General features: G+C 40.5%; 3 protein-coding genes across 5 annotated transcripts; all 3 read left to right on the top strand.

Moving 5' to 3' along the window:
- The first annotated feature begins 39,453 nt into the window (after positions 1–39,453).
- Positions 39,454–43,250, top strand: LOC135582950 (probable transcription factor RL9). 3 transcript variants are annotated; one of them, XM_065088670.1, is made up of 7 exons: positions 39,454–39,891; positions 40,043–40,255; positions 40,376–40,452; positions 40,934–40,979; positions 41,053–41,188; positions 42,608–42,689; positions 42,843–43,250. In XM_065088670.1, exons 1-7 carry the CDS (start codon positions 39,795–39,797, stop codon positions 42,942–42,944), a joined length of 753 nt encoding a protein of 250 aa, XP_064944742.1. In that variant the 5' UTR covers positions 39,454–39,794; the 3' UTR covers positions 42,945–43,250. The 3 variants fall into 3 exon arrangements, with proteins under 3 accessions (XP_064944742.1, XP_064944741.1, XP_064944740.1); XM_065088669.1 differs by having other exon boundaries at positions 39,459–40,255; positions 42,611–42,689; XM_065088668.1 differs by having other exon boundaries at positions 39,476–40,255.
- A 1,706-nt stretch (positions 43,251–44,956) lies between these two features.
- On the top strand, positions 44,957–47,153 carry LOC135597239 (purple acid phosphatase 17-like). The gene is made up of 7 exons (XM_065089934.1): positions 44,957–45,348; positions 45,758–45,914; positions 45,993–46,100; positions 46,170–46,297; positions 46,395–46,523; positions 46,598–46,665; positions 46,743–47,153. Exons 1-7 carry the CDS (start codon positions 45,148–45,150, stop codon positions 46,951–46,953), a joined length of 1,002 nt encoding a protein of 333 aa, XP_064946006.1. The 5' UTR covers positions 44,957–45,147; the 3' UTR covers positions 46,954–47,153.
- Positions 47,154–53,826: 6,673 nt separating this feature from the next.
- On the top strand, positions 53,827–69,066 carry LOC135597238 (translocase of chloroplast 34, chloroplastic-like). The gene is made up of 8 exons (XM_065089933.1): positions 53,827–54,005; positions 54,229–54,338; positions 54,415–54,522; positions 54,622–54,746; positions 57,129–57,393; positions 68,313–68,381; positions 68,473–68,634; positions 68,724–69,066. The coding sequence occupies exons 2-8, from the start codon at positions 54,240–54,242 to the stop codon at positions 68,832–68,834; spliced, it is 939 nt and encodes a 312-aa protein (XP_064946005.1). The 5' UTR covers positions 53,827–54,005; positions 54,229–54,239; the 3' UTR covers positions 68,835–69,066.
- Positions 69,067–72,089: the final 3,023 nt, after the last annotated feature.

The raw sequence follows: 72,089 nt of genomic DNA, 5'->3' as shown, positions 1-72,089 counted from the left end.
GAAGTTCATCACAGATTTGGGAGTCGTGCCGAATAGCGAGGAGCCGATCTCCCTATATTGCGACAACAACGGGGCAATTGCTCAAGCGAAGGAACCTAGGTCTCATCAGAAATCTAAGCATGTTCTGAGGAGGTTCCACCTTATCAGAGAGATCGTGACCCGAGGAGATGTAGCAGTGGAAAGAGTTCCATCCGAAGATAACATCGCAGATCCACTGACAAAGCCGTTGTCTCAGATTGTCTTTGAGCGTCACAGGGGTCTGATGGGGATCAGACACATAGGTGATTGGCTTTAGGTCAAGTGGGAGATTGCTAGTCATAGGTGCCCAGCAAGCCAATCACGTGAGTGATAGCACGTGTGACTTGATACAAAATCTTTTTGCTTATTATATTTTGGCGTATATCACTTTATAACTATTGCATAAATGCATATATATATTGTGATGTCCTTGGATTTGTGCAATGGGAATCGGATCGTGATGAGATCACGATAATGAGATCGATTCACCTTTAAACACATATCCTAAATAATCCCGGTCATAGGTTACTCGAGAAGGACATCGTGATAACCGGATAGACTGGTGTGCTGTATACCCGTCCATATGATGGATGCAGCTAGTCTCATAGCTGCTCGTGTAGGGACACTAGGGATACAGTACAGGTGCTCATTGGAGAATGAGTTCACTGATTGATCCGCTTACGGAATGCTGGATGGTTGATGATGCCTTATTGTCAGATAGCGATTCCGTAGTCCTAGTGGTGTATCTGGTCCTTAGACTTGAGACACCAAGGATGTCCTGTATGAGTGCTCCACTCTTTGATACCAGACTTATAGGTTTGGCTGTTCCCAGATCTAGTACAGCTGGTCATTGGGAGTGGTAGTCGACCTTACGAGGGCTATTGAGTGTCGACAGAGGATCATCCACTCTCGGCGTCATGAGAGGAATATCCTATGTGTTCTTGCTCAGACAAATCCCTGGCCAGGGTCATTCGGGTTGAGAGAGAAAGAGTTCTCCGGGAGAATCCGATTAGAGCGAGACTTGAGTAGAAATCGTATGGGTCTGACAACACCATGCTCGATATACGGTCTCTGGGATATTAGATGGATAAGGGACTATAGGTACATGGTAACTGAGGACAGACAGGTCCAATGGATTGGATTCCCCTGTATCGTCTGGGGACTACGGCGTAGTGGCCTAGTACGTCCGTAGTCGATGAGTCGAGTGAATTATTACAGAGATAATAATTCACTGAGTTAGAAGGAGTTCTGACAGGTATGACTCACAGCCAGCTCGATATTGGGCCTAGAGGGTCACACACATATGGTAGGCATTGCGATGAGTAGAGGTTCGGATATGAGATATCCGACGGAGCCCTTGTCTTATTGGATGCAGATCCAATACCCACTAGGGAAGGACCCATTAGGGTTTGACACGGGATCTCTATAAATAGGAGGGATTCACAGCCTCATAGGCTAGAGTCTTTGCTTGCCTTTCCTATTCTCCTCTCCCTCTCCACCTCAGAGTAGGCCTGGAGTTTTGAGGAGCGTCGTCGCAACCCTGCTATGTGGATCACCGCTAGAGAGGAGGACGCTTGACCTCCTTCACCCTCTCCTAAGGATCTGCAAGGAAACAGGGATATACGATCTCCCTAGGTAACACAATCTCTATACGCAGTTTTTTGTTTTGCGGATTTTTGCGCACCAATCTTCGCACGACGACGAACATCTTTTTGGGAATCGGGGATTTTGTTTTCTTGTTCTTCCGCTGCGCATATGATGTCGCCCCCAATTATTTCCCAACACCTTAGTAGCAACGGTCGCTTATTCGACCTTGTCCTCTGACTTGTTGAGTTCCCTTAAGCGAATGTAGGCTCTGTAGTAGTCCAACTCTCTAGCTGCTTCGATCATACCTCTATATGATCAAGTCCCTCCCATGGGACTCATTGGTACTTGCATTTAAACGTTTTCCTCGGTAGTACATAGCCCTCATATGCTAATGACCAAGGCTTTCATTCAATGCAAAATTCGATGCACACACGGAAGACCCGCCTTTGCGGTACCATGGCCTTCACTCCTTGAATCCATAGCCCTTATTGTCGTCATGTTATTCACCGAAGTGGAGCTCCCAGTAGCTCTCGATCATACCTCTGTATGATATAGTCCCTCACGGGACTGCAATATGTGTGTATCGATCGCATTGCCACAAACTATTCCACCATGATCCGCTGCACCATGTTGCCTCCTAGTGACATCTCCATTGTATTTTGATCATTGTGGGATGAACTCGGATTGCGATCCCTCCATGTGTGGCCTCTACCAACACATTCTCTTCCACCTTTGATTATGTTTACTTCTTTGGCAATCGACCTTCATCCACTCGCTCTTGGGTCACACCTAGTTGAAGCACCGCTCTAGGACAACATGTGTGGTCCGTTGATCTTTGTGAAGTTGTTTTGAGGTACTCCTCAACATGTGCGGTCCATTGCACATGGTTCTCCCTCTAGAGAGTCGGGACTTATCCCTCTTGGGTATCTATCCCATTGGAGCAACATCTCTCTTCGTTTCCTTCCCTCTGAAAGCTTCGGAGACCACCATCCCCTTGGGCTACTCCGACTTGCTGAACAAACTATGCATTATTCTGCCTCCTGTAAACTCACTTGCTAGATTGCGACTCCATGTCAATACAGCCCCCGCTGCACCACTCAAGGCATAGCAACATGCTAAACTCGTTGTACACTTCAGCCTCCTACGGACATATCCTTCTCATGCTGAAGAGAAAGTTTCAATGCTCCATGGCGCTGAGTTTCGGTCGCCTTGGGATGGCCGCGAACATTCCATCGTCCGCATACAAGCCGTTGCATGAGTACCGAATTCTTTGAGTTAGCAATTCCCCTCACCTCTGTGAGCTTTGCACAACTCTTTTGGTCATTGAGCAACTCATTCCACCTTGCATGGTCTCATCCTTTACCAAGCGCCTCGCTTGTCTTGAGCACCATCAAGTATAGTTGTCAGCATCGAGCCGTAGCACGAACTTAGCCATCCTAACCTTTGTGCGCTTCTTCTAAGCTTGCTTGTTCTCGTGGTGCCTCTTGCGCGAAGGGTTGGCCATATCTCTGAATGCCAATCTCAAAGGTCCGCTCCTCCGAGCGACTCCTTTTTCCTACATCTTCATGCCCATTTTCCCCAAAACGGTCACGCGTGCTGGCTGCCCTCAACGTAGCCCAGTTAGGTCCCTCACATTTGCATGCCAAGTGTTTCTATAAGTGCTTATCCTGCTCTGATATCATCTGTCACAGACTTAACTGGTTTTGCCTAAGTCGTGCGGCACCCTTGCGTGTCCATCCGCAAAAGTCAGCCTCCTCGAAACCTCTCATTGTCCCTTAGGACTTACAAAAGAGAAAACTGTTAGGATCGAGAGCACTAAGAGGGGGGGGGTGAATTAGTGCAGCGGATATTTTTCAGCGATTAAAAAAACGAAAGCTGCGTTCGTTCGATAAAGACTATTTTGATGCAAAAGCCGATTCTAAGATTACTTATGATTAAGTGCAGTTTATGTTTAAACACAGTTAGTGTCTAAACGCAGTTTGCGTCTAAATGCAGATTGCGTCTAAACTCAGATTGTGTCTAAGCGCAGTTTGCGTCTTAGCGCAGATTGCGTCTAAGCGCAGATTGCGTCTAAACGCAGATTGCGTCTAAGCGCAGATTGCGTCTAAACACAGTTTGCGTCTAGAAGCAGTTTAAGCAGAAGTATAAAGACAATGTGCTGCTGTTGTACAGCTCAAAAAGTAATCTGCAAAAAACAGATTTACGTCTAAACGCAGATTTACGTCTAGACGCAGATTTACGTCTAAACGCAAATTTACGTTTTAAACGCAGATTTACGTCTGAACTTTGAAACTCGTTTGTATACTCGCAGAAGGCCGTATGCAGTTGAAATCAAGACGTAAACGTGAACTGAGATCTGATGATTGTGCGAGGAAAGCCGATTTACGTCTAAATGCAGTTTTATGTCTAAATGTTGAAACTCGTTCATAAAATTGTAGAGGACAGTTTGCAGTTATCAATAGGATCAAAATGTAAGTGTAAACTGCAAAGAAACTCGTTCGTAAAAGCACGGAAGACAGTTCTGCAGAATCAAACGTAAACGTAAACTGTAATGTAAGAAAATACGAATTTACGTCTGAATGCAGATTCGGAAGAACAGCACTTAGAACTTGTTCGTGAAAGCACAGAGAGCAGTAGTAATGAAGGAGGTTTGCAGTAATGATAAAGTGCTCAAAAATAAACGCAAACCAGAGATTTAGAGTGGTTCGGTCAGCCTTGACCTACTCCACTTTTGGCTTCCTCCACCGACGAGGTCGCCGACGTCAACTAGGGGCCTTCCTTCAATAGGTGAAGGCCAAACTGCCCTTTTACAGTTTCTCTCCTTTTGACAGGCTCAAGAGACAACCTTTACAGACCTTTCTCTCCTCACTTTACAACTGAAAACTTGAAGAACAGAAGGAGGAGACTTAAAGGCTTTACAACACTTTTGAGCTCTTAGAATCACAGAAAAGATCAAGATTTCGGTGTAGGTCTGTTCCCCTTTCTGTGCTGAATGGGTGGGGTATTTATAGGCCCCAACCCAGTTCAAATTTGGAGCTCAAAACCATCAAATCCCGGAATTCCGGGATCAGGCGGTTGCACCTCTGACTGGAGAGGTTGCACCGCCTGGCAGAGCTCGAAGACCGAGCTCAGGCGGTGCCACCTCTCTGTCAGGGAGGTTGCACCGCCCAGTCTAGCTCGAAGACTGAGCTCAGGCGGTGCCACCTCTCTGTCAGGGAGGTTGCACCGCCCAGTCTAGCTCGAAGACTGAGCTCAGGCGGTGCCACCTCTCTGTCAGGGAGGTTGCACCGCCCAGTCTAGCTCGAAGACTGAGCTCAGGCGGTGCCACCTCCCGGCTGGGGAGGTTGCACCGCCCAGTCTCGCTGGAAAGCCTAGCCCAGGCGGTGCCACCTCCTGGCCTAGGCGGTTGCACCTCCTGGTGCAATCAGGGTCCGAATGGTTCATTCCATTCGGCCCAATTTCAATCTTTCAGGGGCCCAATTGCCCCAAGATTAAGCCAATGGGATCACCTCCCATTTTCCAACTTAATCAACGTGCTAACTACGATTAAATCTAAGACAACTTCTGCAGCTTTGCTTCGGTGCGTCAATCGCTCCTTCCGGCGAACTTCCGTCGATCATCCGATGAACCCTCGGTGATGCTCCTGCAGACTTCCGGCAAACTCCTGGACTTTGCGAAGATCCACTTGGCAAGTTCCGACGAGCTTCGCTTGGCAAGCTTCTGGACTTCTCGTATCTGTTCTCGCAGAACCTCCGACGACCGTCCGAACTTCCGTCGAACTCTCGAACTCCCAACGTGATCATGAACTTGACTCCGGCGCAACTCCTGCTGCTTGTCTATCTTTCATCGTAGTTAATCCTGCACACTTATCTCAACACATAGATTAGACAACAAATGACAAATGACTTCATCATCAAAATCCGAGATTCAACAATCTCCCCCTTTTTGATGATGACAATCAATTGATAATGGAGTTATCCTTAACTCCCCCTGTCTATATGCCATAGTTGAGATAAGTTAACCTTGAATTCAAGACCTAAGAATTCAAGTGACGTATTGATAAGTTAGATCTGTTAAACTTATCAATACTCCCATCATGATACACATCATGATGTATCTCTTCAAGAATGAAGTCAGGGTTTGACATGCATCAATGAGTTTGTATGATTGTGTTTGTAACTATTCATCATGTAGTGTGATCATTATCATTTAAAGCTGTGAAACTTATTACATGATGCACACATTTGAAATATTCTAGCAAGTTTTGCATTTTCTTCACATGATAAGATATCAACTCAGGGCATAATGCAAACTTTAGCACATGTTCATATATCTCTTGGTGATGCAAGGATGGCATAATCATAACAGTGTTTATAGCATCATTCATAGTATTTCTAATCATGGCAGTGTTTATCAATTCATATATATCTCCCCCTTTGTCATCAACAAAAAGCATAGTAACTATGATACCAGAAAATAATAATAGCAAGCTTATAGAGGAATTTTACATAGATTGCTTTAAATACTTCTTCCCCTTTGTGTTATAATCCATTGTAAAGATTTTGCAAGATGGAATACATACACATGAATCACTTCATCAAATCTATTTCAGAAACTCAATTTTCATGAAGGTGTACGAGAAAATCTGTTTCATAAATAAGATGCATTCGGACAAGATTTTGTTGTAGATTTTCACATATAATCATGGAAATCAAGTGATTTGATCATACAATATAGTCCGAAAAAAAAAAATTATTTTAACAAATTTATCTGTTCGGACACATCAACATTCCTAATTCTCTTCTAATGAAATCAAAACACAAGATTTTCAGAACTTTTAGTTTCAAAGCACAACCTTCTTAATTTGGACACATCACAAACAGTAATGATAAGAAGTGAGTATCACAAACAGTAACTTTTACCACAATAGATGTTTACAGCCAGTACATCAGAAGTGAGTATCATAAGAAGTTTACAACAACAACAGGTGTTCAATAAGTTCATTGATGCGGTGGAAAATTAAAGTGCCTAAACAAGGAGTCAAATTGGCTATGAATTTGCTGCAGCTCAGATAGGATTTGATCTTGTCTTTGTTCAATCCGTTCTTGTCTCTGTTCGAATCGATCCATACGAATCCCAATTTCTTCGATGGATGTATGAGTTTGCTCAGCTGGATGTGTTTCCTCAAGGGGAAGGATCGGAGGAGATTGAGTACCCCTAAATACTGGTGTTTCCGGTTCTGGTTCAGATTGAGGGTGATCTGTCCTTCTAGGGAGTCTAACCCAGTTACCGTTTCTATAGTAACATCTTAGTCGGTGAAGTAGATTTTTGTTTATTATGCTGTATCGATCTACTTTCATTACTTCTTCTTCTGGTGATATTAGAATGTCGTAAGCTTTTATTATTCTAGTGATTATACCACCATATGGGAGCATCATATCTTTCTTAGATAATTCTAACATATTTTGTTGAATAAGATAGCCAAGACAGATGTCATGTCCCTTCAAGATAGAGTACATAGTTCCTAATTCTAGTTGACTTATTTCATCATGATGGTATTGTTTAGGAAGAATTATACTAGTCATGATATAATGAAGTATCTTAGTGTTCAAAGGCAATAGATGTTCACAACTTTTAGGAACCAATGCTATGTTAGGATTGGCAAAGATTGTTCCTAAGGCTTCAACATAGGATGTTCCAATACTTTCATCATCCCATGATCCTCTAAAGTAGAGTCCTATGCTTTTTATGGGAATGCCTATCATATCACAAATGAATTTATCAGTGATTGAGATGTGTTGTCCCAAAAGATAGGTGGACATTCTTCCTTCATCATCTATTTGTAAGTTATTGTAAAATAATCTAACAAGCCTAGGATAGATGGGTTCATTAATCTGCAAGATTGGAAGTAGATCTAGGTTCGCAAACCATTGGATGGTCTCTAAGTCTCTTAGTTCATTTAGATCTACGTATTTTCCCTTAGTAATACATCTAAGTTCTAAAGAGGGAAATTTTTCAGCATGGTATTTTGAATCGAAAAGAGTGAAATCAAACTCTTCTACTAATCTCCTCTTTCCCTTGTCCCTTGAGGATCTTCTAGATCCCATAACTACTGCTGTTTAGAGGGATGATGATGAGCTAAAGTAAATGAAGAACAAAACAGAATTTAAGAGCTTTTTAGAGAGTACCTTTGTGAAATCTTCAAGAGAAGGAAGGATTCTTGATGTTTTGCTCCGAAATGGGAGGTATTTGGAAGGCTTAGAGGAGTGAAATGGGAATGGAGGAGACTTGGAAGAGTAGAGGAGGAAATGGGGGTGAGTTGGGGTCGGTTCCATAGCCGGCCCTAGTGTGGGTTTAAAGGGCAGAGCTGCTTGCGGTTGCACCTCTGGCTGGAGCGGTGCAACCTCTGGCAACCCGTGATAGCTGGAGGTGCCACCGCCAGCTGGAGAGGTGCCACCGCCTGCAGCCAGTGAGCACCTAATATTATTTGATTAGGGAGCCTTTGCCTTGAGGAGAGTTTCAGAGCAATTAATGTTTGTTACATGATTTCGTATGAGTTTTTATTTAAGGAAGAAGCTCTTGTATGATCAAGATAGATCTTTTAACGTGCATACGTATGTTTGTTTGGTATCCCTTTTTAAGATCATGACATATTTAGTTTCTTCAAGAATTAATTCGTAGATGAACAGGTTTTGAAGATCAGGGGGGTATGTGAATTTGGATATCATACGTTTCTAATAAGGTTTATGACCATTGAGAGTCAAGGAGCAGAATATTATTTCTTGCTCCGGCCTAGACTTTTAATGTTTTTATAGGAAGGGATGATCTTTAGGAACCCATTTGCTTTTGGGTACCTCATAAATAGATCTACATTTTCTATCATGTTGCATAGAGTTTATCATGGTTCCTTTAGGAACCCAAATTAATTTGTTTGGACTTATTTTCTTGAATGGACAACAATGTGTCTTGTGTCCAGATTTGCAACAAAAGTTGCACTTGGTTTGGTGTTGAACATGTAAGATGGAGCCTTTTATGAAGGTGGTTGGATTTTGGTGAGGATTTCTCACAAATCCAATCCCGCTCCTTTTTGGAATGTGACTCTTGTTTGCAAGGATCATGTTTAGTGACTTGCTACCAACCTCGAATTTCTTCAAGGTGTCCTTGAGTAGCAGATTTTCTTTTTGCATAGTTTCTAAATCATGACATTTGATACATGAATTTAAACTATCATGATGTTCGACTTTTAACTTATCAAACTCACAAGTAAGACTATCATGCATCTTTTTCAGCAATTTATATTTTCTACTTATACTCTTGCATTCGTCAAATAAGTCATTGAAGGCATTTAATAATTCATCGAAAGATAAATCAGCATCTATTGAATTTGTTACCTCGTCTTCGATGGCCATTAAGGCGTAATGAGCAACTTGCTCGGTGTTGGACTCCTCTTCCTCAGATGCGCTCGAATCATCCCATGTTGCTTGGAGCGCCTTCTTCTTTGTTATTCTTTTCTTGACTTGGGGACAATCACTCTTGTAGTGTCCCGGCTTTTTGCATTCATAGCAGATTACTTGGTCCTTTTTGGGTTCAAGTTTATTTTTTGCATCATTCTTAAACTTGTTTCTTTTGAAGAACTTTTTAAACTTTCTTGTTAGAAGTGCCAAGTCATCATCACAGTCCTCATCACTTGAGTTTTCTCTCAAGTGGCATTCTGAAGTTTTGAGTGCCATATCCTTCCTGTTCTTTGGAAGGATATCTTCTTGCTCTTCATGAGCTTTACAAGTCATTTCGTAGGTCATTAATGACCCGATTAGTTCTTCAAGAGGGAAATTTCGCAGATCTTTTGCCTCTTGAATAGCGGTGACTTTAGGATCCCAACTCTTAGGAAGGGATCTTAGTATCTTATTAACAAGCTCAAAATCCGAAAAGCTCTTTCCAAGTCCTTTTAGACCGTTGACGACATCCGTGAAACGGGTAAACATGTCGCCAATGGTTTCACTCGGTTTCATCCGAAAAAGTTCGAAAGAGTGTAACAGCAAATTGATTTTTGACTCTTTTACTCTACTTGTGCCCTCATGGGTCACTTCGAGTGTGTGCCAAATATCAAATGCAGTTTCACAAGTTGAAACACGGTTAAACTCGTTTTTATCGAGTGCACAAAATAAGGCATTCATAGCCTTTGCATTTAGAGCGAAAGCCTTCTTCTCCAAATCATTCCAATCGATCATTGGAAGAGAAGACTTTGAAAAACCATTCTCGACAAGATTCCATAATTCAAAATCCATAGAAATAAGAAAGATCCTCATTCGGGTCTTCCAGTAGGTGTAGTCCGTCCCATTAAACATAGGTGGACGTGTAATAGAATGGCACTCTTGGTTTCCAGCGTAAGCCATCTCTCTTGGGTTTTAATCCTTTTGAGAGTTAACCGGGCTCTGATACCAATTGTTAGGATCGAGAGCACTAAGAGGGGGGGGGTGAATTAGTGCAGCGGATATTTTTCAGCGATTAAAAAAACGAAAGCTGCGTTCGTTCGATAAAGACTATTTTGATGCAAAAGCCGATTCTAAGATTACTTATGATTAAGTGCAGTTTATGTTTAAACACAGTTAGCGTCTAAACGCAGTTTGCGTCTAAATGCAGATTGCGTCTAAACTCAGATTGCGTCTAAGCGCAGTTTGCGTCTTAGCGCAGATTGCGTCTAAGCGCAGATTGCGTCTAAGCGCAGATTGCGTCTAAACACAGTTTGCATCTAGAAGCAGTTTAAGCAGAAGTATAAAGACAATGTGCTGCTGTTGTACAGCTCAAAAAGTAATCTGCAAAAAACAGATTTACGTCTAAACGCAGATTTACGTCTAGACGCAGATTTACGTCTAAACGCAGATTTACGTTTTAAACGCAGATTTACGTCTGAACTTTGAAACTCGTTTGTATACTCGCAGAAGGCCGTATGCAGTTGAAATCAAGACGTAAACGTGAACTGAGATCTGATGATTGTGCGACGAAAGCCGATTTACGTCTAAATGCAGTTTTACGTCTAAATGTTGAAACTCGTTCGTAAAATTGTAGAGGACAGTTTGCAGTTATCAATAGGATCAAAATGTAAGTGTAAACTGCAAAGAAACTCGTTCGTAAAAGCACGGAAGACAGTTCTGCAGAATCAAACGTAAACGTAAACTGTAATGTACGAAAATATGAATTTACGTCTGAATGCAGATTCGGAAGAACAGCACTTAGAACTTGTTCGTGAAAGCGCAGAGAGTAGTAGTAATGAAGGAGGTTTGCAGTAATGATAAAGTGCTCAAAAATAAACGCAAACCAGAGATTTAGAGTGGTTCGGTTAGCCTTGACCTACTCCACTTTTGGCTTCCTCCACCGACGAGGTCGCCGACGTCAACTAGGGGCCTTCCTTCAATAGGCGAAGGCCAAACTGCCCTTTTACAGTTTCTCTCCTTTTGACAGGCTCAGGAGACAACCTTTACAGACCTTTCTCTCCTCACTTTACAACTGAAAACTTGAAGAACAGAAGGAGGAGACTTAAAGGCTTTACAACACTTTTGAGCTCTTAGAATCACAGAAAAGATCAAGATTTCGGTGTAGGTCTGTTCCCCTTTCTGTGCTGAATGGGTGGGGTATTTATAGGCCCCAACCCAGTTCAAATTTGGAGCTCAAAACCATCAAATCCCGGAATTCCGGGATCAGGCGGTTGCACCTCTGACTGGAGAGGTTGCACCGCCTGGCAGAGCTCGAAGACCGAGCTCAGGCGGTGCCACCTCTCTGTCAGGGAGGTTGCACCGCCCAGTCTAGCTCGAAGACTGAGCTCAGGCGGTGCCACCTCTCTGTCAGGGAGGTTGCACCGCCCAGTCTAGCTTGAAGACTGAGCTCAGGCGGTGCCACCTCTCTGTCAAGGAGGTTGCACCGCCCAGTCTAGCTCGAAGACTGAGCTCAGGCGGTGCCACCTCCCGGCTGGGGAGGTTGCACCGCCCAGTCTCGCTGGAAAGCCTAGCCCAGGCGGTGCCACCTCCTGGCCTAGGCGGTTGCACCTCCTGGTGCAATCAGGGTCCGAATGGTTCATTCCATTCGGCCCAATTTCAATCTTTCAGGGGCCCAATTGCCCCAAGATTAAGCCAATGGGATCACCTCCCATTTTCCAACTTAATCAACGTGCTAACTACGATTAAATCTAAGACAACTTCTGCAGCTTTGCTTCGGTGCGTCAATCGCTCCTTCCGGCGAGTTTCCGGCGAACTTCCGTCGATCATCCGATGAACCCTCGGTGATGCTCCTGCGGACTTCCGGCAAACTCCTGGACTTTGCGAAGATCCACTTGGCAAGTTCCGATGAGCTTCGCTTGGCAAGCTTCTGGACTTCTCGGATCTGTTCTCGCAGAACCTCCGACGACCGTCCGAACTTCCGTCGAACTCTCGAACTCCCAACGTGATCATGAACTTGACTCCGGCGCAACTCCTGCTGCTTGTCTATCTTTCATCGTAGTTAATCCTGCACACTTATCTCAACACATAGATTAGACAACAAATGACAATTGACTTCATCATCAAAATCCGAGATTCAACAAAAACGAGTTAGAGAAAGTGCCTCACTCAAGATCCACAAGCAAACATTTTCGAAAACACCTCATAGTCAATGCAAATTACAAACACACTTTACAAGCTCTGAATGGTTGCACAACAAAGGGTCAAAATGATCCACTACAGACCGAATATCTCTCACAAGTATCCACATGACACAACCTTTATTTACAAGCCAAAAAAGGCCACATAACCTAACTAAAATGGGCTTGTTAAGCCTTCGACCGTCCCTCTACATGTTGTGCAAAGCATGAACAAACCAAAAGACACGGACATACATAAGCATTACATCAAACATCCTGTTTAGAATTTTGTCCGTGATAGTAGATGCAGAGCAGAGCTCTACGTCGTCACTTCATCTCTTATCGTTGCTCACCCTCCTCATTTCAACAAGCACTTGCTGCTAGTCATAGGTGCCAAGCAAGCCAATCACGTGAGTGATGGCACGTGTGACTTGATACAGAATCTTTTTGCTTATTATATTTTTGTGTATATCACTTTATAACTATTGCATATATGCATATATATATTATGATGTCCTTAGATTTGTGTAATGGGAATCGAATCGTGATGAGATCATGATAATGAGATTGATTCACCTTTAAACACATATCCTAAATAATCCCGGTCATAGGTTACTCGAGAGGGACATCATGATAACCGGACAGACTGGTGTGCTGTATGCCCGTCCATATGATGGATGCAGCTGGTCTCATAGCTGCTCATATAGGGACACTAGGGATACAATACAGGTGCTCATTAGAGAATGAGTTCACTGATTGATCTGCTTACGGAATGCTGGATGGTTGATGATGCCTTATTGTCAGACAGCGATTCCGTAGTCCTAGTGGTATATCTGGTCCTTAGACTTGAGACACCAAGGATATCCTGTATGAGTGCTCCACTCTTTGATACTAGATTTATAGGTTTGGCTGTCTCAGATCTAGTACAGCTGGTCACTGGGAGTGGTAGTCGACCTTACGAGGGCTATTGAGTATTGATAGAGGATCATCCACTCTCGGCATCATGAGAGGAATATCTCATGTGTTCTTGCTCAAAAAAATCCCTAGAAAGGGTTATTCGGGTTGAGAGAGAAAGAATTCTCCTAGAGAATCCATTAGAGCGAGACTCGAGTAGAAACCGTATTGGTCTGACAACACCATGCTCGATATACGGTCTCTGAGATATTAGATGGATGAGGGATTATAGGTACACGATAACTGAGGACAGACATGTCCAATGGATTGGATTCCCGTGTATCGTCTAGGGACTACGGCATAGTGGCCTAGTACGTCCATAGTCGATGAGTCAAGTGAATTATTACATAGATAATAATTCACTGAGTTAGAAGGAGTTCTGACAAGTATGACTCATGGCCAGCTCGATATTGGGCCTAGAGGGTCACACACATATGGTAGGTATTGCGATGAGTAGAAGTTTGGATATGAGATATCCGACGGAGCCCTTGTCTTATTGGATGCAAATCCAATACCCACTAGGGGAGGACCCATTAGGGTTTGACAAGGGACCTCTATAAATAGGAGGGATTCAGAGCCTCATAGGCTAGAGCCTTTGCTTGCCTCTCCTATTCTCCTCCCCCTCTCCACCTCAGAGCTGGAGTTTTGAGGAGCGTCGTCGTAGCCCTGCTGTGTAGATCACCACTAGAGAGGAGGACGCTTGACCTCCTTCACCCTCTCCTAAAGATCTGCAAGTAAATAGGGATATACGATCTCCTTAGGTAACATAATTTACTCTATACGTAGTTTTAAGTTTCGCGGATTTTGCACACCAATCTTTGCACGATGACGAACATCTCCTTAGGAATCAGAGATTTTGTTTTCTTGTTCTTCTACTGCGCATCTGATATCGCCCCCCAAGATTTCCCAATAGTGGTATCAGAGCCAGGTTGTTCGTGCGAATGATTGGTTTTGAACTACGTGTGTTGTGTTTAGGAAGAATTTTGACGTCAAAATTGTTGATGCAAAAACAAGGAAGGACAGCAACAGTTTTTGCCCTCAATCTACGTGCGTGCAGCGCAGCCGAAGGTTGGAAGCATAGGGGCTACGCCTACAACATCTGGTCGGCAGCCTGCTTGCAGAAGGCTTGCAGCAGGCTTGCAGCCGGTGGGGCTGGCAGCCCGCGGTCGTTACCGCACGGCGCCGGCAGGCAAGGCTACGGGCAAGGCGGTCACCTGCATGCGGGCACTGTGCCCGTGTGCAAGGGCGATGCCTGCGGGTGCTAGACCCGTGGGCAGAGGCACCGCGGGGCGAGGCGCCTGCGGCCGCAGCGCCCGCGGGCTGAGGCGCCGTAGTGTCACGGCCTTAGTTGGAGTTGCCTAAGGCGTGAGGCACCCTTGCGGCTAAGACGCGAACTTAGCTTGATTTGCCTAAGTCGCGCTTCGCCCTTACGATATTGCTCCGCAAAGATCAGCTAACTTGTAACCTCTCGCAGGTCCCAAAGGACCTGTAAAAGAGAAAATTGATTAGTTTGAAATAACGAGCGACGAACAAGTCCCGACGTCTCGCGAAAAGAGGGGAAGCTTTACAAGCAATTCAGCGAGCACCTTACGTGCACAAGAGAAAAGAGGGAGAGGGGGAAAACAAGGGCTTTAGAAGGTTGAACGAATAGCTGCAAGCCCACAAATAGCTGTTCACCGAGTTTCGGGCGCGACAACAAGTTCCCGTCAAGGCAACGTGCGAACTTACGAATGAGTGTTCAATGCCCGGTACTACACCGAAGCCCCATCCAGCCCTATGCCACCTGGGGGTTCAAAGGGGTTGAGATGGCTGACGTTTTGGTGAGCGGAGGCAGATTCTAGAAATCAGTCCGTGACACATGAAAACGGAGCTATTTTGGGCTGTTTTGGGGCTATTTTGCTCGGTTCGGTGAGCGATCGCTTTGTAACGCTGCAGCTTATTTGAACTTACATTTTTACAAGCAAAATGACTCAAAACTAAGGCAAAACAGACTGCCACGTAACTGTACATGTAGACGAGAGCGACGAATGGTTCGTTGAACGGAGTTGATGCAGGTGCGCGACGACCGTTCGTGACATTCTCCCCCACTTAAACTATCGACGCCCTCGTCGACGCTTGTTGGTGGTTGTTGATGATTTCTTCTTCATGTCGCATGACATCTTCAGGCTCCCAACTGGCTTCAGTTCGGGGAAGCTTTTGCCACTTCACCAAGTACTATGTCTGCTCAGCTCCGTTGGGTAGCTTTATCTTGCGGTCCGCCAGAATGGTTTCAACTCGCTTCTTGTAGGAGGCTGTGATGGGAGGTAGCCGAGTTTGAACACTTCGGGAAGCATCTTACGGATCTGAGTGGTAGGCTTTTAGGTTGCTGGCGTGAAGAACGTTATGAATTTTGAACCACGCCGGCAGCTGCAACTTATAAGAGATGTTGCCTATCCTGCTGATAATTAGGAAGGGCCCATCATACTTGCGCACCAATCCTTTGTGGACTTTGTTCCTAAAGAATTTGAGTGATGCTGGTTGGAGCTTTGTTAGTTTGGCAAGTCCCATATTCCCACATCGGGAAAATTAGACTTGTTGTCTCGTCTTGGAACTATAAATAAGGGCCTGGGCTTTGAAGTTAGATGTACCACAGGCAGCACAAGAGGCACCACAAGAAAACCTACTTACGGTTTGAGTTTTTCTTGTTTAGTAAGTTGAAGGTGTTTTATGGCCTAGGAACATCTTCCTAAGGCATTTGTAAGTGTCCCTCTTTTATAGTAGTAATTTGCTCCTCTTTCGTTTGTGGATGTAGGTCAATTGATCGAACCACGTATATCTGGTGTTCTTGTCGCTTTTATTCTTTCTGCTTTATTGTCTTTGTTATGTTGCCAAAATTATCCTTTGGTAAATTTCCTGGGGCTAGATCTAACAAACTGGTATCAGAGCCTGGTTCTGGGATCTTTTGGCAACGATGACAATAACAAAGATTGTTGTCGAGAAATTCGACAGAAATGTCAACTTCAGCTTGTGGCAACTCAAGATGGAGGCCATTCTAGTTCAAGATGGAGTTGATTTGGTACTACAAGGAGCCGAGAGCATTCCAGATGATATGTCAAAAGAAGAGCTTGCGGGTATGGATAAGAAGGCCCGATCAAGCATCATTCTAAATCTCTGTGATGAGGTTTTACGGGAGGTAGCTACGGAGACTACGGCTAAGAGCATGTGGGACAAGCTTAAAGCCTTGTACATGAAGAGGACAGTGGAGAATCGTCTCTACTTGAAGCTATATGCTTCGGATGATTGAAGGTACATCTATACTCTCGCATCTTGATAAGTTTGATTCTTTGGTTATGGATTTGGAGAATATAGATGCAAAAATTGATGATGAGGATAAGGCTTTGTTACTCTTGTGTTCTCTTCCCCAATCTTTTAAGCATTTCCGTGATACTTTGATTTATGGAAAAGAAACAGTTTCTTATCAAGAAATTAAATCTGCACTGAAATCTAAGGAGCAGATAGATAGGAATATCACTGGGGAAAGTAGAGAGAATCAAGCTGAGGGTCTGGTTGTTAGAGGGAGAATGGATAAAAGAGAATTTGACAGTAGTAGATCTAAATCTAGATCTAAATCCAGACATAGAAATTTGGAATGCAGATATTGTCATAAAATGGGGCACATTAAATCTGATTGCTTTAAATTGAAAAATAAATTAAAGCAAAAGGAAAAATTTGTTGAAAAAACTACTGAATCCGCTGAAGTTAGTGTAGCAACTGATGAGATTGTTGGAAATATTTTTTCTGCTATTGATGACAGGACGAGGTCTAAAAATGAATGGATTTTAGATTCAGGTTGTTCTTATCACATGTGTCCCAATAGGGATTTGTTTTCCACATATGAATCTTGTAATGGTGGAATTGTTTTGATGGGCAATAATGCCGCATGTGATGTTGTTGGTAGAGGCACAATCCGAATTAAAATGCATGATGGTATTGTGAGGACGCTCACTAATGTTAGACATGTTCCTGATTTAAAAAAGAATCTCATCTCTTTAGGCACCCTAGAGGCCCTTGGGTGTAAATACACAGCTGAAGGTGGAGTTATGAAAGTTTCTAGAAGTGCTCTTGTTGTTATGAAAGCTTGTAGGTCTGGTAGCTTGTATATTCTGCAGGGAACTACTGTCACAGGTTCAGTTGCAGTTTCGTCATCATCATTGTCTGATTCTAACATCACCAAATTATGGCATATGCGTTTGGGTCATATGAGCGAAAAAGGTTTGAGCATATTGAGCAAAAGGGGTCTACTTTGCGGACAGAGTACTGGGCCACTTGATTTTTGTGAATACTGTATTTTTGGAAAGCAGAAAAGAGTCAGCTTCACTTCTCCGGCAGTTCACAAAACGAAAGGTACTCTTGACTATATTCATTCAGACCTTTGGGGTCCAGCTCATGTTCAATCTAAGGGTGGTGCCAGGTATATGTTGACTTTCATTGACGATTATTCCAGGAAAGTTTGGGTTTATTTTCTGAAGCATAAAAATGATGTTTTTCTAACATTTAAACAATGGAAGGCTTTGATTGAGAAGCAAACAGGTAAACAGATTAAGCGGCTTCGAACAGATAATGGCATGGAATTTTGTGAAGGTGATTTTGAAGAATTCTGCAAAAATGAAGGAATCGTTCGGCATCGCACTGTTAGGATGATGCCTCAGCAAAATGGTGTGGCTGAACGTATGAACAGAACACTCTTGGAGAGAGCAAGATGTATGATCTCAAATGTAGGGTTGACAAAGGACTTTTGGGCAGAGGCGATTAATATGGCCTGTTACGTTGTCAACCGCGCTCCTTCTGCAGCACTTAACTTTAAAACTCCGGAGGAAGTTTGGTCAGGTACTCTTGCTGATTATTCTGATTTAAAAATTTTTGGTTGTCCAGCATACATGCATGTAAATGAAGGAAAATTAGAGCCTCGGGCTAAAAAGTGCATTTTCCTTGGGTATGCTTCTGGGGTGAAAGGATACAGATTATGGTGTTCTGATCCCAAATCGCCAAAATTTATAATCAATAGAGATGTTACTTTTGATGAATTGTTTATGTTATCTTCCAAAGAAAATTCTACTAGTTGTACAAATGATAGTGCACAGAAGCAGGTGGAGCTTGAGATTGGTAGTTCAGATTCTTTTAAGTCGAACTCTTCTACTCAAAGAATGCCAGTAGGTGGTCCCGAGTCTACTGACGCAGATGATCCAGAGGAAGAGCAATATTCCATAGCCAAGGATAGACCACGGAGAGATATTCGACCACCACAAAGATATGCAAATTTGGTTGCATATGCTTTGTCTGTTGCAGAAGAGACAAGTGAAGTTGGTGAGCCTACTTCCTACTCAAATGCAGTTTCTTATGATAATTCCGCTAAGTGGTTGATTGCGATGAATGAAGAAATTGAGTCTCTCCATCGGAATAGAACTTGGGGTCTTGTGAAGCTGCCTTTGGGTAAGAAAATTGTTGGATGCAAATGGGATACCATTGCTGAGGGGAAAGTCCTTGTTCAGAAAATTCATACGAAGGACAATCCAGTTGATATGCTTACGAAGCCTGTTTCAGTTTACAAGTTCAAGAAGTGCTTGGACTTGGTTGGTGTTCATTGTTGATGATTGCCCGTTGGGGCTTTTATGAAGAAGGTGGAGCAAGTTTTGTTGGGACATGCCAAGGTGGAGATTTGTTAGTTTGGCAAGTCCCATAGTCCCACATCGAGAAAATTAGACTTGTTGTCTCGTCTTGGAACTATAAATAAGGGCCTGGGCTTTGAAGTCAGATGTACCACAGGCACCACAAGAAAACCTGCTTACGGTTTGGGTTTTTCTTGTTTAGTAAGCTGAAGGTGTTTTATGGCCTACGAACATCTTCCTAAGGCATTTATAAGTGTCCCTCTTTTATAGTAGTAATTTGCTCCTCTTTCGTTTGTGGATGTAGGTCAATTGACCGAACCACGTATATCTGGTGTTCTTGTGTTCTTGTCGCTTTTATTCTTTCCGCTTTATTATCTTTGTTGTGTTGCCAAAATTATCCTTTGGTAAATTTCCTGGGGCTAGATCTAACAAGCTTTACCAACACCAAATTGCCAACTTTGAACTCTTGCGGTCGCCTTCCCAAGTCTGCCCACTTCTTCATCCTTTTTACCGCCTTCTCCAAGTAAACCCACGCAATATTTGCATTTCGATGCCATTCCTTTGCGAAATGGTAGGCTGACGGACTACTCCCAGTATACCCAATGGCCATGGTGTGTGGAGTCGACAGTTGCTGTCCGGTAATGATCTCGAAGGGGCTCTTGTTGGATGCAGAGCTCCACTACAAGTTGTAGGAGAATTAGGCAATGTCCAACAGCTTCACCCAATCTCGTTGGTTGGCACTCACGTAGTGCCGAAGATATTGCTCTAGGAGCGAGTTTATCCTTTCAGTCTAGCCATCCGTTTGGGGGTGGAGGCTCGTAGAGAAGTATAACTTTGGCCCCAACAATATAAATAGCTCGGTCTAGAATCATCCCAGAAACCGAGCGTCTCGATCACTAATGATATTATGTGGGACTCCCCAATACTTCACCACATCCTTCATCATCAGCTTGGCTGCCTTCTCTGCTGAATAGTGTAGGGGAGCAGCAATGAAAGTTGCATACTTAGAAAACCGATCGACCACCACGAGTATCGATCTGAGTCTCCCTACAAGTGGCAAGCTTGATATGAAATCCAAGGAAATGCTCTCCCATGACCTTTCTGGTACGGGCAATGGCTCCAAAAGTCCCACTGGTTTCCGCTGCTCCACCTTGTCTTGTTGGCAAGTAAGGCATGTTCGAACATATTCCTCCACATCAGTCCCCATCTTCGGCCAGTAGAAGGCCCTCTCCACGAGAGCCAATGTTCTGTGAATACCTGGGTGTCCAGCCCAAAGGGAATCGTGACACTCTTTTAAGAGTTCACGCCTCAAATTGTCTGCACGGGGAACATAAACCCTATTCCCTTTGGTATAAACGAGTCCCTCCTGGACCCAAAATCGTCGTGCCTTGCCTTCTTTGATGAGCTGCATTAGGATAACTACCTGGGGATCACTATACAATCCATCCTTGATCCTGGAAAGGAAGTTGGAGTGCAATTAACTTGCTTGGCCTCCGCCCTCCAATTGTGTGGCATTCACACGCTCCACTTTCCAACTCAAAGCATCGGCCACAACATTTACCTTCCCAGGCTTATACTCCATTGCCATATCAAATTCAGCCAGGAAGTCCTGCCATCGCGCCTGCTTTGGGGAGAGCTTCTTCTGAGTTTGGAAATAGCTCAGAGCGATGTTGTTCGTCCTCAGCACAAATCGCGATCCGAGGAGATAGTATCGCTAAACTCGTAGACAGTGGATCACCGCTGTCATCTCCTTCTCATGCACTGGATACTGCCGCTCGGTCTCGTTGAGTTTGCGACTCTTGTAGGCCGTCGGATGACCCTCCTGCATGAGTACTCCCCCAATAGCGAAGTCTGAAGCATCTGTGTGGACTTCAAAAGGCTCCCCATAGTCTGGCAATTTGAGCATTGGTTCTTCCATAACAGCGGCCTTCAGATCTTGGAATGCTAGTTCACATTTATCAGACCACTTCCAAGGCTGCTCTTTCTTCAGTAACTCTGTCAATGGAGTTGCACGCTTCGAGTACCCCACTATGAAGCGTCGATAGTAGTTGACGAAACCAAGGAAGGATCTCAACTCTTGCACCTTCTTTGGAGTTCGCCATTCCGTAACCGCTTGCGCCGTCGACTTATCCATCCGAATAGAACCATTACCGATTCGATGCCCCATGAATAAGATCTTCATTTAAGCGAAGTAGCATTTCTCCCTTTTTACGAACAAAGTGTTCTCCCTGAGAACCTTGAAAATTGTCCGAAGGTGCTGGACATGCTCCTCGAGCATTTGGCTATATACGACGATATCGTCTAAGTAGACGACCATGAACTTGTCCAAATACTCCTTGAATAGTTGGTTCATGAGAGTGCAGAACGTGGCTGGAGTATTGGTTAAGCTAAAAGGCATCACCAAGAACTCAAACGCTCTATACCTGGTCACACAGGTAGTCTTCGCCTCGTCGCCTTCAGCGATACGCACTTGCCAATACCCCGACCGAAGGTCGAGTTTCGAGAAATACTTGGCTTTGCCCAACTGGTCGAACAAGTCCGCGATGAGCAGGATGGGATACTTGTTCTTCATTGTCACTTTGTTAAGGGCTCGGTAATCAATGCAGAGTAGGAGGCTCTCATCTTGTTCCTTCTGGAAGAGAACTGGAGCTCCGAAAGGTGCTTTAGAGCTGCGGATGAGACCACCACTTAGCAGTTCACCTAACTGCTTCCTGAGTTCTGCCAACTCTAGCGGGGGCATGCGGTAGGGTGGTCTCACTGGAGGCTTCACTCCTGGCTCCAACTCGATGCTGTGATCCATGCCTCTGCGTGGTGGAAGAGTCTTCAGTAATTCGGGTGGCATAACATCATTGAAATCTTTCAGGACGTTCGCCACCACAGTAGGTTCTTGAATGGCCTTCTCGTTGAGTGGCTCTAGCTTCATAGCAGCCACAAATGTTAATTCACCTTTTCGCACCCCTTTCTTCAGTTGTAAGGCCGATATGTGTTGGGGTTCCTTGGTTCCTCTCCGAGAGACGGGAACCACGCAGGGGTCGTCACCTCCCATCATACATAGGGAGTTCAAGAACGGCATTGGCACCAACTTCACTGCGTGCATAAACTCCATTCCAAGAATCACTTGGAAGTCATCCAGTGGCACTGCCATCATGTTGGTGTTCCCGCTCCATGTCCCGATTTTGATGGGGACTCCCTTCGCTAATTCGGAGATTTGCCTGGCCTCCGAGTTCACCTCCTTCATTTGGCTTGGGCTCTTCTCCAAGATCAACCCAAGTCGCTATGCTTCTCGATCGACTATGAAGTTGTGGGTAGCACCCGTGTCCACCATTGTACGGGTCGTTTGGCCATTTAACTTGATGTCCACATACATCAGTTCACTACTTCTTGCTTTTTGTAGCTTTGTCTTCATGTTCTCCCCCACTTGACCCTGCATGGCGTTTAACAAACGCATTGCTCCCATCCGGGATCCTTGCGACTCCTCGTCGTCGTTGCTGGATTCAGAACTGCTCGAACTAAGAGCAACAGCTTTGCCCTTGTCCTATCGGGGGGTGGGTGGATGGAAGCCATCAAAGCATTGAGTGCCTATTTTTGTGGGCACTCCCTCACCATGTGCAGTCCTCTGCACAAGAAGCATCCTCCAAGTTTTGAGGCCTTGCCTTTCGGGTTTGGTCCTTTGTGGGAACTCTTCTTCTTTTGTTCGCCCCCGAGCTCCTTCCCCCGAGAATGTTTTGGAGGGCGATTGCTTGAAGATTGTTTCCTTCTCCCTGGGTCTTCAGAGGAAACAAAGTCAGTGAGCCTTTCTGTAGCAGCAATTGCCCCGACCACATCGGTAACATTCCTTCAATTTAGTTCTTGTTGAGCCCATGGCTTCAAACCATCGAGGAAGCTGAACAACTTGTCCTTCTCGGACATGTCCTATATGTCCAGCATTAGTGCAGAAAACTGTTTCACATAGTCTTGGATGGTGGTACTCTGGTGGAGTTGTCTCAACTTCCTTCTTGCGACGAACTCTGTGTTCTCCGGTAGGAACTGAGTTCTCAACTCCCGCTTCAAGCCCTCCCAAGTGTCAACCCGACACCGACCTTGTTGGATCTCCTCCCAGCGAGTTCGCCACCAAAGTTTTGCATCTCTGTTCAGATATATTATTGCTATAGAAACTTTGGTATCTTCAGAATCGGGCCTCGTAGCTCGAAAGTATTATTCCATGTCAAACAGAAAGTTCTTGAGCTCTTTGGCATCTCTGGTCCCTCCATATCCATGAGGCTCGGGTGCCCTCAAATTTTATGGTGGTGCAACGCGGGTGTTGCTTCCTCCCGCATTTAGTGCAAATAGTGAGAATTGTCAAACTTGAAGTGAGTTTCGCCACAACTTCCTGCAGGTGTTGCATGGAGTCTTTGGTGTCATCAGACAATCGATCGACTAGGGCCTCGACCTTATCGATTCTGGACTCTGCTTCCTCTTGCGAGCTCTCTACACCAACAAGCCTTTGTTGGCCATGGTAGAGTTCCTCCATGCTCGTTTCAAGAACATCCAGGCGGGTTTCCATCGTTGTGAGTCTCTCCTTGTGGCTCTTCTTCCCAGTTGGCACTCTAGATTGCGCCTCCTCCGCTCGCGGAGAGTAGCCAACTTCTCGCTCATCATGTTCGCTGCCGCGCTCCTCTTGAGCGGCTCCAATAGCATGAGAGCGAGTGTGCAAATGCAGCCCACCTGTGGCTGCTTGGGGCAAGGGTCCGGCTTGCCCCGTCTTACTGGATTCGCCATGATGCTTTGCCATGGCGAAGTTGCGAAGTTCCTTCGCTGCTCGCTCGAAGTGCTTGCCCGCTCTGATGCCACAATGTCACGGCCTTAGCTGGAGTTGCCTAAGGCGTGAGGCACCCTTGCGACCAAGACGTGAACTTAGCTTACGTTACCTAAGTCGCGCTTCGCCCTTGCGATATTGCTCCTCAAAGATCAGCCAACTTGTAACCTCTCGCAGGTCCCGAAGGACCTGTAAAAGAGAAATTTGATTAGTTCGAAAGAACGAGCGATGGACAAGTCCCGACATCTCGCGAAAATGGGGAAGCTTTACAAGCAATTCAGCGAGCATCTTGTGTGCACAAGAGAAAAGAGGGAGAGGGGGAAAACAAGGGCTTTAGAAGGTTGAACGAACAATTGCAAGCCCACAAACAGTTGCTCACCGAGTCCCGGGCGCGACAACAAGTTCCCGTCAAGGCAACGTGCGAACTTGCGAATGAGTATTCAACGCCCGGTACTATACCGAAGCCCCATCCAGCCCTATGCCACCTGGGGGGTTCAAAGGGGCTGAGATGGCTGACGTTTTAGTGAGCGGAGGCAGATTCCATAAATCAGCCCGCGACACATGAAAACGGAGCTATTTTGAGCTGTTTTGGGGCTGTTTTGCTCGGTTCGGTGAGCTGTCGCTTTGTAACGCTGCAGCTTGTTCGAACTTACATTTTTACAAGCCAAATGACTCAAAACCAAGGCAAAATAGGCTGCCACGTAACTGTACATGTAGACAAGAACGACAAATGGTTCGTTGAACAGAGTTGATGCGGGTGCGCGACAACCGTTCGTGAAAACTGGGCAACGGTGCTTGCGACCGCTGCTCCTGCGGGTAAACCCCCCCGCAAGGGTGGCCGCCCGGCGGGGCACTACACCCGCGGGCACAGCGCTCGCGGGGGCAGCGCCACCCGCAGGGGCGCCAACCCACGGTGGCACCCACCTACAGAGGTGATGCCCTCGTGCCCTGCCGCACAGACCGTCGCCAGTAAGGTGGTGGCGGCGGCAGTAGCAAAGGGGAGTAGAGCATTAGGGTTTTCTGGGAAATTTCCTACATGTCCCTGATTTCAAAAAATATTAATTAATTAAAAAGTTTACTTGATTATTATTTTTATCATTATCTAGTTGTCCTACATTATGATGATTATTTATACATGTGATGTATAATGTGTGGACGGATGATCATGGACCGTGTGATGTGTGTATTTGTGATTATTATTATTGAGGTCTGCGAGCCTCCATTATATTTCTCGTTTATTGTCGGGCCTACGTGCCTATGATTAAGTTGTAATCACATGAGGAGGTGCAGCGGGAGCGTGGATGCGATAGCGGGACCCACGAGACGGACGATCGCGATGCATGAAGATGCATCAAGATGTCGACGGAACCAACGAGGATGAGATGGATGATCACAGGGCATGGAGATGCACCGTTGCACACAAAGATCTTGATGTGAGTGATTAGGCCTACTGGCTTGGGCCTAATCACATTAGGTTGTGGTCCATGATCATCTAGTGTGATTGCTTATACACATACTAGATATGTATATATATTTGCATGCAATGTAGATATATATTAAATATGTATATGTGTGACATGTCATATTAGGACACCAAATCATAGAAACATCTCTCGATAATATTAAGTCGGTAAACGTGAGGCAATTAGATTGACCCACGTGGCCTTCTATTATTATAAGTAGGAACTGATTCCCGGTGTAGGTTGAGTTGGTTGAGTCCCTCGAGACTCACCTATATCGCGATTCGCTATCTTGCTTATGACATAGAGATGTCACCGGTGACCTGAGGACATGGTATGCTTGGTCGAGTCCCTCGAGGGTATATCATCAAATTTGACTCATCTTGTTACGAAGGTGTTGACTTAACCGAGCATCATGGTTGGTCGAGTCCCTCGAGGCCATGGCGATTCGGAGGCCGAACAAGACGGGAATCACAATGAGTTATGATCGGCAAGAGTTGCCCACCTTTTAGGCTTAGTGTGATTGTTCGAGTCCCTCGAGGTTACACTAAGACGCTAATTGGATCCTGATCCCCACTAGAAGTCTGTCGGAGACTTCCGTTTCACGTGTTGAGAGTGTCGCATGACTCATTAGTAAAATAGTGGGAGTATATTAAGATAGAAGTTCATATCTTGATAGTTTATTTCTTGTAAAATCTGCATGTTATTCATTTCTACTGCATCTTTATTTTTAGAAAATGTCGCTTTCAAATCCCTTACGTGGCATACTTGATGTCAACCACCTCACTGGTCAAAGTTATACATATTGGCTCCGTAACTTGAGAATTGTTCTCACGGCGGAGAAAATCATGTACGTCCTTGATATAGTGATGATGCCTACGCCCGAAGAAGGGGCAAGCGAGGATGAGATCGCTCGCTACGTGAAGTACATTGATGACTCCACTCTTGCTCAGTACTATATGTTGGGCTCTATGACTCCTGAGTTATAGAGACAACACGAAAAGATGGATGCCAGATCCATTCTCCTACATGTCGATGGATGCCAGATCCATTCTCCTACATGTCCGTAAATTGTTTGAGGAACAGGGAAGGACTCAACGATATGAGATATCCAAGAGCCTCTTCCGCGCTAGGATGACTGAGGGACACCGGTTCAGAACTATGTTCTAAAGATGATTGAGTGGATAGAGAAACTCACAGGTCTAGGAATGGTGCTAGAGGATAACTTGTATGTGGACATCGTGCTTTAGTCCATACCAGATTCCTTTTCACAGTTCATAATGAATTTTAATATGAACAAGCTTGAGGTGACTCTCCTAGAGCTCCTCAATATGTTGAGGGAGGTAGAGAGTACTATTAAGAAAGAGAAGCCAGTTCTCTACACTAGTGAGTTCAGAAAGAAAAGGAAAGCAGAAAGGTCCCTTAAGAAGGGAAAGGGCAAGGGCAGACCAGGTAAAGCAAAGGTTGCTAAGAAAGACCTAGTAAAGGACAAAGGCCAGTGCTTCCACTATGGTAAAGATGGGCACTGAAAGAGGAACTACAAAGAGTACCTTGCAGAAAGGGCGAAATAGAAGCTTGGAGAAGCTTCCGGTACATTCATGATCAATCTCCAATTGTCAGATTTTTGTGATAGTGCATTGGTATTGGATACCAGTATTGCTTATCACATCTATAATTTATTGTAAATTCTAGCAAAGCCGAGGAGAGATTGGCGAGAGGAATATTGCATAAAGGTTTGTTTATGGTAGACACTACTCCACATATCATGAATGTAAGTGTCTAAGAGGAAACAAGATGAGGTGAACAGTGCATACCTATGGCATTGTAGGCTAGGTCACATCCATGAGGGAATGATTCAAAAGTTGCTAAATGATGGATATCTAGATCCATTTGACTATGTGTCATATGTAACTTGTGAGCATTGCCTTGGTGGAAAACTGACCAACTCTCCATTTAGTGGAACTGGAGAGAGAGCCACTGAGCTGTTGGAACTCATACATAGTGATGTATGTGGACCCATGTTAACTCATGTCATTTGTGGTTACTCCTACTTCATTACCTTTACTGATGATTTCTCAAGGTATGGATATGTGTACTTAATGAAGTACAAGTCCGAGGCTTTTGAGAAATTCAGAAAGTATAAGAATGAGGTGGAGAACCAGATTGGAAAGAGTATCAAAACTCTTTGATCAGATCGAGGAGGTGAGTACTTAAGTACAGAGTTTACTCAGTTCCTCAAGGACCATGGGATATTATCCCAATGGACACCTCCTTATACACCTCAGCTCAATGGTGTCTCTGGAAGAAGGAATCGTACGCTATTAGATATGGTATAATCCATGATGAGTTTCGCTGACCTACCTATCTTATTCTAGGGATATGCCCTAGAGACCGCAGCTTACCTTCTGAACAGAGTTCCAACTAAGTCGGTAGTGTCTACACCATATGAGATATGGAAAAGGAAGAAGCCTGATCTTAAGGTTGTTAAGATTTGGGGCTGCCCTGCCCACATTAAAAGACACAACCCCGATAAATTAGAATCAAGGACAGAGCGATGTAAATTTGTGGGATACCTCAAGGAAACTTGTGGGTATTATTTCTATCATCTCGAGGACCAAAAGGTCTTTGTAGCTAAGAGAGTAGTATTCCTTGAGAAGGAACACATTCTTGGCGGAGACAGTGGGAGAATGATAGAGTTGAGCGAGGTTGAAAAACCAAGCTCAAGCACCACTCTACAGCCCGAGTCTGTTCAGGTACCTAATACACAAGTTTCAACTTTACGTAGGTCTGATAGAGTATCTCATCCTCCTAAGAGATATGTGGGACATATTAGAGGAGAGGATATTAAGGATATTGATCCTCAGACCTACGAGGAGGCTATTATGAGTATAGACTCCGGGAAGTGGCAAGAAGCCATGAATTCTGAGATTGATTCTATGTACTCCAACAAGGTTTAGAACCTAGTTGATGCGCTCGAAGGTATTGTACCCATCGGTTGCAAGTGGATCTTTAAGAAAAAGATAAGAGTAGATGGAAAGGTAGAGACCTATAAAGCAAGGCTAGTGGCTAAGGGGTATCGTCAAAGGCAAGGTGTTAACTACGACGAATCCATCAGAATTCTATTGGTTATTACAGCACACTATGAATATGAGATCTGGCAGATGGATGTGAAAACAACATTCCTCAATGGGAACCTTGAGGAGAAGGTGTATATGATGCAACCTGAGAGATTCGTGTCCAAGAACTGCCCAGATAAGGTGTGTAGGTTGCTTAGATCCATTTATGGACTAAAGCAAGCTTCCCGAAGTTGGAACATAAGATTTGATGAGGCAATCAGATCTTATGATTTCGTTAAGAATGAAGATGAGCCTTATGTATACAGGAAGGTAAGTGAGAGCGCTATCACCTTTTTGGTGTTATATGTGGATGACATCCTGATAATTTGGAATGACGTAGGAATGCTATCCACAGTAAAGTCTTGGTTATCTAGACACTTCTCCATGAAGAACTTAGGAGAAGCATCCTATATCTTGGGGATTCGAATCTATAAAGATAGATCCAAAAGGATGCTTGGCTTGTCCCAGTCCAGGTACATAGAAACCATCGTCAAAAGGTTTGACATGGAAAATTCCAAGAGATGTCTCATACCGATGAGACATGAGATATCGCTTTCTACAAGTATGTCCCCAAAGACTCTAGAAGAAAGGGCGAACATGGATATGATACCTTATGCCTCAGCAATAGGGTCTATCATGTATGTCATGCTATGTACTAGGCCTGATATAGCGCATGCTCTGAGTGTCACGAGCAGGTATCAAGCGGATCCAGGCTTGGAGCACTGGAAAGCAGTAAAGTGTATCCTTAAGTACTTGAGAAGGACTAAGGATCTTTTACTAGTGTATAGAGGTAATAGCCTTAAGGTTGAATGCTACACGGACTCAAGTTTTCAGTCTGATGTCGATAATAGTAAGTCAAATTCAGGGTATGTGTACACCTTGAATGGAGGAGCAGTGTGCTGGAAGAGTTCCAAGCAAGATACTACTGCTGACTCGATCACAGAGGCGAAGTACATTGCTGCATCAGATGCAACAAAGGAGGGAGTCTGGGTGAATAAGGTCATCATAGATTTGGGAGTCGTGTCGGGTAGCGAGGAGCCGATCTCCTTATATTGCGATAACAACGGGGCGATTACTCAAATAAGGGAACTCGGGTCTCATCAAAACTGTTCTGAGGAGGTTCCAACTTATTAGAGAGATCGTAACTCGAGGAGATGTAGCAATGGAAAGAGTTCCATCCGAAGATAACATTGCAGATCCACTGATAAAGTCGTTGTCTCAGATTGTCTTTGATCGTCACAAGGGTCTGATGGGGATCAGACACATAGGTGATTGGCTTTAAGTCAAGTGGGAGATTGCTAGTCATAAGTGCCAAGCAAGCCAATCATGTGAGTGATGGCACGTGTGACTTGATACAGAATCTTTTTGCTTATTATATTTTGGCGTATATCACTTTATAACTATTGCATATATGTATATATATATTGTGATGTCCTTGGATTTGTGCAATGGGAATCGGATCGTGATGAGATCACGATAATGAGATCGATTCACCTTTAAACACATATCCTAAATAATCCCGATCATAGGTTACTCGAGAGGGACATCGTGATAACCGGACAGACTGGTGTGCTGTATACCCGCCCATATGATGGATGCAGTTGGTCTAATAGCTGCTCGTGTAGGGACACTAGGGATACAATATAGGTGCTCATTGGAGAATGAGTTCACTGATTGATCCGCTTACGGAATGCTGGATGGTTGATGATGCCTTATTGTCAGACAGCGATTCCGTAGTCCTAGTGGTATATCTGGTCCTTAGACTTGAGACACCAAGGATGTCCTGTATGAGTGCTCCACTCTTTGATACCAGACTTATAGGTTTGGCTGTCCCAGATCTAGTACAACTGGTCATTGGGAGTGGTAGTCGACCTTACGAGGGCTATTGAGTGTCGATAGAGGATCATCCACTTTCGGCGTCATGAGAGGAATATCCCATGTGTTCTTGCTTAGAAAAATCCCTGGCCAGGGTCATTCGGGTTGAGAGAGAAAGAGTTCTCCGGGAGAATCTATTAGAGCGAGACTTGAGTAGAAACCGTATGGGTCTGACAGCACCATGCTCGATATTCGGTCTCTGGGATATTAGATAGATGAGGGACTATAGGTACACGATAACTGAGGACAGACAGGTCCAATGGATTGGATTCCCCTGTATCGTTTGGAGATTACGACGTAGTTGCCTAGTATGTCCGTAGTCGATGAGTCAAGTGAATTATTACAGAGATAATAATTCACTGAGTTAGAAGGAGTTCTGATAGGTATGACTCACGGCCAACTCGATATTGGGCCTAGAGGGTCACACACATATGGTAGGCATTGCGATGAGTAGAGGTTCATATATGAGATATCTGACGGAGCCCTTGTCTTATTGGATGCAGATCCAATACCCACTAGGGGAGGACCCATTAGGGTTTGATAGGGGACCTCTATAAATAGGAGGGATTCAGAGCCTCGTAGGTTAGAGCCTTTGCTTGCCTCTCCTATTCTCCTCCCCCTCTCCATCTCAGAGTAGGCCTGGAGTTTTGAGGAGCGTCGTCGCAGCCCTGCTGTGTGGATTACCGCTATAGAAGAGGACGCTTGACCTCCTTCACCCTCTCCTAAAGATCTGTAAGGAAATAGGGATATACTATCTCCCTAGGTAACACAATTTACTCTATACACAGTTTTAAGTTTCACAAATTTTGCGCACCAATCTTCGCATGATGACAAACATCTCTTTGGGAATCAAGGATTTTGGTTTCTTGTTCTTCCGCTGCACATCTGATGTCGCCCCCCAAGATTTCCCAACACTTGCAACCCCAATGGTGTCGCCATCCTATCACGAACGGTCTTCGCGCACCCGTAACAATTTTGTTTAACGAACCATTCGTCGCTTTTGCATGCTTGAACAGAGATATGGCAACATGATTTGCCTTGGTTTTGTATGTTTTTGCTTGAAAGATGTAAGCAACGATTGTTTACAGCGCTATAGTGCGACCGCTTATCGCGTCGAGCCGAATTACCCCAAAATGGCTTCGTTTTTGCATGCCATGACTTGTTTTCTACAAACCACAACTGCACGTGAAATGTCAACCATCTCAGCACCCTAGAACCCCCCCGATGGCACAAGGTTGGATGGGGCTTCGATTTATTGTCAGGTGTTGAACAATATTCACAAGTTCGCACGTTAACTTGATGGGAACTTGCCTTCGCACCCAGCACCCGGTGAGCAGTTGTTTGTGTACTTGCAACTGTTTGTTCTACCTTCTAAAGTCCTTGTTTTCTCCTTCCTCTCTTTTCTCTCTTGTACTCAAGTTGCTCGTTGAATTGCTTGTAAAGCTTCCCTCTTCACGAGACGTTGGGACTTGTCCGTCACTCGTTTTCAATCTAATCAACTTTTTGTTTTACAGATCCTTCGAAATCTATACGAGGTTGCAACTAGACTGCTCCTTTGCAGACGCATATGTTGCAAGGGCACTTCATGACTTAGGCAATCTCAGCTAAGTCTGAAGAGTTGGCGTAATGGTGCTTCACGACTTACGCAACTGCAGCTAAGTCTGTGACTTTACTGCAAGGATACCTTACAACTTAGACAATTTCAACTAAGTCAGTGACAATCCATCATCATTAAAAACATAACTAAGATATTAAAATTATATTTTTACACATCGTTTTTGTGCTTTTATATGTAAAATCAACGGCATCAGAGAAAATAAAACTAGATATTTCACTTTTCTATACGGATTCCAATATAAATTATTTAAGTTGAGGGATCGGGGAGCTAAAGAGGCGGGATAATCTATAATTAGCCCATGCCATTACACCTCTGAGGCTGAAAAAAGTTGTTGAACGGGGTTGATGGAACATAAAAGAGTGGGGGTGGATGTTACAAGCATATCTAGCATCTTTATGTGTGTAGATGTTGGTCTTTGTATCACTAGTCGGCCAAAGAATACTCACTCATGCGCTAAAACACACCGGTGCCGCCATCGCTTGTCGCTCTCCTTGTGGTGCACCCCTCGATTCTGTCTCCGCCTCCATCGCCTCGACTTCGGTTCCGACCCCGTCGATGCTGCCTTCATCTCCTCCCATGCCCGCCCTCCACCTCGTCAAGAACGCCATCGCCACCGGGCACAGAGGCGGAGGGCGGAGGACGGCGTAAGGTGGAGAGGAGGAGCGGTGGGACAGCTCGAATTTGGCGCCGAATATTTAATTTATTTTATTATTCCCTAATCCTCAAAGAGATGGAAGCATTCGACAGCAAATAAATACATTTGAAGGCGAGGGTTGCAAAACCGGATGGTGCACGCCCCTACAAACCCGAATGTCATTCGGTTTAATCTGGTTTTTTAGAGATCCATTTAGATCGATCGGATTTGCTTCTGGTTTGCTTGGTCCGATGCGGTTTGTTTACATATAACTATGCTTCTTGCACGATCCATGTCTTAACTCGACACCTCACCGACTTCTTATTCTCTTATGATCATCTTCTAAGTTGAGTCGAGAGAATGGATAATTGAGAAATCTTATATTACAAAAATATATTATTAACATCGTGATTAGCCTAATATAATCTAGACCCGTATGTATAGGATTATTTAAGATGATTTTGAAGTGAAAATATCAAGCTGTTGATATGTCGTTTACATAAAATATTATATGAGGAGGTAGTTGCCTCTAACAATCTTCCCATACAATTGATATGGGATATCACGTATCGGATAACAATTGATATTATGCGATTCCTATCACTCTACACCTTCGTTTTAGCATATTATCTCAAAATTATGTGACATTTATGCTCTGGCATCAATTTAATAATACTCATGAAGCCTAGTCTGACCAAAGGTGTGTGATATGAACATTAAATATCGAGGCATATCCTCTCTCTCTCTCCATTAGGATTAGAAAATGAACGATGAAAATTATGGTGTCATAATAGGGCTTTGTTGAAAGGCTTAAACTATCTAAATTCAAAAGAGAAAGAATATATTCAATTAATCGATCCAAATGCTTAAGCCATCCTAAATTTGTTGAAAACGCTGAGACTTGATTTAAATGAATTTTGGATTTGCTAAGATAATCGTGCAACATATGTTTATATCGTATCCCATCCCATCCGAGTTTGGAAACATATACTTCGAAATATGATTATTTGAAGCATTGCAAATTTTGCCAATATAAAACAAGAGAAGAGTGTGTTTATATTTATGAGCCGAAAATTAAAAACAAGAAATGTATATCTTATTGATCTTAACTCGGAAATATTTGTACCCGAAGAAATCTGCCTTGTGCTCTTGGACCTCCAATTACTAGTTGACTCCATTGCATCATCCTTAGGTCTCTTATATAGGAGGTGAGAGGCATCATGAGATGCAACTAGTGATTATATTTAGTGAAACTTGTGTTGCTACATCTTATTTATCGGTTAAGCTTCATCTGCTTATATTTGCACAAATCTCAAATCATCATTCGGTGACACCACATCAATTACTAGAGATGACGAAGCATTTGTAGGATATTCCACATCAACAAAGCATAAAAAGGAAATATTTCTTCATTAAACTGATAGATCGGTAAAAACAAATTTTGATTGTGTTTGAAAGAATATTTATATTTTTTATATGTATTTTGAGAAAAGGATTTGAATGAATACGCAAAAATGAAAAGCTAATATTTGATAAACAATAGATGAAGACTATATTTTAAATGTGCAGTAATATAAGTATTATTTGGTAAAATTATATTTCAAAAGTCCAATTTATCTTTTCAAATAATTTTAATATTTATTCAAAATAAAATTAATGTTTTTATTTAAATTAATAAGTAAATAAATTAAATAAATGTATGTATGTAATCTTATTTTAAAAAAAATTGTATGGCATAGCCCAAGACTCTCTCTCTCTCTCTCTCTCTCTCTCTCTCTCTCTCTCTCTCTCTCTCTCTCGACTTTAAATTAGTCTCACGAGGGGCTCTGAGGGCTTAGCCCAAGACAGTTTAAATATAATATTACTTATTTAATTCTTGCGATATCCAATGGCAAATGGGGAATAAATATATGATTTATCATCATTGTCGACAAATGAACATAACATTCTTGCTTGATCGTCATGTTTGTCATCAAATCTCAAATTTATTCCCTTTTTTCAGGAAGTATCTGATCAGATAATAATGAATTATGTATTTCATATTCCTTCTCACGAGAACCTCATGAATATTCGTCTATTACGTACGTATGCTTGAACAACGCTATTCTTCAACATACTTCATTCGCGAGTATAGTATATCATATCATATAAGTTTCCTTAACTCACCATAACCTTTCAAAAAAAAAAAAAAAGAAGTAAATATAGATAGTGATTTCATTATTATATTTTTTCCATAAAAGTGATTTTAGGAGTTTGTTGTGTTTTCATATTAATTAAGCATAACACAATTCATTTATAAGTGTAACATAATAGGGTTTATCCAAATCACCTAAATATTTTTCAATATAGCAGGAAAATATGATATAAAAAGTGATTCAATCAGTTAATATATTCATCAGTGGATCCTTGGGCCAAGTGTACAGAAATCAATCAAACCTCGTAATAATCCTTTTACTGTCTACCAGTAAATTCTGAAAGGAGGAGGATCACTCTTTGATTAAAAACTAATTGTGAATAATATATATATATATATATATCATTTATTTATGCATGAAGAAATGATGAAAAGGCTCTTTTAATGCAATGTGATATGACTGCAGTGTGTCTTCTTCCTCAATGCTCTAAAAAAAAAAAAAAAAGTGTCTTTGCCGTGCAATTATTGCATGTAGTGATTTCAGTATCTACTTCTCCTAACTACAATTCTTTCATCTTTAGCTGCATGACTTGGGTTGATGCAGCTGCGTCATATGACCATAGCTTCAGATCACGTGAGTGACAAGCATCTCGTGGCTTCTCCCTTTTGTTCTTCCATCATACCTCTCTCACATTCCTTCCTTCCAACGACACTGTCATCATGTCCTTTTCTCACTCTCTCTCTCTCGATCTCGATCTCCATGGCTGAAGAAGTGTTGACAATTTCATGTGATCAAATATGCATGCCACATGCCATTCACCTGTTTCTCTTCTCCTCCTCATTCTCGGATGAGTGAAAGGTGTATATCATCCACTTTCCTCTCTCTTTCTCTTACTCTCACTCTCTTCTCATCTCCATGCATGGCAGAAGAAATGTCGATAATGTCATGTGACCAAATGTGCATACCATATACCATCCACCTCTCTCTTCTCTCTATCTTGGTCTCTCACATCCATGGCTGGAAAAGTGTCAATTCCTGATACTATCCACATCTATCTCTCTCTCTCTCTCTCTCTCTCTCTCTCTCTCTCTCTCTCTCTCTCTCTCTCTCATCTCCATGCATGGCCGTAGAAGTGTCAATAATGTCATGTGATTAAATACGCATACCATGCATATACCAACCACCTCTCTCTCTCTCTCTCTCTCTCTCTCTCTCTCTCTTTCTCTCTCTCTCTCTCTCTCTCTCTCTCTCTCTCTCTCTCTCTCAAAAATCCAAGCTAACTCTCTCTTGCTTTTCCAAGCAACAAGCAATAGCAGGACTTTTGCATGTGGGGGCAAGAACCTAAGAGGACATAAAGGGTGAGGTTCCACCAAGCTTTTCCTGCTGCTGCTTGGGCAAGTTTTGTGGACCTTCACCTAAAGCAACAAAGGCACATGTGTGTGACAACAATGGGGTTCCTTCCCCACCACACAGCAATGCAGATCCTTGGGCCACTGCTTGTTCCTCCTCCTTTGTGACTTTTAGGAACAAAGACCATTAGTTGAGACAATTATCTTCCACATGAATAATATTTCTTGGCTCTATCATTGCTCAACAAAAAGAAAGCAGCAGAAATATCAATCAACACGATATATTCAAACACTGTAATGGTTTTGATATTTAAATTGCATACGATTTATGATTAAAGGTTCAGAAAGGATTACCAAAGGCTTCATTAGTCAAATGTTATTGATGCAAAAAATAAATAAACATATTATTTTCCATATAAAAAATAATAAAACAACTTATAGTTTAAATTCATTAATATATTTTTTGTGAAGAATATAAATGAAGTAGGAAAAAACAAAAACAAGGAACAGTATGAACTTCGATCTTTAATACCAAAGTATACTATCTGATGGGACAGTTTGCTGTCTGCAAAAGCTGTGTTCTTAGCATCCTTGACAAAGATTTGACCCAAGCACATACCTATCGAGTGCAATATCTTCATGTTCTTGTTCAGAGCCGACAGGAGAAGTAATTTCTGGTGCTACAATTATATGTACTTCCAGGCTCGTAGCTTGTTCCTGCAAAAGTCCACCTCCAACCTCACAAAAATTGGAGGAAAAATTCCACCGCAGTTCGATTTATTGATCCTAAACACTAATATAGACAAATTCAAAGGGATTAAGAACGAACGAAACGTATGACTTGATCATGTACCATTACTCATAATAATATTATATTTAAAAAATTAATTGACATAGTAATTAATATTCAGGGATCTGACAATTTAGCATGCCATCAGAGTGGAAGGCTTTATGTTCAATTCTTTGATGGATTGGCGATGATTAAATGATTCAATAAAAAGTGAATATTTTGAAAGCTACAAAAAAAGAATAATTGAGTAGTTGTATGGAAAACCAACACCATTGGACATAACCCAAATCCCTAAATTATCTACAAACAACTATTATTCTTTTCCATTATATTATTTTCATGCATCATTTTAGTGATAGGCTCAAACTTAATGATAGATTTTTTTTGTTATTTTCATGCATCTCTAAATTTTTGGTCTCTTTACATAATGCTCATTACCTAGATACTAGTATCTCTAAAAACATGAAATGTGTGTGTATACTATGAACTCAAAACTCAAAACTCAAAACTCAATTCTTTGAAACCAATAAAGATCAGATTTGTTAAGCATAATCTCGTGATCAATGGCTTTGAAGCGTGCATGATTTTTTTTTGGCATATAAATAGTGAAGCTTTCTAATATGTGCATCAAGAAAGATAAACAACACATACCCAAAGCTTTTATTTCAAATGGAACAAAAATAGAGGAGCATTGAACAAGATAAGACTGTGTCCAAACATCTAGTAATGTTCAGAACATATTTAACCGCTTGGATCACTAAATGAAATGATCTAGATCATTGTTAATATGCACAAATATTATTCGCACCATTAATCTTTTATTGCGTCGCCGATAAAGTAGAATATGTTCAGATTACATAAATTTTGATTCTTTAAGCACCATCAATGATGATCAAAGTAGCTGATCTTGATTTCAGAAACATTAATCAAGTTTGAGCTGCTCGGGCCAAAACCTAATTATGTGAAATACTGGTCTTTCATGTGAACCATGTGGTCCTACTTTTCTTCTTCACAGGGAGAGTCCCATACAATGACCTCCCAAAAGGCAGCATTTGTCACATCCACTTTGATCCAGGAGGTGTGGGTGTGAATTGTGTGAAGGGAAAGACTTAAAAGATGTTTTGAGTGCCATAAGATTCCTTGCTTCCATTGATAGATGTGACAATTTGGACAACAAGATGCCTACAGTTCATCTCTCTTATACTAACCGGGTCTGGAGGCATATGTTCCCTCTCTTTTTCCTCTTTCTCTTCAGACAGTGAAACCAGGAAAAGGGCACTAAATAAGTTGTAGTTCCCCTTCAAATTCAAATTGCTAAGATGGCAGGTGTGCTGTCTTAGCTTTGCAACTTGCTATGTGGTGACAATGAAGTCCCTTTATTCTTCTTATTTATTCTTTCTTTATATTTCTTTTCTCGAAGAACCTAATCAAAATGCAGCATCTACTGCTCAAGTTTTAGTACAGGATATAGTGACCTGGTCCGTCACATCTCCATTGTCTGCTGGTCTTATGAGTCAGATAGACCACAATTTTATGTCATTATCATATGTTCATACGATCATGTTTAGGTGCAACCTTGAGACTTTAATCCTGCTACTAAACCCCAAAGTATACTTCTTATTCATGTCCTCAATAGCCTCTAATTAAAGGTTTATTATCCCCTATAACTCAGTAAACGCAGCTGCTACTTAATTAATTCTTCTACCTGGAAAGCGTGCAGCTTATTTCTATTTTGCATGAGACATCTTTAGATACATGCTCTGAGAGAAGGACAACATGAAGTGTCAAATCCAAGTTTAGGGACCACATTACAATCTGGCATTGATTAGCAGAATTTAGGAACACTTGCGATCTAAATTAGCATTCATCTTTTGTTAGACATCATAAAACGAATGAAACCAGTGATGCATAATCCATGTCATTGAGTTCAAAGCAGGCATTGATGTACTCCTTATGCACCATAAATGCTCTTTGCACAGAGTTAAGATGTCGAAGAGGAGGTAGCAGCATTGTTTAGCAGTCCAGAGTTGTATCAAATTGAACTTTAAGAATCTCTATATACGTTTGTAAATGTGGGTTTTGGAGGAACCTTTGATCAGTCATCCACTTCCAATAAAAAAAAAAACATTACATGTACTATGTATGTTAGTTTGACCTCGATACAATCTAGGGTTTGGGAAATTTATTGTACAGTCAGTCATATGGACATGAATTGGTCCAAGATTAGAAAGGAATACTTGAGGGCACGAAGAGGGATTAGAACTAGAAGGTTTGGAGTAAAGTGCTTTGATCATGGAATTGAATATTTCGATATCGGAAGGCGAAAAAGGCTCCAAAATCTTTGAACAGCTCCATTGTCTAGACTTAACCGAGGGTCTTAATCTCTCAGATGTTGATATCAGTGGATTTAGTCAGAAGAAGAAAAAGCCTGTGCAAGCCAAGATCCAATGGCATCAAATTAATGTGTAGTTTTCTGGCATGAAGAACCTTGGTTATTGGTGAAATGACATCATTCAAGGAATGAAGCGAAACATTAGTTTTAGATAAAGCTTGTTTTAAAATGACCTCTTAGGAGGTTTACATCAGGCAAACTTCCAGGTTAAGTTACTTTTGAGAGAGGATGAATTGAAGTCATCAGATGTGGGTTGTTTTAGGCATCCTCGCTGTTGCAGTACTATAATAGAGAAGAAGAATTAGGAGCAGTGTGAGACTAAAAGGAGCCTATAAAACAGCCTTGTGCAACTCTCTCTCTCTCTCTCTCTCTCTAACTTTCCTTTATTCTTTTGAGCTTATAGAAATGAGTCAGTGTATGCTTGGTAGGAAGGTGATGAGGTAACTTCTCAGGGTAAGGAGCCTCAAAGCCATGCATTACTTAAACCTGTTTTGACCATATATTCCTTTATATCTCTCTTTATTAAGAAAGCAGGAGAGAAGAGATCCCATTTGCCTTCCATTCCACTTCCTTTTCCCTTGTCTATCTTCCATATGTCCATTTGTGCTTCGTAGATAACAGCACAAGGATGGAAGAAGACAGAGTCTTGTAAGCAGTGGAGCTTCTTCTTCCCACTTTTGGAACAAAACACCATTTCCCAGCTTCAACTATAAGCTGTGAGTGGCAAAGGCCGTGATCATAGGATGTCACTGCAAGAGATGGTCTCTGAGACCAACCCTACAGCCTCGCCCGATCTATCTTTACACATCGGGCCTCCATGCGTCGTCCCTTCTTCGCCCGCCAACGCAGACAGCGTCTCCCGAGTCTCTTCGGAGGCCAACATCCATCAGAGGTTTCGAGGACCGCCACCACAGGTTAACGACGATCGCAATCCTAAGTCTGGACTCGTTCAGCAAGGGTTTTCCTCCTTCCTTTCATCATCATCATCTTCTTCTAATGGCTATTCGAACAATGTATACCTGATGGGTTCCTACTTGCACCCACCCAACGGGAGCCAACCTTCAGTCTCGTCTTACCAGTGGACGCCTCAGCTACCACCACCGACATGGATTGCAGGGTTATACCGCCACCTCCCTTGTGGTGTAGGATCTTTGTCGAGATCAGGGTTTATGCCGAGATATCCGACGAAGCGGAGCACGAGGGCGCCAAGGATGCGGTGGACCAGCAGCCTGCATGCTCGCTTTGTCCATGCCGTCGAGCTCCTCGGCGGCCACGAGAGTATGCCTCCTGATCTTGCACCCACTATTACCACCTTTGTGTAGTGTGATCTTACATTTTTTGTGCTTATGACTGTTTGATCTGTGCATATATGTTGCTTTTGTGGTGGTTTGGCACCAGGAGCTACGCCAAAGTCGATTCTGGAGCTCATGGACGTGAAAGATCTTACTCTCGCCCATGTCAAGAGCCACTTGCAGGTATTCTTTTTGAACTACCTTTCATCTCTCTCTCTCTCTCTCTCTCTCTCTCTCTCTCTCTCTCTCTCTCTCTCGTTGTGCAGAATAGCCAATTGATGCAGTGAACGAGTAAATGAATGAGTGAACGCGTCGTGAGTTGGTTTCTCCACAGACAGGAAGACTGAGACAAAAATAAGCTATCATTCCACAATAATAAGAAGAAGATATAAACAATTCTCAACGGAAGCATCAACCTCGTTGGTAATCTAATAAACAAAGGAAAACAAAGGACGAGAAGCTCTAATTGTTTCATGCGTATATGGATTTTAGCTGAGTTCACCTGGATCATTTCCATTCTCTCTCTCTCTCTCTCTTTTTCTCTCTCTCTCTCTACTGTAGTAGCATCACTTCACTGCCATCTTCCACTAATTTTCCTCGCGCTCTCGCTCTCTCTTTAATGGCCTTGGTGAACCTTTCCTCTTCTTTCTTTTTGTCCTTGCAGATGTACAGAACTATTAAGTCGACTGACAAGCCTGCAGCTTCCTCAGGTAAACTATGTTGTTCACTACATCTCTGTACTGATCTGATGGCTACAAGTAATCTGTTCCATCTTTTCTCAAGGCCAATCTGATGGCTCCGGTGAAGAAGATTTGGTACCTGGTGACGGTCATCTACCGATAATGGATCACAAGGTCTCCGATGCACCAAAGCAAGTCCATCCTTTGGACTCTGACATCGGATGGATCAACTCATCTAGGTAAAGACGTACACAGACAATCCTTCTCTCAGTGCGTACAGGTTTTTTCTTCATCAGCAGAATAGATTTCTTTGTTTCACTGATGCTTTTAAGCTTAATTAGGTTAGAAACATCGGCTCCACCTCCATTGAAATTCTATCATGGCAGCTTTTACTTTTATGTCTCCTTTTATGCTCTGTGATATCTTGCAGGCAGATTTAAAGCAAAAGACTCATGAAAAACACCGAATCCGCTAGCTAGTCGAAAAGTCGATCAGAGCCCATACTTTGTGAATTAGGATATCATGTTCTTTTTACAGTGATGTTTATGATAAAAAGAAGAATAAAAAAGCTGACATCCTCTCACTAAGCGCTACTAAGTTGTTGAAGCATGTCATGTTTTTTGGGATTTGGTTTGGCTATTTGCTACACTAACTCCTGGAATGGTTTTTTTGGCTTCATTCATTTGCTTCTTATGCAGCATTTGATTTGGGTTACGGATGGATTAATTTGTCGATTAGTGGTTTAACAATATTGTGTTAGAAAGTACCTTGTTCCTCCTGACCATATCATGGGACTGACGCTGACACAAAAGGTCACATAAGCTTCAACACACTGCATGTTAGAGCCAACTCCTGTTCCATTATTCATCATCATGGATACCTAACATAGGTTGTATCTCGATTACATTAATGCTCAAAATCCTTCCTCTTAACTCTTTACACTACTTATCATACTTCATCTGGTGCCTTCTATACCCTCATTAAGACTGGCTAAAGAAGAAAGAGAGAAAGAAACACAGCAAATAAGATACAACAGTTCTAGGGTTTCGCTATAATGGAATAAGACTACTACAACCTAAAAGGCAACTACAACAAACTTCTCTCCTCATGATACCAACCTTTTACATATTTTTAGAACTATTTGCGATTAAATGACCCACCAAAATGTGTCGAGAAACAAAATGAATTGACTTGGACTACTTTAAATAGAAATCAGAATCTCAAACAACTACTTGTTCCTTCAAGAACAATGGAGACCTTCCAAACAGTGATATTAATTTAGGGCTAAAATTTGTGTGCCACTTTGACCTATTATTATTATGATGATGATGATGATGATGATGATGATTATTATTATTATTATTATTATTATTATTATTATTATTATTATTATTTCTTTCTTTCTTGAAATACATAGTCCGTTTCGACAGAAATTTTTCTTGTTAAGTTGAGCACTTTGAACTCTTATGACTGCAACTCTTTTCCAGCTTTCATTTAGCAGCAAAGTAGATTTACTGGCATTCTTCTTCATACGTAGTTGCATAACATGCCTTGCAACTTCATGTAACAATATTGTATCATTTTCCTTGATATTCATCCTAAAAATCCTAAAATCTCATTCAATGAAACTCATTCCACCGACTTCTATTAAATTTCAGCAGACAAGAATGGATGCAAATCAACTCAAATGGCATCAACTCTGCTGTGCTTCGATCGACTTCTCTCTCATCACAAATTGAGGTACTTGTAACATTTCATTCTTAATCGATTCCATTCAAATGCATGTCTCTAACTCTATATATATTGTACTTCTCATTAAAATTTTTATCCGATTCATGTACATCAAATTTAGAAGATGTGGGGATGACATTGTCGTATTCTTACCTTGAACAGGATGGTTATTGTAGATCAAGTAGCACAGATGATTCTTGTCAAGAACACCAAATCCCTAGCTTGGAGTTCACCTTGGGGAGATCAGATTGGCATTCAAAGTAGCATGCATGAGTTGCATGCTTAAAGCCCCTGCAACAGCTGTTTAAATTCTTTGAGACATCTGATTCAACAGGGATGAGACAAAAGAGGTGCATATGAACAATGAGAAGCTGATCGAGCTACTTGCTTATATATTGAGCATTTGTTTTGGTTCTTTCTTTTCTACCTTGTTTGTACACGTTGTAATATTTTGTTAATTCGTGTAGGTATATTATTATTCTTCTTCCTGTACCTATAGATGGATTATGCAACCAAGATGGAATTAGATGTGATGTAAGAAATTAAATAAAGTGTGAACATTATGGAGAATGGCTATGGTCCATGTCTCTTATTTTCTTTTGTTTTTCTTTTCGATTTCATAGTTTTTCCCCCTACAATATTTCAGTACTTCCTCTTTATAATATTTTCCTTTTGTTGTGATATTTTTATTCGTAGGTTTTAGGAAACGACGTAGATAAGAGATGAAACTATTGGATAGCACATTTAAGTGGAGCAAAATGTAGAAGTCAATTGGATGTGTATCCTAAACACTTTTGGGGCTTCTTTGTTAACCATGTCCCCCATATAAGTTGATTAATCAACAGCACAGTATTTGATACTTTGTGGTGGAGTTCAAGAAAAAAAATTAAATGAATTTTTTAACACTAATAGTGCGAGAAATAGAAGAGTTTTCACCACTTTTTTTTTTATTTTTTTTAAAAAAGCTTTTGTTAGATTACCCTCCTAGAATGTTAGATCTCCTAAAAAATCACTTTGGATATATTTAAATAAAAAACAAATAAAAAATTTGAAAAGTAATTATCACTAGTAAATTATATAACCTTTTGTATTCAACTAAGAATATTATATAAAAAGTTAATTGACATAATAATATTCAGGGAGTACCATGAAGAATTGGGATATTATGATTTGTTAATATTCATTGTCAAATGATATCGAAAGAATTGTTTTTTACTCTCTCTCTCTCTCTCTCTCTCTCTCTCTCTCTCTCTCTCTCTCTCTTTTGTTACTAATGATGAGAGGCCCATAAAGTCTTGGCACAAGACATAATAAATATAATACAAAAGTGCCTTGACTAGAAAAAAGAAAAAAAAAAAAACAAAGGGAAGAAAGAAAGCATACAAACATATAACTAATGTAATATTTGTAGTCTCTATAAATTACAAATATAAAAACATAAAGATTCGAGCAGGAGGATTCATTAAGAATGATTCACTTTGGTAAGTACCATACAAATTTAGTCTTTTGGTGGATCAAAATGACATTTTTCATATTAGAAATGACTAGGTTTTATAATGTGATGTTAAATATGCTTATCATCGTTTCTTATTTCATTAAAATGCGATCTCCGTCGCCTCTTCTCTAACCTGCTCCCATTCTAAATGACAAACAGGCACCGACCGCGCATTCGGCCTCCTTGCTGAATAGTTTAAGGAACACTACGTCGACGAGGCAGCTGACCAGGCACGTTAAACTGCTACCTACCCCGTCATTCACACGGCGTTCTTACCTTACTTCTGGTATGTCGTTTCTGTGCGTCCCCCACGTAACAGTTCCACGTCACGGGATTATCTGCTGGTGGCCGCCAAGTATCCTATTGTTACCCTTCCGAGTTACGCGAACCAACTTCCACGGCTTGGTCGGCTGATGTGTTGTGTGGGACCCAGTAGAGCACCTGCTTCTGGCAACAACGTATCCTCTTCTTACCCTTCGTGAGTTACCTAAACGGGATTTGTCGTTTTCTGTGGGACGCATTAGATCATCGAGGAGTCCGAAAACCGAAGTGCGCCACCCCCATTTCACCTTGTCTATGATTCGTGCTCCACGCGGGACCCACTTGTACCAGCTCCACGTCTCGCGATCACCGGCGTTGATCGCCAAATATGCTTTTCTTACCCTTCGCGACTCCTCCAGACGACTTTCCCCAGCCCGTGGTTTGGTATGTCCATGGGTTGGTAAACCCCCCATCCTCCACCATCGCATGTTAACTCTACGGGTCCACCGGTAACCTTTGATTGGATAACATTCTCGTTGCCTACGGGTCGGTCCTTCCCCCTGCCTTCGTCCACCGCTCTCGTGTCTCCGGCCTGCACGCCACTTCCCTCCTATAAAACCTGGAATACCCCATCGACCAGCCCCACGTTCTCCACCGAATCGGTACTACCTTCCATTGCCCTTGTTTCTCTTCTCTCGATTTGTCAGAGCCATGGCCGGCGTCGCGCTCGAGACCACGGCTCTGTCCCTCGTCCTCCTTGCCGCAGCGATGGTGATGCCAGCCCTCCTCCCTTGCTCCGCGGAGCTACCGCTGTTTGAGCGCCCGGCCAAGGCCGACGGGTCCCTCAGCCTCTTGGTCGTCGGAGACTGGGGAAGGAAAGGGCAGTTCAATCAATCGCAAGTCGCAGCTCAGGCAAACCTCGTCTTCTCAGCTTTTTTTTTGTTCGTCTCTCCAATATCTTAAAAAATGCCTTTCTCTTCGTAGTTCGATCGCCCCTTTCACAAAACAAACCAAAAGATCCCTTTTCTCCCCCTACCTTCCCTCAAAGAATCTACTTTTCAGAGTAGTTTATTTCTATTTTGCCTTCCAAGTGAAGAAAGATGAGATGGAAAGATCTCATTATGTTGAACAAGGTAATGGCAATTGGGGAGGATCGAAATTTTAGCTGGTGGAAGTCCATTTTGTTGATTGTTCATGGAGTGTGCTCTTCTAGTTCAGTAATGGATCATTTCAAGCTTAACTTGTTCGCATGGTGAAAGATGTTGCAGGTTATAATTCATTTGTTTACAAGGCCATTTTATGTGTATGTATATGTACGTAGATGGGAAAGATCGGAGAGGAGATGGATATAGATTTGGTTATATCCACCGGAGATAATTTCTATGATAATGGCCTCAAAGATGTCCGAGATAAGGCATTTGAGGAGTCATTCACCAACGTATACACTGCAAAGAGCCTGCAAAAGCAATGGTACAGCGGTAAGCCAGTCAGATGGATAACAATGTGTTCATTCTGCTTTACCTATTTGATCAATCTATTCTGGTGTGTGTTGCTAGTTTTGGGCAATCATGACTACAGAGGTGATGTGTTAGCAGAGTTGAGCCCTCTTCTCCAAAAGATCGATAGCCGATGGCTTTGCTTGAGATCCTTCATCCTTAATGCAGGTGAAATTTGTTCGGCCTCACGACTATTTGATCCTAGTATCTTTCTCATGGTTGTTTCTGTGTGGCCAGAAATTGTGGACTTCTTCTTTGTGGACACCACTCCCTTTGTGGAATCTTATTGGACCAACCCAGAGAATGATCACTATGACTGGAGAGATGTGGCACCTCGTGAAACATACATCTCAGATCTCTTAAAGGTGTATTTGCATGCATCTTCAAGCATCCTATTTAGTCAAATATATGAGGAAGTTTAATGGCGAAGAACACAAGACTAAACAATCTTATTGTCATTAGGATTTGGATGCTGCACTGGAAGCATCTACGGCACCATGGAAGATTGTTGTTGGACACCATACGATGAGAAGTGCCAGTCATCATGGAGACACAGCTGAGCTTCTCAGTTTGCTTCTGCCGATTCTTAAGGTAATCCAATTCCTAGACCTTGTGCAAAGGACAACTTCTTGGTTATCCAGATCTTGATCCTGATAAAGCCACAGGCAAATGGTGTTGATCTATACATCAATGGACATGATCACTGCCTGCAGCACATCAGCAGCAATGACAGGTGAAGTATCTGCTGGATTTTCGATACGGATTGTTTTTGGAGATTTCATCAATCTGAAAATAATTCTTCATTGGCAGTAAAATCCAGTATCTGACAAGCGGCGGCGGTTCGATGGCATGGAGAGGAGTCTTCACTCCAACCTCCGACAAGCTTCGATTCTTCTACGATGGTCAAGGTTTCATGTCGCTGCAGCTAACAAGGACAGCTGCTGACATTGTGTTCTACGATGTGTTTGGCCATGTTCTTCATGAATGGAGTGCGAGCAAACACCTCCACCCTGCAGTGTAGGACATGACAAGATTTGCGTGGGTCACTCGTGGATATGTTGCCATCGAAGAAGTTAGGATTGGGATGCCTCTGCCCTTGGAATTGGGTACCTTAAGCGTCTGCTAGTTAAGATGATACTGTGGCACTGTACAAGAGAGAATTCAAGGATCATTCATACAGTTATACTGAAAGTTACATGATAATGAAAATTATATTGCCTATGATTGATCTTCTGTGACTGTTTCCACTACATTTGCCTTCAATTTTGGTGTCCAATCTTTCCTTTCCTTTTCCTGAACAGAAGATGCTAGTTATGCTTCTTGACTCTGAAGCACAATGTGAGTCTTACATAGGGACAATAAGAGAAGAGATTTCACTTGTAAGGTTGGTTTTTTCTCAGTCTCTTGCACATCTAGGAGACCATGAAGATGAAGACAAAAATGAGTCGATAGCACATTGGATTTAAAGTCAAGCAGAGCAGCCAAATAAAAGGGCACATACATGAAAGAAAGCTTATGCAAGTATATGACAGCCGATGTAGGCTGATGAAATTGTGAAAGAAAATGCCCTGAGATGATACTTGTATTCGTCTCAATTGAAAATACGAGCTAAGTTTGTAATGCCAAAGATAGATTTGCTTGCAGTTGTATTTGGTACCAATCAACCAGATGGATCAGTAATCCAAACATGTAAGCCGAATCCTATCTCCATCAGTGACTTCCTATAATGTGTTAGGATCCGAGCGGCACTAAGAGAGGGGGAGTGAATTAGTGCAGTGGATTCAAACTCGTAAGTTTGAAAATGATTTCGTAAATGCGTAGAGATTTCGATTCGACAATGAATGACTTAGTGAAAGTAGCTCGAGTAAAGTGAGAAGATAAAAACTGAAAGCTTGCTGCTATGTAAATAACGGTTTAAGAAGGTAAACACTCACACATTCAAGGAACATACAAATTTAAAGTGGTTCGGTCAAAATGACATACATCCACTTGTGAAGCCTTCTTCGATGAGGCTCCCAACTTCCACTAGCAAATCACTTTGAAGGGGAAGGACAAATACCCCTCTTACAACCTTTTACAAGTGGTTCACACTCTTACAGATTTTCAAAAAGAAAGAGGGAGGTGAACATTTAAGCTATTAAAAATAAGACTTGCTAAAGACTTTGCTAAGGCTTTATCTCAATCTCTAACTTCTCAAAGGTTGTATTCTCTGCTGAGAATTGAGGGGTATTTATAGACCATAAGAGGATTCAAATTTGGGCTCCAAATTTTGAATTTTCTTGGGTTCCCGATACTGGTGGTGCCACTGCCTGTTAGTGGCGGTGCCACCGCCTGTCAGTTTGTGACAGAGAGTGTACTGGTGGTGCCATCGCCCAGTCCGACAGTGCCACCGTTGGACCGCCCGACCCTACGGGTCACTAGATGGGCTTCAAATCTGGCCCAAACTAGGTAATATCGGGCCCAATTAACCCCTAACCAGGATATAGGATTATCCCTTAATCCTAACCATAATTATATGCAAACTACGCAATTGAAAATATAGTCCTAAGCAAGTTTTCAACCGGTAAACGTCGAGTCTCCTTCCGGCGAGCTTTCCGGTGATCTTCCGGCGGACTTCCAATATACCCTCGGATTTCTTCCGGTGGACTCCCAACAGGCTCCCGATCTTGTGGCGAGTTCAGCAAGTAGCCAAGCCTTCTCGGTGATCTCCACTAACCTCCGACGATCTCTTCGGCGGACTTCTGAAAACTCTAACAAGTCCCCGATTTCTTCTCGGTTGGTTCCGGCAGCATCTCCGATGAATCTTCGGACTCTCGAACACCCATCGAACTTGACTTTGGTAGACTTGCTTTATGTCTTCAAGCTATCGTAGTTAATCCTGCATATGTAAAACAAAAGTTCGATCTAGACAATTACTCCTAAGCAATTAATCAAGTTGTCCAGCATGTCATTGGTCCCTCGACGCTTCGTCCGATTCTTTGACGCATCGTCCTCTCTTGCGGCCTATTGCCCAATCGGCTAGTTGACTCCACAACTCCGATATCCTTGGCGCAATACCCACTCTTCTTGGCCTATTGCCCGAATCCACGGCCCGAAGCCTTCTGTCGATACGTCGATCGATCCATCGACCCGACATCCAATCTTCTAACATGTTCCTCTAGCACAACATGATTTTCCTGCTTTAATTGTCTCATCCTGATCGAAGCATCCTATGTCACTCAAAACGTAGATTAAATCATAAACACATAACAAGTGGTTTCATCATCAAAATACGAGATTCAACAATCTCCCCTTTTTTGATGATGACAACCACTTGATGACGGAGTTAACATTAATTTCCAAAGTTTAAACAAACTCCCCCTATCAATATGTCATCTTGATAGAACCTTGAATTCAAGCCGAATTCAAGTCATTGCAAATATTCATCATGAATATTTAAACACGTCATCATGCATAACATGATTATACTTCTCCCCCTTTGTCATCAACAAAAAGGAGAAGTGTCACTTTCTATTTGTTTGAGATATAAAGTTCAATACATTGCATGAAAAAAATATAGTGTTAAATTTTATCATTATGCAATCGAGCAATTAAAGATGTGCAAGTTTAGTATATTTGCTTTTCTTGAGATAGCAACTGTTTGCTTCATCATTATGCATCATCATATTTTCAAATTCGAACATGCACAATTTCAAAACTATATCTTTTATTTTTCATGCATGATACAAATAACTCAATCATCATTATTAGCATATTATATATGATATTCAAGCATTCATGATATATCATTTTGGCAACATGATCATAGCTTTTCAAATGATGGTATCTAAATGTCAAAGTTCATTACATCCTATCATGCATGATCATTAATTTCTCATTTGTATTTCATATATTATTCAAAATATCAAGAGAATTTTGGTGATGAAATATACATTTCATGAATGCAAGAAATTTTACATAATAAAATTCAAATCATAAATTATCAAGATGTCGAGTAGCATAGGTTAATTTGAATAAATCATTTTTAGTGAATACCAAGAAGAATCACATCATGAAAGAATTTTGATTCATGAAAAAATTTCATGCATCGAGAAATCAAGATGATAATTTATAAAAAAATATTACAAGTTATATTCAAGAGAAAAATCATCATTCGTTTTCAACTCATTCAATTTGTCAAATCAATATAATGATTTTGATATAACTCATTTCAAATTCAAATCATCAAATCAAAATCATTTTCAAGAGATTCATATAAATCAATAAGATAGAGAAAAACAATTTTCAAGAACAATGCTTTTCTCTTTCTAGTTATTTAAATTCATGTCATTTATTTCATTTATGCTAGATAAATATGTGCATCAACATTTAGGATCAAAAAATGAATTTTGTCATAAAAACCATCAAGATCAATAAACCACAAAAATTATTATGTATAACTTTACAATCTCATGCATAAAATCATCAAATCATAGTATTAAAATTTTAATATTGTCATTCCATCATTTTACATTTGTTTCATTGAACATAATTTTGAATGATTCTTATAGATAACTAAAAATTTTTTAGTTTTAATTTATATGATTGACTTTATAGTAGCATACTCAAATTTTGTTTAAGTCAAAACCATACATCATGTTTGACAACCAAAGACAAAGTTCGAAAAAAAGATCATCAAGCATTCCATTCAAAAGCCATGCATCATTATTAAGCATGATATTAAATTTCTCAATATTTTTATTAAGACATCAAGCATGGTTTCAATTAAAATCGTAAATCATCAAAATACACATTCTTACTTCTCAAGCACATACATAAGATTTATATTTAAATTTTTATTATATTTTTATTTTTAAACATTAAATTATTAAACATGTAATTTTTAAAAAAATTAATCCTAAACTAAATTAAAAATAACTCATGAAAAGTATTATGTAATTTCGAAATAAATTAGGGGGATTTCGATTACCTCATCGTTGAAAGCGGTTAAGGCGTAGTTTGCCACCTCGCCTTTCTTGATTTTCTCCTCATCTTTGGAGGAGCTCGATTCATCCCAATTTATGTTCTTCTTCTTGCGTTAAAAGCAAGTAGTTCCGTTCTTTTTGTTTTTTAATTTTTGTTTCATTTGTAGTTTAAGTTCAATATCACTTGGGCTTACGCTCGAGTGATCTTCATGTGTTCTATGTCTCAAATCCTTCATGTCTTTTCGAAGGTTGTTCTCGAGTTCTCTTTTTGTCATATTATTCATTTCGTAGGTCATTAAAGACCCAATTAGTTCTTCGAGAAGAAATATCTTAAGGTCCTTGGCTTCTTGAATGATCGTAACTTTTGGATCTGAACTTTTTGGAAGGGATCTTAAGATTTTAATTACTAGTTCAAAGTTAGAAAAACTTTTATGAAGAGTTTTGAGTCCATTGATGACATCCGTGAAATGGGTGTACATGTCTCCGATGGACTCACTATTCGGAAAAGTTCGTAAGAGTGCACAAGAATGTTGATTTTGGACTCTTTCACTTGGCTAGTGCCTTCATGAGTGACCTCAAGAGTTCTCCAAATATCAAAAGCCGAATCATAAATTGAAACTCAATTAAATTCATTTTTGTCAAGTGCACAATATAAAGCATTCATAGCCTTTGCGTTTAAAGCAAAAACTTTCTTCTCTGATTCATCTCATTCGATCATCGGAAGAGAAGATTTTTTAAATCCATTTTCGATAATATTCTAAAGCTCAGATTTAACGAAAGTAAGAAAACTCTTATTCAAGTTTTCCAATAAGTGTAGTCTGTCCCATTGAAAAAGGGAGGACGAATGAGTCACTCTTGAAAGTCATAAAAAGTCATTTCTATTTGGTAGTTAAACCAAAGTAGAATATTATGGCTCTGATACCAATTGTTAGGATCGGAGCAGTACTAAGAGGGGGGGGGGGTGAATTAGTATAGTGGATTAAAACTCATAAGTTTGAAAACAATTTCGTAAATGCGTAGAGATTTCGATTCGACAATGAATGACTTGGTGAAAGTAGCTCGAGTAAAGTGAGAAGATAAAAACCGAAAGGTTGTTGCTATATAAATAACAGTTTAAGAAAAATAAACACTCACACATTCAAGGAACACACCAATTTAAAGTGGTTCGATCAAAATGACCTACATTCACTTGCGAAGCCTTCTTCGATGCGGCTCCTAACTTCCACTAGCAAATCACTTTGAAGGGGAAGGACAAATACCCCTCTTACAACCTTTTACAAGTGGTTCACACTCTTACAGATTTTCAAAGAGAAAGAGGGAGGTGAACACTTAAGCTATTGAAAATAAAACTTGCTAAAGACTTTGCTAAGGCTTTATCTCAATCTCTAACTTCTCAAAGGTTGTATTCTCTGCTTAGAATTAAGGGCTATTTATAGACCATAAGAGGATTCAAATTTGGGCTCCAAATTTTGAATTCTCTTGGGTTCTTGATGCTGGCGGTGCCACCGCCTATCAGTTTCTAACAGACATTGTACTGGCGGTGCTACCGCCCAGTCCGGCGGTGCCACAGTTGGACCTCTCGGATCCTGGCAGTGCCATCGCCCAACCCGACGGTACCACCGCCCGATCCTCGGGTTCTGGGTGGTGCCACTGCCCGATCCTCGGGTTCTGGGTGGTGCCACCGCCCGACCCTATGGGTCACTAGATGGGCTTAAAATCTAGCCCAAACTAGGTAATATTAGGCCCAATTGGCCCCTAACCAGGATATAGGATTATCCCTTAATCCTAACCCTAATTACATACAAACTACGCAACTGAAAACATAATCCTAAGCAAGTTTTCAACCGACAAACGTCGAGTCTCCTTCCGGTGATCTTCCGATGGACTTCCAATACACCCTCGGATTTCTTCCAGCGAACTCCCAACAGGCTCTTGATCTTGTGGCGAGTTCAGTGAGTAGCCGAGCTTTTTCGGTGATCTCTGCGAACCTCCGACGATCTCTTTGGCGGACTTCCAAAAACTCCAACAAGTCCCCAATTTCTTCTCGGTTGGTTCCGGCAGCATCTCCGACGAATTTTCGGACTCTCAAACACCCATCGACCTTAACTCTAGTAGACTTGCTTTATGTCTTCAAGCTATCGTAGTTAATCCTGCACATGTAAAACAAAAGTTCGATCTAGACAATTACTCCTAAGCAATTAATCAAGTTGTCCGGCATGTCATTGGTCCCTCGACGCTTCGTCCGATTCTTCGGCACATCGTCCTCTCTTGCGGCCTATTGTCTAATCGGCCAATTGACTCCGCAACTCCGATATCCTTGGCGTAATACCTGCTCTTCTTGGCATGATGCCCGAATCCATGGCCCGAAGCCTTCTATCGATACGTCGACCGATCCACCTGCCCGATGTCCAATCTTCTGACACGTTCTTTTGACACAACATGATTTTTTTGCTTTAATTGTCTCATCTTAATCGAAGCATCTTGCGTCACTTAAAACGCAGATTAAATTATAAATACATAACAAATTATTTTATCATCAAAATATAAGATTCAACATAATGGACCTTCCTATCTACTATTTTAAGTAATTATAATGACGGTCATAAAGTATTCATCATTCCTCTACACTAGACTAGTGCCTCACGTACCACAGACAAATGATGGAATGGAAAAGTGAAGCTTGTTCTTGTTTGTTACATATATTGGAATGGAAAACAAGGAACTGTTTGAAAATAAAAAAAATTGCATTAGGAGATCATCAGGATTTACATATAATACAATTTATAATTTACTCGGTAAAGAATATTCTATCCTTCGAGGCTAATAGAAGTTTCCGGAACGAGGGACGAAGTATTGGGCTGGATTTGGGCTGTTAGGGCGTTTGAATGCGAACCAACTCGGTGATGCAAGCGAGCATCGACCTGCGTCGCGACGCCTTCACACCGAGAGCGGCCGCACGCTTTTGTCCTTCTCTCGCACGTCACCTTATCTCGTCCTTCTTGCTTTCCGCCCAAACCCTGAGCGAAAGAAATCACCTCCGCTTCGGATCGCCTCCCCGTCCCCTCCCCTGCTTCGGGGTTTCGGGTCGGTCGGTACCTGATCTCCAGTGGTAAGCCCTTACCTTCCTCTCTTCTCTTCTACAGGCAATTTCATCCCCAAATATCTGATTGTTTGTAATTACTTCCAATTTCTTGAGGGTTTGTTGTTAGTGCTAGTGCTATGGCCTGTTTTGTGGATGTCCTGGAATTAGTGTCTTCTTTCTTCCATTTGACCCTTAGTCTTTTTCTTCATCGAAGTCGTAACCCCTTTTTACCAATGTCGTCATTGAGTAGGCTGAGACGATATGACGGCGCAAGTGACTCGTGAATGGACTGGAATCCAGCAGTTTCCTGCTGCTACGCAGAACAAATTGCATGAATTGTTAGGGAAATTGAAGCAAGAGGTCTGCTTTATTTTCTTTTGTTTGGATACTTAGGAGTCCATTTCAATTAATTTTGGTATAATACTTCTTTCTTTAGAATGTGAGCACATTGACAATTCTGGTGATGGGAAAGGGTGGAGTCGGGAAGTCATCCACAGTCAACTCCATTTTAGGGGAGAGGGTGGCTTCTGTCAGTGCTTTTCAGGTTTTCTACCCCAGATTAGTGAATAATGGGCATTAAATTTTCTGGCAAAAAAAAAAGTATATTTGTGATGTGTTGTTAGTTGATCATTGCTTGTTGCAGTCGGAGGGGTTGAGACCCATAATGTGCTCCCGGACTCGAGCAGGATTCACATTGAACATCATAGACACTCCAGGGCTTGTGGAAGGTGGATATGTCAATGAGCAGGCTATTGAAATTATAAAAAGGTATTTACGTCTATTAAAATTATTTACTTGAAGATCTAGTTGGTGTTTTAATTATGGTTTGTGTTTTGAACTGTTTATTGAAAGTCACACTTTAATGTTGATTTGAGAAGAAGAGATCTCATGAAATTATTGGAATGCTCCTAAGTTGCGATGACATTTTACATTGCATAGGTGCCAAAGGCAGATGAAGTTGAAGGTCATGAAATAGTGTTCAACTAATATGGCATAAGAATCATAGCATGTGACATGCTTATGTCTTAAATAGTGATTTAAAAAGATGCTCGGACGCTTGCCTAGGCACTCAAGGGAGGCGAGGCTCGACCACCTCGCGCAGAAGCCAGGCGACGCGCTTCATTGAAGCATCGCTTGGGCTGTCACCTGAACCCAGGCGTCGGGCACCTCGGGTGAGCGCCTGGTTGAAGGTGAGCAATCGAACTAGATGATCAAATCTGGTTCGATTAAACAATACCTAGTTGGTTTGATTGAACCAATTAAACATTACAGTAAACCATTTTGCACGAAACCCCCGAACTCTACTTTGTCACCCCAACTCACCTTTGGTTCGTCGTCGATGCCTGTGTGCTTAATCCACCATCGCTGCTGTCGTCGTTCGAAGGTTCCTCCATCATCGTCGGCCTCTTCTGGTCCTACATTTTACCGTTGATGACTACTTCCTTACTACTGTTATGACTGCATCTCAAGTGTTAGAGAATTACAAACATACAAGACAAATGATGAAGGCAAAAATGAGTGCAAAAGTCTCAAGTTCATCTCCTGCCATTGTTGAAGAGGAGGAAACTTATTTTGATGAAAATAGACGAGAGGAAGAGAAATATGATAATAAGTTTGAGAATGACGATGTTGATTATGATGATGATTGAATTTGATGTAAAGTTTTATTGTTTTAAGTCTTTTAATATTTTTGTTATTAGAAGATGGATAATGTGACTTGGTACTTTAGATCTTTTCAATTTAATATCATATTTTTATTTATATAATTATATTTATCAGTTATATAATATATATTTATATTTTAATATTTCAGATTGTTTTGCGTCACTCGAGCGAGCGCCTAGCGTCTCGAGCATTTTGGGATCTTAGCGCCTTTTAGTGCCTAACGCTTTTAAAAACACTGGTCTTAAAGAAGTCTGTTGTCAGCATTGGTGCTTGTAATTGCGAAAATGTCTTACCAAAGTATAGATAATAAAGTAAATATTTGGGTTCCATAATTTAGTTGTGCATCTACCAACATGTTAGATTTTTCCACTAGCTATTTGTTAATATTGGCAAACCATGACATGTAGACTCTAATACCTTGAAGGACCTGTTAGCAGTACAAGTATTATTTAAATGCATATATATAGTTCCATTGTCTAGAATCCTGATTGCCCAACAACAGATGATGAAGTTAGCTACTTGGGTTCCATAATTTAGTTGATCTTGTTAAAAGATTTGATAAGATTGTTAGAAGGTTCTTCCTGCTAGGTTATTGGCTTTTTGCATGTTCATTTTGCTTATTAGCATGTTTTGTTGTGGTTGTTAGCATGTTTAGTCACTGGCTAGGTATTACCATCTCTAACAAAAAATTCATTTATCCTATGATAAGACTATAGATGTTCTTCTATATGTGGACCCATTGGATGCGGATATGTTGAATGTTCTGGAAAGGCAGGTCATCAAAGTCTTCACTGGCACATTTAGCAAAAGAATATGGCACAGATCTTTGGTTGTTTTAACTCATCACCAATAGGACGACCAAAATCATGATTAAATGTGGACTTGAAAAAAGAGAAGAAGTCTCAGGAAGTGATTAAAATTCTTGTAAGTTGTGATGACATTTTAGAATGTCTAGGTGACAAAGGCAGATGGAAATCAAGGGTCATGAAACAGTGCTGAAATAATATGGCATTAGAACCATAGCATGTGACATGCTAATATCTTGGAGATGCCTGTTATCAACATAAGTATTAATCAAATACATATGCATCATTGTATTGTAATTTTTCGTAAGTGCTGATGAATATATCATTTAATTGTGTTTATGTTTAATATTTTGATAGCACATATTGTTAAATTGTCTTATATTATTGCCAGCTATTTGTTAATTTGTCAACGGAACCATAACATGTGGCTTTCTAATATCTTGAAAAATCTGTTAACAGTATAAATATATTTTAAATGCATATATGTATATGTATAGTTGCCACAGAGAAAATGATGTTATTTGTGTCTAATGATTTAGTTGTTTATTTTGTCAAAAATAGTGATATGATCATTGGAAGGCCCTTCCTGCATGGTTGTTGGCTTTTTGCATGTCCATTTTGGTTGTTAGCATGTTTAATCTCACTGGCTGGATACTATCATCTCTAACAAAAATTCCAGGTTTCTTCTGAACAAGACTATAGATGTTCTTCTATATGTGGACCGCTTGGATGCATATAGGATGGATAGTTTGGATAGGCAGGTCATCAAAGCCATCACCGACACATTCAGCAAAAGAATATGGCAGAGATCTTTGGTTGTTTTGACTCATGCTCAGTTATCTCCACCAGATGGATTGAACTATGACGATTTCTTTGCCAAACGGTCAGAAGCACTTATGAGATATGTTCGCTTGGGTGCTCGAATCAGGAAACAGGATTTTGAGGTATGAAGTTCATTCTCTTATGTATGAGATTGTCGTTATTCTTTTATGTATTTCCTGTTTACCTTTTCCTCCATACTTTCTGCTGTATGCTACCTTGATAGTTAGTTATACAAAATTTTGCCTTCCTGAGGAATATTAATGGAAATGAGGCTTGTACATGATTTATGGATTTATTCCTTCTTTGCACGGTAAAGATAACAGGCACAGTAAAGATCACAGGCATGGTAAACTAGGTGCAATTTCTTTACTTTCTAATCGTGCTTGACTTGAAAGTATTTTACAGCTCTTTAGTCTCATTTGAGAAAACTTTTGATGTATTGGTCACTTTATGTGGATCCTTGGGCCAAGTGTACAGAAATCAATCATTTGTTATCTTAAATTTATATTTTTCTGGAGAAAGAGGCTTATGCATTCAACATTTGTTAACCATTACATTTATAATTATTATATTCTTTAGCTTATAATCTAGCAAATGTGATATATTTGGTTATTTAGTTATTGTAGATTGTTTTTTATGTTTTCCAATGTGAGCAGCCGTGTGCTTCAAGCATCATCACACCATCACCATTTTGAGATGCTTAGAATAGCTGTAGAAGTCATGATTTTTTCAGATTACTTCTCACTGTTTCCAGTTAATTTAGGTAAGAGACCCAACTTAGCTTTTTTAAGCTTTTTTTATTGATCCCAGCAGTTATATGCAGTTTCCTCTATTGTTTTTGTTTATTTCAGAACTCTTTGTTTGGTTCTCGATCTCTATGCTCCAATTTGATTGATATGAACTATGATGTTTGGTGTGGTTCTTCTATTGCATCTGACACTCCAACTTTCATGGTTTATGAAACTCTTCTAGGATGGTCAAGTTCTCTTTTCTAGGTCCTCATCATTTGCTAGTTGTCTTGATTATTCTAAAACTAGATCGGTCGATTCAATGAGATCAATAGACTTGTATGGGTCAACTCAATTGAGTTTTAAAAGAAAAAAAAAATAGCATCGTCTTTAAGGCTCCATGTTGTCATCGACAGTCATTGCACGTCGGCAACACCTTTGTCAATGGATTATTCGTTGCTCATGTTTGTACTTTGTACAACTTGTACAGTTGTTTGACATTATGTTTTGCTTAGTTTTTGTAAGCCTATATGGGTCATAAGCCAGTTCGGATCGATATGATAGTCCCAAGTCGGTCGACTAATGGAAGATAAGAATTCGTGTAGCACCTACAAGTAGTCATGGTGGATCTCACGACAAGAATTACAATGTTCATGAGAGCCCTACATGCGGGAGAGGGTAACACCCATGTCACGGCCACAAAATTCAAAGGCATTCGAGCCACACTGCCATGATGGTGCTAGAGATGCAAAGGAACTAAAAAATTTTCTGTTCAACATGGAGCAATAATTTCGGGCAATGATGCTCAATTTTGAAGAAAACAAAGTGTCGATCATGACCATATATTTGAATAGGGACACGAAGCTCCAGTGGTGCACTCGATGGGAAGAAATCTAACAAGGGTGTGCCGGATAGACACATGGGAGGATTTGAAGCGTGAATTGCGAACTTAGTTCCTGCCCGAGAATATTGAGTTTATTGTTTGTCAGAAGTTGAGGAATCTTTGTTAAACCACCTCCATTTGAGACTATGTGAAGTAGTTCTCCACATTGATGTTGGACATACATAGGCAGTGAAAGAAAAATTGTTCAGCTTTCTCGATGGCCTGAAGTCGTAGGTGCAATAAGAATTGTATTGGCGAAATGTTATCGATCTGGTTGGGGCAATCGCAGCTGTAGAAAGGTTTACTGGCTTTATTTCCTTGGAGGACTCGGGAAGAAGCAAGCTTTTGGGAAATCGACCAAGTAAGTATTCTTGAGAAAAAGAGCCTACCACCAAACAAAAGACGAAGAGTTCACCACAAGGGTTGAGTTCGAAAGGCAAAACCCAAAAAACCCGTAAACCCGTGGATGCTTCTTGTGTGGAGGGCTGCACATGGTGATGTCTGACATTTATAATGAGAAAGAACATGAAAAACATTTAAAAATTTATTTGAAATAGCCAAAAGAGAAGAATTCGTCTTGAAGGAGAAAAAAATAGAAATAAGTAAAAGAAATATAGATTTTTAGAACTCACAGTAGAGCCAGGAAGACTAAAAGTACAAGAACACAGTAAAAAAATGGTAGAAACACGATAACTTAGAAGGAACAAAGAACTTACAGAAAATCTTAGGAATACTGAATTATGTGAAACCCTTTATTAAAAATATGAGCCAATTAACACTACCATTATATAATAAACTAAAAAAGTCGGGACAAAAGCACTTTAATATGGAAGATAAAAAATTAGTAAAAAAATAAAATAAAAAATAAAAAGCTTACCACAATTAGGAGCTGTATTATAAAAGATAGAAGACAAAGAAGAAATTTGTAGATACAGTGGTGGAAAATATGATAAAAAGATATTAACTTCAACAAATGCTGAGATAGAGACAATAATAAATGCAATTAATACTTTTAGAATGTACCTAGGTAAAGAGTTTATAATAAGAACAGATTTTCATAGAATGGTAGTTTGTTATAATAAAACTCACAAAAATACTAGTGCAAAGGAGATGGTATAGATTTGTAAATTACATTACTGGAAATGGATATAAGCCACAATTCCAACATATCAATGGAAAAGATATCACTGACTATTTAAGCAGATAATTAATAAGGCCAATTAGAGATGATATTTACTATCTAGAATCAATACAAAAATTCATATGACATAATCTTTAGATATAATGCATATTTATTCGAAGAAACTGAAGAAGCAAGTTTTACTATTTACAATTTTGGACAATAATAACTTGGTGCAAAATGAAAGAAAAAGAAAGATTTATATGCCAAGCATGGTGTACTGATTATGATTATGAATGTAACATAAATAATGTACCATATGCATGTAGTAAAGAGGCAATAAAAATAAAAGAAGTACTTGTGGGATTAGAATAATTAGCTCTAAAAAGAAAGTTCAAAAACTGAGTGTACCCAACAATGATAGATATATCATACAGAAAATAGTAGATTATTCCTACGAAAAAGATAGGGACAGAGATTTTGAAGAAAATTATGTTTTCCAGGAAGATGTCCTCCCAAGATTTCAAACCATTTAGAACTGTGTTCTTCCTTCCATTTGAAGATCAGACCATAATAAATGACATTTTCAACGACTCATACTTCAGTCAACATAGATTGGTTATCAGATGTCTGCATAGATTAGCTGCAAGAATAAATGGGTATAACAACAGTCTGGTAGAAGCACAGAACAGGATAAGTAATAGCCTTGTAGAATTCCAGCAGTATATGAATGTAGATATCGACCAGAATCGGTTATTATTAAAAAGGATTAGTGAATTAGAAGTCAAAAACCAAAAAGTAAAAAAAATTATCTAGAGGAGCATCAAGAGTTAGAAGAGACAGTGTGGCATAGAAAAAGGTATGAAAAAGAAGAAGAGCTATGTGTTAATCATGTTGCTCAACAATTTGTGAAAGAGTTCAGAATGAAGAAATTACCACCAGAGATTCAAATTTATATATGGGAAATTGCTAAAACCAAAGATATGAAGGAGCTTACGCAATTCCAAGATGAGCTTCATGAACTATTCTTCTTAGTTCTTACAAGTTCAAGTACCAGAATCTCCACCTAGAGGACCTGGTGTACCTTGTTCATGAACAATTACTCCAGTGATTCAAAAGGAATATTATGAAAGTAATTATGTTAACCCTGAATATGAGAACATGATTATAGCAGACTACTTTGGTTAAGAAGTTAAAAATTAAATACTCAGAATGGTATAATGAACAATGGAGCAAGCTCAAAAAAGGTAGAGACCTATCATATTTTCTAGAAAGCGGATTGGTTGGAGGAATCATTTTCTTTTGTTTACACTCAAAAAACATCGAAAAGGACATCCCATACAAGCTCAAAATGGTTGTACTTTCAATACTAAATCGACATAACTTTGATAATGTTAAAGTCCACTCCTGCCTTGCTGAATAGACGTTCAATGACCAGATGATTCCAGGATATTTTCAGTTTCTGATCCATTCTTCAAACTATTATATAATGACCTTTAATCTGATATAATCAATAAGAAAACCAACTGAAGACTCTCTCAGAAAGTATCAAGCTAAATATATTATGGACAATGGATATCAAAGTGGAACTAGACTTATTGCTCAAGGTCTTTCGTACGAAGTATATTTTGATCAATTTATGCCTTTGATGCAATTTATACATAGAACCGAGGAAGTTAATAAAGAAATTATGTTTGAAACTAAGAATGCATCATGAAGGAGAGACACCTTGGTACACTACCCCTTGGGAATGGGGAAGTGATGTAAATAACGAAGAAAATAATGAAGACTGAGGAAGGCGATTTGGATGAAGAAGACAATCTAGCAAATGAAAATAAGGAAGATTTTTTTAAAAATCTTGATCAATACCATGATGAGTTACAAGCTCTAGATGATCGTCACTGAGATGACGGATAAAAGCCACATGTAACTACAGAAACCACCACATGTATAGTCTTGCTGACGCAAAATGACAAAACTCAATCGGATTGATGTTCAAAGGTAAGATCTCAGATTCGTCGATGCAAACAAACAACCAACTCATCAAAGTAAGGATGATAGCTATCTAGTACAAAAAATGTGTAACCATCTTGAGTCTTTTGTAAACTCTATAAATATCCCACAACCTTGAGTTATAAGGGCATTGACAAGCAACAACCATACTTTGGTTATTAATAGCTCGTTGGTGCTCTTAAGAGTCTTTGTCTAAGAAGTCCGTGTCTAAGTCTTAGTCACCGTAAGTCTTACTTTAGTCTAAAAACTTAGTAATCTTGTTTGTAAAGTTCTTCTTTGATACACGTTTTAGTACCTGCGTCTTCTATGTAAGACCATTGGTCTATTTTGCATGAATTTTGAATGGATCAGGCAGTTGTATTGCTTTATAGCATATTAGAAAAATTATTTATTACATATCCAAGTTTGCTTAGTTCTTCCATACTATAATAAGATCTTTTAGAAACGAAAAGCTTAGAAGCAGAACTTACGAAAATGAAAAAGCTTCGAAATAAAAATGGAAAAGCTTAGAAATAGAAACGAAAAAAGTTTAGAAACAAAAGCGAACAAGCTTAGAAACAAAAGAAAAAAAAAACTTAGAAACAGAAACGAAAACGTTTAAAAACAAAAAAAGTTTAGAAACAAAAGGCTTAGAAACATTAGAAACCCCTAGCTCCATTGCCCATATTTATCACATTTCTTAGAAACAGAACTTACGGAAATGAAAAAGCTTCGAAATAAACATGGAAAAGCTTAGAAACATAAACGAAAAAAGTTTAGAAACAAAAATGAAAAAGTTTAGAGATAAAAACGAAAATGCTTAGAAACAAAAGAAAAAAAAGATAGAAACAAAAACAAAAACATTTAAAAACAAAAAAGTTTAGCAAAAGGTTTAGAAACATCATAAATCTCTGGTTCCATTGCCCAGATTTATCACATTTCTTTCTAATTTTCCTAAGTTTTTCTAGATTCGAGGGTTTAGGGTATAAAAGGGTCCTTTTTAGGGTTTAGATGACCACGAATGACAAGTTCATGGTCATCTATCTATACGGTATTATTATATGCAACCAAACTATGTAGGAGCATGTTAAGCACATTCCAACAATATTTAAGATTCTTATGTAGAATACTTCGTTCATGAAAAGGGAGAAATGTCACTTGAATAGACAAATTTTATTCTTGGGGCACTGAGTCGGTGAAGAGTTGATTTGGATGGACAAGTGAAAAGTGCACGTTGTGGTGGAATGACAAACACTAAAGAAGGTGCCCAAGCTGAGATCCTTTGTCAACTATTATTGATGCTTCATCTCGAGGTATTCAAAGCACAGTTCTATCAACAGAGTTGCCGAAGAAGGAACAACCTCGGCAATGGTCAGAAAAAAGTGAAGCAACATTCTAAGACTTAGAGGCTATTGTGTTAGAAGAACCATTGCTCTTATGAATGGACTATAATAAACCTTTCGAAGTTCGCACGGATGCTTCGGATTTCGTTATTGGAGTTCTTATGCAAGAAGGTCACTCGGTGGCCTACGAGAGCCTCAAGCTCAATAAGATCGAGCGATGGTACCCTATGCTTGAGAAGGAGATAGCAACAATGGTTCATTGTCTACGAGTGCGAAGGCACCCCCTTCTTGAAACATGATTTGTGCTAAGGACGGACTATCGCATTGAGTTTCTTCCAGACTTAGATGAAGCTCCCCCCAAAATAAGCACGATGTAGGACTTTCTAGCTAAATTTGACAAGGTAATAGAGTACAAACCCAAACGAGCAAACGTCATGGTTGATGCCTTGAGCAGAAAGGTGGAGTTGGTGAATGCAGTGCAATTGGACGACGGAGGCCAAGGGAATCAATTACAATCCAACTTTGTTTCCAGGATTAGGGATGGACTATTTAATGATCCCTAAGTAGCAATCCTAATGCAACTGATGAAAGAAAGCAAATGATTTTAGTTCTCAGAAGGATTTGTCTATACCAACGGGAATAGAGTTTATGTTTTACGAGCAGACAATTGAAGGCGTGAACTCTTAAAACTGTGATAATTCTCTTTGGGTCGGGCATCAACTTTGCCTCTCATGGTGAGGGTATTCTATTGGCCAACGATGGGGATTGATGTCGAGGAATATGTTCGAATGTGCTTCATATGCCAATAAGACAATATGGAGTAATGAAAGTTTGTGGATCTTTTAGTGCCCTTGCTTGGACCAAAGAGATCGTGAGAGAGCATTTCCTTGGACTTCATATTGAGCTTGTTGACGGTAAGAGAACTTGTGTCGATAATGGTGGTAGTTGATCAATTCTTGAAGTCAGCGGAGGAGATGACGAAGCTAGTAATGAAGAATGTAGTGAAGTATTGGAGAGTTTTACACAATATTATCAACGATCGAGATGTGCGATTCTTGGGATGGTTTTGGACCGAGTTGTTTAAGTTATTGGGATCCAAACTATACTTCTCCATAAGTCTCCACCTTGGACAGATGACCAAATTAAACGATTAAGCTTGGGAGCAATATCTCGTGCACTACGTGAGTACAAACCAACGAGATTGGGTGATGCTCGTAGACATATAACCCAATTCTCTTACAACTTGTAGCGGAGTTTTGAGTCAAACAAGTGCCCCTTCAAGATCACTACCTGACATGCCAACTCTCCACACTTTGATGATCTATATTTGAAATAGCTTGACAGTATATCGCTTTGCAAATGAATGACACTGAAATGTAAGTATTGCATGGGCATACCTGGAGAAAGCGATCAAAACGATGAAGAAGTTAGTAAATTTAGGAAGGCGATCAGATGAATTCAAGGTCGGCGACTTGGGATGGCGAAGCTCTAACCAACATCTCAGTTCTTTAGGCAAATAGTGCACAAGGGACTGGTATGCCAATACGAAGGGCCCTTCCCAATCATTTGCAGGGTAGGCAATGCCTCCTATAAGTAATAACTTTCGACATGGTTCAAAATTTACAATATTTTCCAACTTAAAAAGCATACCACTCAAATAGACAAGATGCTTCTAGAATTATTTCAACTTGTCCACCCCCACCCGTGCGTCTTATGAAAAGCAAGTTGAAGTCATTCTAGCTGATCACAAGACAAAACCAGTCGGGAGTTAGAAGACGCCTTGCGACATGAAGAATCAAGCACCAAAGCCTACCAGCGAGCATCCACGAGGGCAACCTACTGGTCATTCAATGGCATTGATTGTCATTTCCTATCTCACAGCCCATAGGTATGGTTCCTTTCTCTCCTCCCCTCTCTTCCCATCTTGTCAACTCTCTTCTTTTTGATCTTCTCCCATCTCCTCTCCTCTCCTTACTATCTCGCAGAAGCCTGACCGCTTGAGGTTTTAAGTATTTTCAGAAAAAATACTTGACAGTATAAATCTTTTCTTCTTTCTCTTTTCTGTTTCTAAAAAGCAACTTATCTTTCTACTGTGGCACTGCCCTTGTATAATTTAGACTAAAAAGTCTTATTAATTTGATAAAGAGTAAAGTTCAAGTACTGCCTGCTTCAGCAGATTAATTTTTCTACTTGCCTTGTATCATTTAGCATTAAAAATCACATTAATTTGATAAAAGTAAGGTTCAAGTACTGTAATGCATGGTTGTCTAGCAAACTTGTAATGGCTCTAGTGTAGATTGTGGATCTCTCCTTTTTTCTTCTTTATGTTCTATAATAAATGTTTATCATTATGCTCTTTTGGTAGCCAATGTCAAAATTTGCTGTAGTGCACATGATTTATTTATTTATTTATATTTAGTTTGTAGGATCTTACGATCCTACTATCCTATTCTATGAACCAAGTTTATGGACCCTCTTCCGATCCAAGGTAGGAAAGCGAGTTTGAAAACATTGATCCTGATGGCCATCTGATTAATCTTCTTGTGATTGTGCCATGCCAAATGATGGTAACTTTAACACACTGGGTAGCTTTCCCTTTCCACCCAATTTAATAAGCCTTTTCACACTCTTATTCCTTGGCAAACTATATCCTGTGTGATTAGAACAATCTTGGTGTTGTTTCTTGACTAGGAATTACTAGTGATGTCATTTTTGTTATTGTTGACATTGTAACTGCATTGAACATCAATTCTTGTCATCCTTCAATCTGGGTTATACTTTAAATACTTTTATGTCCTAGTTTCATGTCAAATGGCAGAGTTCTTCAAGTGTTCTAACTAGTAAGTCCATATGAGTTAGGATGATGCAGTTTAAGATTTTGTCAACTTGATTCCTGTTTGAGTTCTAAATTTTAAGTAGGACAAGATTTGATTTATTGTGGGTCTGTTTGAGCCTTTGAGGTACATTTATTGATAACAATCTCTGTGTTGTTTTTTTAATCCCTTCTTTTAGGACTGATTATTCCTTTCAGTAAGCCAATGAAATAACCCATATTAAAGTTTTATTTTTAGCTGAATTAAGTTTGATTATGACAAGCTTGCAAGGTTCCCTACTCTACTATCAGTGCTCCTAATTATTTTAGGCATAGAACTTGGATCTTATTTTAATTTTCTACATTGACAAAAGAGAGTGGGTCATGATTAGCTTGAGTTATCTTTTGTTGGTTCCAAGCAGTGTTCCACCTGTGACAAATTTTTTTTTCTCTTTTTGCTTCCTAGTATTAATTTTGGGAAAATAGAACCAGTGACTATTGCTTCTGTATGATCCTAAATTAATCTCATGCCAGTTAGATTACTGCTTCTTTTGGTGTATGTTTAAATTACGAAGGATGAGTATGGAAATGGCAATAATACAGACTTGACAATATGGCAAATCACTTCAATTCACATAAAATAATTGTTTAAATGTCCAAAATTACAAGCATGTTTCCAGCTTTTACCTGTCTTGAAGCCTTGTATACTGGAGTGTCATACATATGTGCACTAACATAATAGCAGATATTTTTAAAGTACCAGTGTTTTTTGAAGTACTTGACATGTATCAGGAAGTATCCAACAAGTGTTGGTGTTTAATACTGATACAAAGCAAGCTTGACAAGTTTTTGAGATGTCCTTTTGTTATAGCCTCTGGATATCTAGTTGACGTTTATATATTTATATCAAAACAAATTAAAACTAGTCCATAACACAGTCCTGGGCAATTTGGGTGGAAGTACTGTATATTGGAATCAGGAAAATGTTCTTGATGGAATATATGTTCAGGTGTTGTTTCCATTGAATTTAATTTCTATTATCAAGGTTTGTTGAGAGACACATGTTATATATTATTCTCTCGGGAAGTGAAGAGATTCTCATGTTTGAAGCATGACTAGAAAATGTTGAGAGATAAATTTAGATGTTGGGAATGCTCAATTGCTATGGAACTATGATCAAAGAAAGTTGCTGCCCATGAAATGTGTTAACATAGGTGGAAATATATTGTCTCCTATTTCTGGTAGCATAGTGTAGTGTCCTAGATCTAATTTTTCATGCACTATTATTAGAAATTGCAAAAAATGTTCCTCTTATTATTTCTCAAACCTAGACCTAAACTAGAACTAAAATATATCCAATTTGAACTAGGATTACATTATGTTGGAACGTCCTTTATGCTATGGAGCCCTAGGAACCAAAATATTTGAACATCAAGAGCATGGTGCTTGCATGTGCAATAATTCTAGTGGTGTTAATTATCAATGAGCTAGATGAAATTATGCTTCTAAGTTGCAAAGTGATGTAGAATTTTGTGCCTTTGAAATTTAGTCTTTTAGTATGCATCAGTTTTTATTGGAATTCACAACTAATTATTGTGAAAAACCATATGATATCTTAAGCATTACTCACATATCTACATTGGATGTGGGTAATTTGCTTTAACTTATGCTCTAACATGGACTTAGTGCTTGTTCTCAGAACCAAGGTTCTCAATTTTGATGTGTATCGTCCGGAACGAGCGGTACATACTATTCCGAGAAGATATTGGTATGTGGATCGTCCTCTACGAGGCGGTACCAGTGTTTGATCGGTATCGACGCATACCGACTGGTACCACTCTCGATTTCGATCATAACTAAGGCATACCGGTTGGTATGTCCTAGCATAATAGATGGAGGTATTTTTAAGATTTTAGGGTATACCATCAGTATACGTTGGTATGGACCGATACGTATCGTACCGAGCAGAGCTTGGTACGCTGGTATGGACCGGTATTCAAAACCCATAATTCTTTTTGTTGAACGAGATATCTTTGTTTCCTGGAACTGCCATTGCAATGCTGATTATATTGTCCCTTTTAAAGAGGTTTTGTAATATGATATTTATTGATATGGGACTAGAGTATTCCTATGACATTCGTTAATATTTTTTGATCATCTTAGGAATCTTCCATTCCTGTGGTCCTGGTTGAAAACAGTGGGAGATGCAAGACCAACAGTGGTGGGGAAAAGGTATGTTTAGTTTTCTTTCTCGTCTCTTGCTGCTCTTTTATCAGAAGTGTCGCCTCTCAAGAAATTAACTAGGTATGATTTCTAAGAGCAGATTCTTCCTGATGGTACACCATGGATTCCAAATTTGGTGGAAGTAATCACAACAGTTATCGCTAATGGGAGCAAGCCTATTACGGTGGACCAGAAGTTGATCGAGGGCCCCAATCCAAATGACAGGGGAAAGTTCTTCATACCCCTTATCCTGGCATTCCAGGTCAGTTTTGTATATTATGCCATTTTGAACTTGATGGATGAAATTTATTCTGGAAATTTGAAACAATCTATTTGTGCTTTGTACTTCAGTATTTTTTCGTGGTTAAGGGGATTCAACGGGCGATTAAGCAAGACATTAAAAAGGAACGCAAGCCGCTCTGGGAGCTTCGTGACATGGGCTTGGCAAATCGCAAATTCTAACATTTCCAGTATCGATGATGCTTGTTCTGTTTTTTGTTTTCGATGCGTCAAACTATCCTTGATTATCTTTTTGTTACTTACTGAATCAGATGATAGAACTCATTTTTCTATCAGAGAATGAGTTCTTTAGTTCTTCCAGCAGCATTTTTTAACATAATTCGCATTTTGGAAATGATGTTGCTTTGCAGTGGATTCTCTTTATTAGTTGAATAGCAAACTGATTCTTATGGTATTTCCTTTTGTTTATAACTATTACTCATAATAACCTTGGGTTACAAGCACGCAAACACCATTTAGTAATTAAGTTCGATGTCATTTGAAGTAGGGAAAAAAAAGCTTTAATCAGAAGCCATCATTAGGTAAACTAAAAGTTCATTGCCTTGTTTTATGAAACTGTCCTTTAACATGTATCATGCTTTATTCTCTTTATGGGTACCATGCAAGATTTGGGGAATGAGTTGAATCCATAAATATTATGACTATTTTTCTACACACTCATATTAAGAATAACATTCACTCTTTAATAGCATGGACGCATATAATTATGATGTGGCCAAAAAGGAAAAAAAGATATAATAGGAAACTATAGTCAATTAAATGTTGAAAGGACGCAGTACTTGGAAGATATAATGCAACAAAGCTATCAAAAATATAAGCAAGCTTACTCTCCCTTTTTACTATTGATAATATCTTGTTATTGATAATTATTCTAAAAATAATAAAATATTATTTTTATTATTTATAATTTTAATTTTATTGATTTTATTATTATTATTATTATTTTCTCTTCATCCCATCGATGTTGTTGTGGTTTGTTGCGGTTATCGCTTGTCATCCTTTTCGATGCCTCTCAATTTGTTGTCGATGTTTGTCCTTCCAAGAGAAAGAAGAAGAGTATGAAGAATTTAAAATATGAAGAAGGAGGAGAAAAAAAAAAAAAAAGAGAGGAGGATATTTTTAAGTCTATTTACCAAAGAGTAATTTAAAAATATTAAAAAATTAAAATAAATTTAATTGAGCAAATAATAGTAATCTACATAATAAGGCCCTAATTAAGCACAACTAAAGTAAAAAAAAAAATCACTATAAATTTAACTGAAGATATAATGGAGCCTTATATCATAGAAAACTATCAAAAAGAGTATTCTAGAAAAAATAATTATAATGTTGAATGGACTACGAGAAGAAAGAAAAATCGTTTAATTATGAATAAAGTTCTGGTACGTAAACGTGCCATGTCAACTTAGTTTTTTTTATGTGATACATGCCATTAAGTCACACGTAAATTATAATATTGTCTATCAACTTGACATGTTAAATTAATTCTAATCAAAGCACCGATGAACCATAAATCAAGACCTCTCTCCTCCGCTCTGAATGCCTTGTGATGCGGGAAGCCTTCTTCCGTACGACCAATGAAGGCTTCAACAATCTCTCAAGTAAAAAATCATACTCTGGCAACTCATTAATCCCACCCCGAGGTCGATATTGAACATTTTGACTATAAATGTCAAACGTGTCAGAATTATTATATAAATTAATCATCTCAGACATGTGAGAACTAAAAACAAACTTATGACACTCGTGAATACTTAAACATCGAGAGATTTTTATCGAACAAACCTCTAATATAATCTTTTGCAACAAGTGGGGCACAATATACAATTATCTTCTGCACTCCAACTAAAGAGGAGAAGTGTAAGAGACACAAGATACAAACATCTCATGCTTTCATAAAAAAGATCGAATCTCTTCTTTTGTCAAAACATGATAGTATCTAAAACATGAGCTAGGTTGAATCGATTTTGTCAAGTCAAATCGACAACCAAATTTTACCTTATCAAACTAGTGCTAGAACGAGAGGCCTTAAGACAATATCATAAAAAAACTCGAATTACAAATGTACCATAAGAATATTTTAGTGAAAAGACTCCCCTCTTAGACTTTAGTTACAACTATTCGCATCATGCAAAAGACCTTTACCTCTGCCTTCACAAGTATATGCAACTCAATTCTAGAATCACATTACCAATAACGAGTATCAGATTACATTCGAAAGTATGAATTAGCTTAGTTGGTAAGGACTTTGATAGTATATCGTAAGGTCTTAGGATTGTATCCCACCTTCGCCTTATACTATTTGCACAAGAAAAAAAAAAAAAATATCATAGATTTATTTCCTAATTGAAAATCTAGTTGAAGTTATCATTCCTACTAAGACCTCACCCAAAATAAGATGAAGCATTGATCGGAATGGCGCAACATAGATGCAGACTATCGTACCTCTTCTCTCATAATTGGCATAACTAGAAGCAACGTACAATCCAATTATTCATCAACCGCACCAAGTTCCTCAACCGGGACAAGTTCCAACTCCCACAAGGAACTCTAGATCGGTCATCTCATCAATCGTACTAATGCCTGAAGCCCCTTCTCAAGCGTCATAATCACTTGCTAAGAGGCAAATCCAACATAGCCCTAACTACTTCAACTTCAATCTAAAGCACAGTCCACTGACAAGACAAGTCTTATTATGCATCAACAATTGCAAGAAAGACAAGCACCTCAATGGCATTAGGTACAAAATTTGATAAGGGAAAGAGCCCGGCCAAGTGGGGCTGCACAACTAACCTCCTTTCACTCATTAGATTCAAGACAAACTCCTCGTAGAATAATGCTGTGTTTCGAATGCAAATGACCTTTTACACCACCTGTTGGTGAACTAATACATCGTGGCTGATGAGTCAGCATGGCCTAGTCCACGGGTTAATGTCAGGAGTCTTCGATCGGTTGAGCTGGTTGCTGAGGTCGATCAAGCCCTCAAGATAGGGTGTTGGCGTCGGAATGTTGATTGGTTGCTGAGGTCGGTCTCTCGGTCCGGATTCCGGTTAGTGGCTCACCGTCGGTATGCTGGTTGACAACTCCAAGGTCGGAATGCTCGTAGCTCGAGGTTGGCTGCTTTCTTGCAAGGATGGCCCTCGTCGGGTGATTACTGACTTTGGCCCCTCCGACGAGCAAGTAAGTGGTAGGTTGATTTGTTTTGCCTCCCCCTGGGCCGGATGGCAGCTAGGGGCTTTTATACTACTATACGAGGGTCGATCATACGCAGGTTTTGCGTGGTGGCCGATCATCAAGGGGTGAGATGGTACCTTCGTGCGGCTGACGTCCCGGGACGTGCGAAACGACGCTATGCAGCACCATCCCAAGCTTTCCGGGATAGGATGTATTGAGCAATACCTTGGTATGGATTCTAGC

The sequence above is a fragment of the Musa acuminata genome, chromosome BXJ1-11, assembly GCF_036884655.1.
Source record: "Musa acuminata AAA Group cultivar baxijiao chromosome BXJ1-11, Cavendish_Baxijiao_AAA, whole genome shotgun sequence".
NCBI lineage: Eukaryota > Viridiplantae > Streptophyta > Magnoliopsida > Zingiberales > Musaceae > Musa > Musa acuminata.
Note: the sequence above shows the minus strand (reverse complement) of the source record. Positions and strands in the feature narration are given on the sequence as shown.

Bases quoted from the DNA above. Each gene is read 5' to 3' on its own strand.
- LOC135582950 (XM_065088668.1), top strand. From the start codon at position 39,721: ATGTCACTGCAAGAGATGGTCTCTGAGACCAACCCTACAGCCTCGCCC. The intron at 41,189-42,607 runs GTAAAGACGTAC...ATTAAATTTCAG, and splicing joins GGATGGATCAACTCATCTAG to CAGACAAGAATGGATGCAAA. The intron at 42,690-42,842 runs GTACTTGTAACA...TACCTTGAACAG, and splicing joins CTCTCTCATCACAAATTGAG to GATGGTTATTGTAGATCAAG.
- LOC135597239 (XM_065089934.1), top strand. From the start codon at position 45,148: ATGGCCGGCGTCGCGCTCGAGACCACGGCTCTGTCCCTCGTCCTCCTT. The intron at 45,349-45,757 runs GCAAACCTCGTC...ATATGTACGTAG, and splicing joins AATCGCAAGTCGCAGCTCAG to ATGGGAAAGATCGGAGAGGA. The intron at 46,666-46,742 runs GTGAAGTATCTG...CTTCATTGGCAG, and splicing joins CACATCAGCAGCAATGACAG to TAAAATCCAGTATCTGACAA.
- LOC135597238 (XM_065089933.1), top strand. From the start codon at position 54,240: ATGACGGCGCAAGTGACTCGTGAATGGACTGGAATCCAGCAGTTTCCT. The intron at 57,394-68,312 runs GTATGAAGTTCA...TGATCATCTTAG, and splicing joins TCAGGAAACAGGATTTTGAG to GAATCTTCCATTCCTGTGGT. The intron at 68,382-68,472 runs GTATGTTTAGTT...TTCTAAGAGCAG, and splicing joins CCAACAGTGGTGGGGAAAAG to ATTCTTCCTGATGGTACACC.